Source organism: Primulina huaijiensis, chromosome 11 (genome assembly GCF_012295235.1).
Source record: "Primulina huaijiensis isolate GDHJ02 chromosome 11, ASM1229523v2, whole genome shotgun sequence".
NCBI lineage: Eukaryota > Viridiplantae > Streptophyta > Magnoliopsida > Lamiales > Gesneriaceae > Primulina > Primulina huaijiensis.
Window position 1 is genome coordinate 2,769,355 of NC_133316.1, and position 53,784 is coordinate 2,823,138.

General features: G+C 34.9%; 5 protein-coding genes and 1 long non-coding RNA gene across 7 annotated transcripts; 1 reads left to right on the plus strand and 5 right to left on the minus strand.

Moving 5' to 3' along the window:
* Positions 1–4,449: 4,449 nt before the first annotated feature.
* LOC140987761 (uncharacterized) lies at positions 4,450–8,699 on the minus strand. The gene is made up of 3 exons (XM_073456413.1): positions 8,284–8,699; positions 4,935–5,887; positions 4,450–4,526 (listed from the first exon to the last, which is right to left on the minus strand). The coding sequence occupies exons 1-3, from the start codon at positions 8,445–8,447 to the stop codon at positions 4,450–4,452; spliced, it is 1,194 nt and encodes a 397-aa protein (XP_073312514.1). The 5' UTR covers positions 8,448–8,699.
* A 319-nt stretch (positions 8,700–9,018) lies between these two features.
* On the minus strand, positions 9,019–11,773 carry LOC140988260 (probable glycosyltransferase At5g03795). Of its 2 annotated transcripts, none has more exons than XM_073457271.1 (4): positions 11,641–11,724; positions 10,807–11,045; positions 10,094–10,442; positions 9,019–9,911 (listed from the first exon to the last, which is right to left on the minus strand). In XM_073457271.1, the coding sequence occupies exons 2-4, from the start codon at positions 11,025–11,027 to the stop codon at positions 9,237–9,239; spliced, it is 1,245 nt and encodes a 414-aa protein (XP_073313372.1). In that variant the 5' UTR covers positions 11,028–11,045; positions 11,641–11,724; the 3' UTR covers positions 9,019–9,236. The 2 variants fall into 2 exon arrangements, with proteins under 2 accessions (XP_073313372.1, XP_073313371.1); XM_073457270.1 differs by having other exon boundaries at positions 9,020–9,911; positions 10,807–11,054; positions 11,641–11,773.
* An 8,759-nt stretch (positions 11,774–20,532) lies between these two features.
* Positions 20,533–21,708, minus strand: LOC140987764 (uncharacterized). The gene has a single exon (XM_073456419.1). The coding sequence runs from the start codon at positions 21,706–21,708 to the stop codon at positions 20,533–20,535; it is 1,176 nt and encodes a 391-aa protein (XP_073312520.1).
* Positions 21,709–35,904: 14,196 nt separating this feature from the next.
* On the plus strand, positions 35,905–39,970 carry LOC140988845 (ras-related protein Rab7-like). Its single transcript, XM_073457923.1, has 7 exons — positions 35,905–36,126; positions 36,865–36,891; positions 37,028–37,127; positions 37,842–37,988; positions 38,538–38,618; positions 38,926–39,071; positions 39,721–39,970. Exons 1-7 carry the CDS (start codon positions 36,074–36,076, stop codon positions 39,779–39,781), a joined length of 615 nt encoding a protein of 204 aa, XP_073314024.1. The 5' UTR covers positions 35,905–36,073; the 3' UTR covers positions 39,782–39,970.
* A 142-nt stretch (positions 39,971–40,112) lies between these two features.
* On the minus strand, positions 40,113–46,040 carry LOC140988844 (SWI/SNF complex subunit SWI3D-like). The gene is made up of 7 exons (XM_073457922.1): positions 45,535–46,040; positions 44,433–44,962; positions 42,815–43,420; positions 42,477–42,643; positions 41,953–42,401; positions 41,369–41,559; positions 40,113–40,862 (listed from the first exon to the last, which is right to left on the minus strand). The coding sequence occupies exons 1-7, from the start codon at positions 45,971–45,973 to the stop codon at positions 40,476–40,478; spliced, it is 2,769 nt and encodes a 922-aa protein (XP_073314023.1). The 5' UTR covers positions 45,974–46,040; the 3' UTR covers positions 40,113–40,475.
* Positions 46,041–49,016: 2,976 nt separating this feature from the next.
* LOC140987191 (uncharacterized) lies at positions 49,017–50,845 on the minus strand. Its single transcript, XR_012177085.1, has 3 exons — positions 50,767–50,845; positions 49,315–49,734; positions 49,017–49,212 (listed from the first exon to the last, which is right to left on the minus strand). It is a non-coding gene; the product is annotated as an uncharacterized lncRNA (long non-coding RNA).
* Positions 50,846–53,784: the final 2,939 nt, after the last annotated feature.

The window sequence follows — 53,784 nt, forward strand, 5'->3', positions numbered from 1 at the left end:
GTTATGCAACGGTCTTAACTCGAGACCATAAGTTTTCTCCACGAGCAAATAAATGTGTCTTTTTGGGTTATTCTAATTTCCAAAAGGGATATAAACTTATGGATCTTCAAACAAATAAATTCTTGATATCTAGAGATGTTGTGTTCCATGAGGATTGTTTTCCTTTTGTTCAATCAAAGGATTCATCTCCCTTTCGCTTCATTCCATTACCCTTCATGGAATCTTTGAACCATGAAAGTGCAAGTTCGGATTCAATCCGTGAGTCTTCCACTGATCCTCCCACAGCCCATACACCATCTGGCAGCTCCATGATACAGCCACGTAGGTCAACTCGCACCACTCGACCTCCTATTTGGACAACCGATTATTCTTGTCCTTCTTTATCCCAAACAAATTCTGCTACTTGTGTCTATCCTATATCACATCAGTTACAGTATTCCAACTTTTTTCCCTCCTATCAAAATTTCGTAGCTGCCATTTCCTCCATGACCGAGCCCCGATTTTACCACGAGGCAGTCGTCGATCCTAGATGGAGGGAAGCTATGGACTTAGAACTCTCAGCACTGGAATCCAATCACACATGGACAGTGGTAGATTTACCACAGAATACTAAACCCGTGGGGTGTCGATGGGTTTACAAGATAAAATACTTGCCGGATGGGAAGGTTGATCGATTTAAAGCAAGATTAGTAGCCAAGGGATATACTCAGCTTCCAGGCATCGATTTTCATGATACGTTTTCACCTACGGCCAAAATTGTTACCATTAGATGTTTGTTAGCCTTGGCATCAATTAATCGATGGAGCCTTAATCAAATGGATGTAGCCAATGCATTTCTCCAAGGAGATTTGGATGAGGAGATATTCATGTGTGTGCCACCGGGATATAAGGTTCATGGGACTAATAAGGTTTGTAAGTTGCGTAAGTCCTTGTATGGCCTCAAGCAAGCGTCTCGTCAATGGANTGCTCGATCCAAAGAGGGCATATATCTTAACCAAAGGAAATATTCTTTGGAGCTTATTTCTGAAGTTGGTCTCTCTGGAGCAAAACCGTGTGATACACCGTTTGAACAACATAAACGGTTGACAAGCTTGGATTTGGATCTAATTATGAGACAAAAGAATTCAGTTGCTGAGAATGATCCTGTTCTTTCTAATCCGGATTCTTACACTCATCTGGTAGGGAAGTTGATTTATCTTACAATCACTAGACCTGATTTGTCTTATGTTGTTCAACATTTAAGTCAGTTTATGAACTCTCCCAAACAATCTCACATGGCTGCTGCCCTTCGTGTTGTGAGATATATAAAAAAGACACCTGGTCTTGGTATTTTGCTACCTTCTCACAGTGCCTTGGTTCTTTCTGCCCATTGTGATTCGGATTGGGCAGCTTGTCCCATGACACGACGGTCGCTTACAGGTTACTGCATCAAATTGGGAAGCTCGTTGTTGTCCTGGCGAACTAAAAAACAAAGTACCGTATCACGGTCCTCCGCTGAAGCCGAATACCGAGCCATGGCTACAACCACATGTGAAATTGTTTGGATCATTGGCTTACTTTCAGACATGGGAGTACAGCTTCAGGGTCCTGCCCTTCTATACTGTGATAATAAAGCAGCTTTGCATATAGCTGCGAATCCGATGTATCATGAGCGTACCAAGCACATTGAAATTGACTGTCATTTGGTGCGCAAAAAGATTAAAGCAGGTTTGATCAAGACAGAGCACATTTCCACTTCTCAACAACTAGCAGATATATTCACCAAAGGATTGAGCAAAGAGCAACATGGTTTTTTGTTGTCCAAGCTTGGTGTTCGTGATCTATACCAAGCTTGAGGGGTGTGTGTTGGTTATATAGCAATAAATAGTATAAGTCGTGTTGAGTCGTGTTTTCTGTTTTCACGATTATTCAGTACATGTACATATATAGACTTGTATCAACAACAAGAGCCTACTTCTTCGGCTTACTTCAATAACAGAGAGATTTCATTCTCCAACTCCTACTCACTTTAACAACGCGCTTCGAAAAAAAAAATGTAGGTAGTACTTCGATCCTCAAGAAATTTAGCAATCATATGAAATCTACTAAAAATTAAATATATATTAGAGTTAGATCACAATCTATTTTAATTTTAGAGCTATCTAAAACAATTTTCTCTTATAATCCGGTTTAAGCAGCATCTACGTATGAACCCTATATACAACTGATACTGGCATAGAAGAATTTCAATAACTGATATTGATGTTAAGTCTTTAATGTTATGTGTATATTCCAAAGTGTCACTGTCCATCCGAACATAACAAGATAAGCCATATTTTGATTCTCTTAGAGTCGAAAAACAACTTCAAATTCGGTACTCGTGGAATAGAGTTGTGGTGGTGTGTTAGGTCACGAAAATCAAAGGTGCATAATAATAACATAAATTCTCTATTTGAAGAGTGAGAATTACTTAAATAATTTAGAGTTTGCGTCATCTAATGAATTCATTGTTAGAGTAAGTACTCAGCAAACCAACTTGTAACTTGGGATTTATTAATTTTTATGTAAACACAATCTTTATTTTAATAATATTTTACGATTTTATCCAATTATGACATTTACTTTATCTGTATATTCATGCAAACTGCATCGATAAAGTTTTTGAATATACTATAGGAACCATGAGTTATGTCTCTCAATGTAATATCATGAAACTCATTAGAAAGTGTATCGTATATTCTAAACATGCTTCTAGTCTAATCAGCAGCCTAAAATAAATATAAATGTTACATGAGCTTGAGACTAATATTTGTGATTTAACATCATGTTTCATTGATAAAAGTATGAAGATGTCCATTTATACAAATGAGTGATAATTTGATGATGCACTTAATAACCCACACTTGGACTGTCCAAGTGGTTATTAATTATCGAGTGGAGTAGTGCGCACTTATGGTTGTACACTGTTAGTCCTTTGGCCCGTGACAACGTAGAGGCTCTACGTACGTACTAGCATGTACTTTGATCTGTTTGCCGAATCCATTGAGGATAATCAGGTGACGAGGTTGAGTTTAGTTTCGAAATACAAAGGAGCCAATACATTGTAGTCGGAGATTCATCGTTTGCCTATGAGTGAAGATATCTTAGATGATCTGATGAATTAATAGTGTAAGGAGTCTCTGGCCAGAGCAAGAAATGTGGTTTAGAGAAATGTGTTTTTCCTAGTTGTAATACGATATCACTATTATTGCTCAAAGATACATCACATCATTATGAAATTCATATACAACTCTCGATATTTCAATGGTTGCAAATTCGATCGAGATATATGAGTTGAAGGGACCGTACCATACGCTAACCATAACTTAAGGTTCTTGCATGCACTATCAGTGATGCCTAGAGTATTATGAGGCGATGCTACAATGCATTTTTATCATTATCCGATGGGTGCAATCAGACATGATATCTGACATTCTTGATTAAGTGGTTTATGAAAATAATGAGAGTAAATTTGAATAAGAATAAATGTTATTTTGAATCACATGAAGTTGTGAACTCATGACCAGCTATATCTCTGAACCATCGAAAGCCGCACAAATATCGGATTCTGTGTTCCCATTGAGATAGTTAAGTTCAATGAGTTGAATTGCAATTTTAATTTGATGAAAATCAAACAGATTGCTTATAAAAGAATTTATAAGTGGATTCTATGTATTGAAAGTTGTCGAAGTTAGCTTAACTTCTAATTAAGTGATGATAGTAGAGCTGTCTGTTTTGGTTAAGGAGTTCAAAAAACTGGTAGCTGCAAAAAATGAATCAGCGAAAATCAAAATTTTCAATTTTCATGGAATATTTTAGAAGAGTCTAAAATTAATTAATTGATTATATAATTAAATAATCAATCAGTTGACTTTACATGATATAGAAAACATGAAAATTTTAATTAGTTAAATAAAATAGAAATCCTGATGAGATTAAGAATATGAATCTTAATATGAGCAAGATTACTGATTTGATCAGAAATCAAATTCTATAAATATTTTATTAGAGATGTCAATGGGGCGGGTATGGGACGGGTATGGCTAAACCCAAGACCCGACACATGAAGAAAACTTTGACCCATTACCCGCCCCACCCCGGTTAAATATTCTTCGGACTCACCCCATCCCAAATACGAAATGAGGTCGGGTAGACCCGCTAGACCCGCTAGACCCGAATTTTTTTTAAATGAAAACTGTAATCTTCTTATCACATGACTGAATTATGAAACAAACAAATCTCTAAATAAAACACAATAGAAAACTAATTCATGTCTTCGACTACACTTAATAATAACAAACAAAGTATTTTTACGACGTAATGAATTACATTAAAAAAAGTTACTAGCTCTCCAAAAAAATCTTGTCATCCCCAAAAATAACTCATCAGAACTTAAACAGACCAATGTAAAATCAGCGAGTAAGCAATATTTTAGACACATTCTTCATGATCATCTTCCTCTTTATCAAGAATGGTAGGACAAGTTGATAAATTACTTGAAGAATTACCTACAAAATTAAATAGAGAAAATACATTGAAAAAATAAAATTGTAATTTAAAACCGTAAAAAAATGTAATTTAAAGAGAGAGTATAGTAACAAAATTAAAATAAAAGTACAATAACAAATAAAACTGTGATTTATTTACCTTCCACCTCACCCCACAACCATCTTCGCGAGCATATCAATTTATATCCACATATATGGGGAGGGTATGGGGCGGGTATTACAGGACCCATGACCCGCCCCATACCTATATGGGTTTGAAAAATTAGACCCGAGACCCGCCCCATGACCCATTTAGTATGCCCAAACCCGCCCCAGATGGGGTGGGTCCATTGTGGGTCTGGGTAAAACCCGGACCCATTGACATCCCTATATTTTATTGAGGGTTATATGAAATAACACAATTCTTACACTCAGATTTTTGGCNGGCTTTATCCATTGTTGAATCCTTCGCTTGTTGCGCTTTATCCACAGCATAATCTCTGTACTCCCCCGCCTGTTGCATAGTGGAGTCCTTAGTCTCCTCGGCTTTTTCAGCTGCAGAATCCTTGCTCTCTCTAGCTTTATCCGTCATGTAGTCTTTATATTCGCCAACTTTCCCCTCCACGGCATCTTTCGTCCCTTTGCCCTCCTCTGCTGCAGAATCCTTCATTTCTTTATATTTCTCGGCCGTATGGCCCTCGTACTCCTCAGCCTTCTGGGCGGCAGAGTCCTTTATTTCCTTCCCTTTCTCTTCAGCCTTGACCGCAGTCTCACGGGTACTTTCGGCAGCTTCTTGAGACTTACCCAGTACGGCTTCCTTAGCCTGCCCTACTGTTTCCTGCACTGTACTGATCAGGTTCCCGATGATCCCGGGGCCCCTCTCTTCTTGCTTCCCACCATGCGTCGGCTGTTGCGCTTTAGTCTTTCCGGCTTTATCCATTGTTGAATCCTTCGCTTGTTGCGCTTTTTCCACAGTATAATCTCTGTACTCCCCCGCCTGTTGCATAGTGGAGTCCTTAGTCTCCTCGGCTTTTTCAGCTGCAGAATCCTTGCTCTCTCTAGCTTTGTCCGTCATGTAGTTTTTATATTCGCCAACTTTCCCCTCCACGGCATCTTTCGTCCCTTTGCCTTCCTCTGCTGCAGAATCCTTGGTCTTTGTAGCCTTCTCTGATGCAGAATCCTTCATTTCTTTATATTTCTCGGCCGTATGGCCCTCGTACTCCTCAGCCTTCTGGGCGGCAGAGTCCTTCATTTCCTTCCCTTTCTCTCCAGCCTTGGCCGCAGTCTCACGGGTGCTTTCGGCAGCTTCTTGAGACTTACCCAGTACGGCTTCTTTAGCTNTCCATTGTGGGTCTGGGTAAAACCCGGACCCATTGACATCCCTATATTTTATTGAGGGTTATATGAAATAACACAATTCTTACACTCAGATTTTTGGCAAAAAAAGAAAAAAAATTTCCACCAAAATTTCTCCCCTCTACCCCACAAAGAGATTTCAGCCACCCCAATTTTTCAAGAAAAATCCACGGCCACATATCCAGTTTCGACGTAAAATTGTTTAATATCTTTAATGCGATCTAAACAAAAATCAAATCTTCGATCGTGGACCTGATTAGACGATCGAATGGGAGATCCGTCCATAGAGAATTACAAAAAATGTTATATCCGCTTAAAAACCTGAATAGTTGGATCCGGCGTTAAATACGAAAAGTTAAATAGATCTAAACACCATATGATTGTTATAAATCTTAGTACGATTAAGGAACATTTCGAACGTCGAAACTAAAAAGTTTAAACTTCCGCTGTTCTTTGAGTGCGGAAAAACAATACTCCAACATTCATATCATGTGAATAGCTATACATATATGTATGTAGATATCATGTGTATATTTATCGAGCAAAGTGAATATCTTTATAATGATCAGACACTACTATCATCGATCATGAACTTAATTTAGCTTTTCACTCGCAAAGATTATGACGCAGCATACAACCACATCTTTATTCATTACAATAATTTTAAGGTCTTTATCTATGTTCATTCACGAGTATATTGCCTGTAAAAAAGATTTTACCGAAAAATATCACGCATAAACACCACAGAATTTACTTACGAACATCTGCCCTAATATGCAGGAATCATATATCCACGCCACAGAATTCAAAACTCTCAGTTAATCTCATTATTTTTGGAACAATTTTTTTCTTCTTTTTTTCCCGACATGCAACGAATGTGCATCGGCCGACTGCTATGCGCGAGAGAATAAAAGATGCAGGCCCATTCTACATTATCTCTAGCAACATTATGAGTTGGACTCTGCGTAGCCGAAAGTGTATAATATATTTCGCAAAAGAAGTTTAAACTAGAGCCACACCATTCTTCAATTTACACTGTGGTCCTCTTGAAACTTTATTTATACCGAATATTATTTTTGACTGATATTTTGTAACAATTTCATGTACCGATTCAATGTCCCGACATTTATATATGTGTCTTCCATTCAACCATTAATCGTTTGTGACTTCGTGTACACTTTTATTTTCATTCATATCTCCGATTTTCTAAAAAAAAAAAATCATATTTTATTTGGTCCCAAATAATTGCACATATTCAACATTTTGACAATGATGGTAGTTTTTTTTTAAATTTTTTTTTTGGGGTTAAAGTAATGTAATTTAATTTAATTTACATTTATTAGTTACTAATTAGTATAGATTTTGTGTTCATTTAAATTAATTGGTGAAGGTTTGCCGAAAAATTGGTAAATGTGCATATTGTTTAGGTTCATAACAATGAATATATTCAACTTCTCTCACTTTATCCACATTTAGTTTGCTACATTCATGTCCTTTAAGTTGTCCTTAATCGTTTCAATGTCATCGAACCACAATGTATTTTGACTTGTCCCTTATCTTAATATAGGTTTATCATCTAATACATTGCTTGGTTACATGGTCGGAAACAATAATTGTCCATGTTAGAAGAGAGCGTTTGGGACGCGAAATTTGAGAATTCGTACAGTTTAAAAGGTTGATGTTGCGTCGTTATCACTAACTAGCTATATTTTTTGATGAAATGACAAATATTTGATTATGTAATTTTTATCAAAATCATTGTTACATGCTCGATTCGATAAATTGCAAAGAGTGCAATTATTGGGACGTTAATTTTTTGGAGACAATAATTACCCCTACAAAGCAACTATCGAAACGTGACATTTGGACTTTTACGAGGTTTAAAATATTAGAGTTGCATCATTACTATTTTCTATATCTTTTGGTCAAACAACAAATACTTGATTCAACATTATGCTTCCGGGATTTTGAAAATATATTGAGGATGAAGTGTATATTTGGTTTTATATTTTGATCAAATATTGCAAGTTTTGAGCTTATATAAAAAAAGTCCTTTAATTTCTTGGTTGCTCCCTGTTTTAATGTTTTGGAAAAGCTTATGATATACTTAGTGTTCATCGCGTGCCATATTATTATTTTTTTTGTGTGTGATAATTTTTTTGTAAAAAAAATATATTTTATTTTATTAAGATATGATACTTATAGATTATCGATTAGATAAGCTTTACTGAGATAATTTGAACTTTTAGATAAATTAGTGATCAATTGGAGAAAAAAAATCAAAAAATGTAGACAAATGTACAAAAATTACTAATAAAATTACACCAACAAAGTTATCTAACAAATATTATGAAGAGTAAAACTGTAAAGAAATTCTGACGTCACATTGACATACCAAAATTAATTAGTATGATTTGCTCAAGNGTTCCCGATGATCCCGGGGCCCCTCTCTTCTTGCTTCCCACCATGCCTCGGCTGTTCTTCCATTTTAACTTCCGTTTCTCTCCTTCCCCTGTTCGCTTCACTCATCTCCTCCACCTCTGTTTTCGCAGCTGCTTCCGCCCTCTCTTCTTGTCTTGAAGCCATTCTAGTAACCGCAGAATTAAACTAAATTATTAAATTGAACCAAACACTCGAAACAGATGAAATGATGAAATGGTGTTAACTTGCACAAGTTTTTTGTTGGTATTTATGGGATCTTATAACCAAGCGGGGGAATATATGCTGGCTAGGTGATTCTTTCAAAATTAATGAGATTTTTCAGAGACTGACAGGTAGAAATGGATGCGTCGTTGGACTCCATCGTCACGCCATGTGGCGTGTCTGTGGTGCTAGATTGGGATGAAATGTAGAAATCTCGAGAGTCGGCGGACTTTATCCTCCGATGCTGCGCTTCTGGCGCAAACTTAATCCACGTTACGGTTATAATACGGACATGTGTTTTTATTCAGATATAATTTTTCTTTATAAATTAAAAGTATATAAACAACTGGTTGAGAAACGAGAAGCATATATAAATCATTTGCGGTATTAAATTAAACATCAGATAAAAGACACTATAATTTACATTGATTATGGCCCAAATGTTTGATCTCATGGTTACTTTAATCTTGCGAGATCCAATTTACAAGATACTGATGTTAAAAAAAATGCTAAAAAAAACAAAAAACCAAAAAATCAGACCAAACACTATTTATCGCTGTTACAGATATTCTCCATGATAATAACAGAGTTGGAAACCAATACATGATATTACACATTTTTGATGTTTCAATCCACCAAAAATTTATACAAATATTCAACAGCGAACACAATTTTTTTACACTGTAATGATACGCATCACCTAATGTAATTATTGGACTAGTAAAACAACTGTCATGAATCCTCAACCCCATGAAGCCTAACATTAAGTCTCCTTAGCCAAATCGAATGAAGTGTCATATGAAACACATCGTATCTCTTAGGACTCAAATTCACCTCGAAGTGTCGTCTCGCTTGCACGCCCCGTCGCTGCATTGTAATGTACTGTCTCGTAGAGATTCCAGTCAAAATATTTTTAAGATTCGGGATCTCTGTAACCGATATTTCGACAGAAAACGACTTCCAGTTCAAGACGTCGCTAAACGGGGGAACATAGTTATCCTTGATGAGCACGGGAACACAACCGGTGTAAAGGGCTTCGACCATTCTTGGACTCGCGACTTCGTACCCGCTCGGGCAAATGCAGTACCTGCTTTTCCTCATCATGGCTAAGTAAGAGACATCCTTTGGTAGGTATTTGTGAACTTGAACGTCTTGGTCTTTGTTTTCCCAATGTTGGAGAAGAATCGGCCTAATGGGACCGTGAAGTCCACCGGCAAAGAAAACGAGGATCGGTCGTTTCGAGGGGGATGGACCACCGATCAAGCCTTTGGTATGACGGCCAGGTAGATTGATCTCTGGTATGGAGACGTCTTTCGAGGGTTGAAATCCTTCTGTCATGTTTGCATTGCATAGAGCTCGAATTGAGTTGTTAAATAGCCAGGGAACGGATTTAGAAAGCTCGGGCCCCTGCAATGAAAATATAAACAATCGGCAAAAAACCATTTCAGATTTCTTGGAAGAGACCTGAACAATAGTTCGATACTTTTAACAAAAATCACAATACCAAGAATTTGATGCGGTAACGGAAATTGACATTGCAAGAAAATCTAAAAACACAGAAAAACAAACACAAGACAAGATGTATTTACCCAATCGTGGCACGCCAGCATGAAATGATCAGCTCCAAGACTTCGATTCCAATATGGATATTTCTTAGAGACAAGATCGACATAGTCTTTCACGGTCTGTTTCATTGGCAACCAATGATCTTTTGGAGATTTATTATATATGAAGTGGACTATTGATGCCACGCTGAAGGGGAGGAAAAAAACATGCGCATTTTCGGGTTCCCTAGTCCGAAATTTTGTAGTTTCCATCTTATATATGAAGTTTCCCTCCATGGAATAAATGCTACCACAAGGACCATTGTGGAAAATAGGTTGCTCTCCTTCTCCATAGACATACACTTTGAACTGCTTTTCCATCCCCAAATAGCTCCTAATGTGCCAAATGAAGATTATTAACGGATGAAGAAAAATTTGTCATCGATTAACATAATTTGAATCTCGCTACATGTTGCAAGATAGAAGTACGTAACACAAGCTCGAACTATCACACACAGCACCATGCTCCGAAGCTCAAGAGGAACCCATTGAGCAAGACTGCTATTAGGCTTGCCAAAAATAGGCATATTGTTGAACCCATTGAGCAAGACTGCTATTAGGCTTGCCAAAAATTTTAGTCGCACGTGCATATATTAACAAAGTTACATCTAATGATTTGCTAAACTTTTTAAATTTCAATTAAACCGAGGATGAGGGTTTGATAACACCATGTTACAAAGCTAACAAATGCAACATACCGGTGAAAAGCCAGTGGATTCCAATAGATTGCACCGTTAGGTATGTAGTCTGAGTCATATGTTCCATTTCCATTATTCGCATCTCGAATTGAGGCTCGAGCTCGTTGGAGTCGGGCTTCAAGAGTTTCTAAATTGCTGAACTTTCTTTTTATTCTCGGACTTGTTGAAAGGATGAGAGTTTCATTTGATGACGGATTAATATAAGATCCATTCTTAGACATTATAGAACTTTCTTCCCCCTCCTCTACCTGCTTACATAATAATTATTATTATTAAAAGATTATATATAAGACCAAAGATCAGTTATTAATTTCATGATTTTGATTAATTATATAAGATAATGAATGAATCAACCAAATATTCAAATCACCCTTACGTAAAACCAAGAATGAAAATATTCTGAAAGTCAAATTTCAAATATTTTCATCCCTTAATTTGGAAAACAATTGTCTGATAAAATACTAAAGATTCTTTGCCTACAAGTGCAAGAAATGTCACAATTGCACAAACGGAATAAAGGCGAGAAAAATAATTAACAACAATTCCAAAAAAGAACTACTAGGGACCAGAAAATAGTTGCTTCTGAATATATAACGTTATCACATGGAATTTTTCCAGAATCATGTTCTATATATATATATATGTTATTATGTTAAAATTTCACACAAGGTTTGGACCTAAACTCATCCGGCGAAAAATTCATATTAAATTCAAATTACGCACTCCATTAATTTTTAATATTTTGGAATAATAAATTTTAATAAAAATTTATGCTAAAATCAAATACACTTAAAAAATAATGATAATAGTAAATAATAAAACAAGATTTCTCACATGTGGCACGGTCCTTGTAGCTACAACGGCAAGCGGCGGTGCCGCGGAGCGGTTGAGATTGTAGTCAGCCGAAAGCGCCGCCTCCTTTTCTTCACCACCCACCACCGTCCGCCACACCTCAAAAGCTGCGCCGCCGTCTCCAGGCGGCGGAATAATCTCCTCGACACTCAACGCTCCTTCACTACTATAACCAGGAAAAAGAGAACTCCGCACCCAAGGATGATCGTAGCTGGAAGNAACACTCACGTCTAACTTTGCAATTTAGTGTACGAATTTGCCAAATATTTTATAATTTTAGTGAGGAAAAATTGCAATTGGAGTTCGATAAGTTGGTCTGTTTTGTGTTTTAATCAAATAATTTGTCAAACTTTGATTTTATTCCAATAATTTTTTATTTTTTTGGTTTAGATCCTTCTTTTATCCGAAACCACTAAATTTACCTGATATTGAATATTTGACATCAATGCTTTCCTATGAGACTCACGTAACAAGAATAAAACTTATATTACATATATTAAAATATATATAAACAGAAATAAAAGAAAAAACAAACTTTTTTCTTCTCATTTTGAAGTACCGGGGCCATTTTGCTTTTTTTTTTTTCCTTCTTTTATCTGATGAATTTTAATATGAGCTTTATTCTCGCTAAATATGACACGTATGAGAGAATCAGTGACAAAACAAACCATAGAGCTTTCGGGAAAAAAAAGAGCATAAAAAAATTCAAATTATTGTATGAAAATCAAAATTTGACAAATTATAGAATTAAAACCCCAAATATACCAATTTTTTTAGTGTTTTGTCTCCTTAAGAACCACACTTGAAGGAGGACCGTGTGTGTGTGTGTGAAGAATCGTAAAATATCAATGGTAATAAATATTGATAAAAAAAAACTCTATTTGTTTGGACAAGTATTTTGATAACATTTTTTAATATTTTATAAGAAAAAAACTTAAAGTATGTGTTTTGACAAGATTTTTGTAAAAAATTTTTAATTTTTTTTAACAAATATGTTCTCCGAGTATATTATTTTAAAAATAGTTGATATATGTTTTCTGGTGTTTTAGAACTTTTGAAACCCTTTCAACCGTAAAAGCGTTTTCATAAAATAGTTTTCAAAACACATATTTATTCGTAAAATAATTTTAAAATTTCTTTAAAAAAAACGCTTTTTTTAACCAACGTTTTACAAGTACTTATCCAAACGGAATAATATGCACAAACTCTATGTTTTAGACTTCCTCTCAAAGCTAATTATTAACTAATCTTTACGTACGTAACAATCATTAATGTTAAAAACCAATTAATCTTTATCAATAATTGTTCACATGTTTGGTATAAGATTAATTCTTTTGTGAGACGATCTCACGAATCTTTATCTGTGAGACGGGTCAATCCTACCGATAATCACAATAAAAAGTAATACTCTTAGCACAAAAAATAATACTTTTTCATGGATGACCTAAATAAGATATTTTTCTCACAAAATACGATCCGTGCGACCGTTTCACGTAAGTTTTTACCTTGGTATAATGCATACGGAAATTTCCGAATTCTTTGATTTCAGATAATAATATTTTAATACCTAGGTTGTAAAAACAGAACAACCATTTTAGGACACAAAAAAAATCCATTTTCGTCAACAATATGAACCATATTACCTAAACCTGTGAGGGGTCCAAACCAAATTCAATCGTACAAAAGTTTTCACGAGAATTACAAAATCCTTTTGTACTTTAATCGAAAGATTTTTGGCTAGCTTGCCTTTCAGTACATCCACAAAATTATTAGGTACATATATGTTTCACAATATTTATATTGTCCGATAAATAAATACATTTTTTTAAAAAAAAAGACAAATAAATAGTTTGAGTGCAACAAATGTCTTTGATGTGAGAGCAATCGAAACATGACATTTGAAGTGTTGTACAGTTTAAAATATTATAATTACACTGTTATTATCAGTTATAGCATTTGATAAAACGCTCGACCATATGTCGATTATATTAATCTTTATTTTCGAACTTCTACGTCTAGTTGCCACACCAGGGTCTCATAAGGTCTCGTATTCTTGGTGACGTACCAAATGCTACGAAAGAAAAAAAGAATGGAGAATCGAACTCAACTGTGTGCCATAACTTTATTTTATTCTTTTGGGATTACAAAAGTCAATCTGGCCTCGACATTCCATGGGATTCTTGGGCATGGAATATTGGAAAAGGTCATGGAGATAATGGGTTCGTATTTTCTGCGATGGGGGCTGCTTCCTCTTGTAATGATGAATATTTTAACTCATATGATATTTAGTAATTTTAGAGATATTTTTATTCTAAATATTTTTTTTTTGTCATTTAAAATGCATGTTTTTTTCGTCAAATTGTCAGTTTAGTTATGATCTTAATTCATTAATTTATATTTTTATTTTCAATTTTAGTACTTAAATACTAGCGTGACATCAGACACATCAATAATTTTTTGTGCCACAAAATCATTTTTCGATATCATACTACCATTTATCTACGTCATGTTAGTAATCCGATGAAATATGACTAAAATTGAAAAAAAATACAAATTAGTTAACTAATATCTTAAATTGAACGATAATATGATTAAAAAAAAATGAAAAATGTCCTAGTGATATGACCAAAAATGCAATTTTACTAAATTTTATTTGTCAATGATTTCCAGACCAATTAATTTAATTGAAATCGATACTCTATAAAAATATTTTGACTATAAATCATATATTTTAGTAAAACTTAATCTCATACTAATCGAATTACTTAAAACTTAATCTCATACTAATCGAATTACAACACTGATAGCTCCAAATATATATATTTTAAAATAGTTTAATTTGCTAATATTATATTAATGCTCTTACATAAATTTTCTCTATAAATAAAATGGAGACAAATAGTTTGCTAATATTATATTAATGCTCTTACCTAAATTTTCTCTATAAAAATAAAATGGAGACTATTTATAAGTTCGCCCATTAAAATGACCAAAGTGATTTTCTAAGGGTTCATGCGTTATTATTTAAATACTAAAACTATCTAAGTTTTCCTTAACACACACACATATATGAGCAGTGATACCCTGCTCACTCTTTAATGAGCGACTATGGACGCCAGCTGCCAACTGTAATTTTTTATTTTTTATTTTTAAAAAAAGAAAAACAAAATTAAAAAATATGAGACCCATTACACGCTCAAATTTCAGAAAGGAATCGGACGACTTTCGAACACTCATTTTACGCACCGAAAGATGAAAAACTTATCAGCCGTGCTCTTTCACTAAACACTGGAAGATCGACCAAGCTGACCAAGCGCTTGGGTTGACATAGCGCTTGGGTCGACACAAAGCGGTCGACCCACGTCGCTGTGTCGACCCAATGTTTTTTGGTCAACCCAAGCGCTTGGTCGCTTTGTGATANTATATATTGCAAAAAGTTGGCACAAGACAATGGTGGACTAATTACGCTCTCGCAAATGATTAGTTGAAAGTTACATCTATCTTGATGAAGAATAATATATTCGAAAATGAAGATATTAATTTGTGATCCATTGACTTGGAAAACTACTTTTGTGGTTTCCTCTCACACTCACAATTGATGTAGTGGCCCTCTATCTAGCTACTCACAAGTTGGGGTAGACGAGGGGACCTTAATTTTATGCCTAAAAAATGGAGCTAGGGATATTCTAGGCTACTCAAATTGTTATTCATTCATTCATGCATTGATCAGAATCAAATATTTATCGAATCACTACAAAGTTATTAATAGTCTAGTGAAATATTATGTGGTATGTTTTAAAACATAATGATATTAAACTTATAAATGGTCTTAAATTAGATTAGAGAAAACTATATTTTTTGTTATATAACTTGTAGTACACTAATTTATATTTTCTCTCAATTCAATCATTTTTCACCATAGTACTAACGTTTTTTTTAATCAAAGTTTGTTAACGAGTTTTGTCAGCAAATTATCTCTAAGATACAAGAAATCCTTTGTGACGCCCGATTTAGGAATTCATTATTTCCTTACTAAGTGCCACATTTTCTTACAATCTTTTTTTATTGAACTACTATTCTTATTTTTACTATTATTATTATAACAAAAGATATTGCAGATAAATATTTCCTACTATCATTTAAAGATATATACAAGTATTTACATTCTTATTTCAAATATGTACAATTATTTTACAGCGGAAGTTTAACTTTTATTTATAAACAGATCATCACGCCTTTCAAACGCTCTTATTTCAGCTTCAGTTATTTTGCTCCTGTTCCAATTCTGGGGTTCTTGTGTCTGGAAATTACAATAGACGAAATGAAACAGAGGGTTAAGTCTTTGAGAACTTAGTGAGTTTAAATTAGTATATAGCTTTTAAATAAAGTAAAATAGCGCTTCATTATGCATGTTATGAATGCTATGCAATGGAATAATAGATAAATAAAAATTTCATAAATTAACATTGGTGGCTCAAATTGAGCACTTTTTACGAGCCGAGTGAACCATTCTTCGGACCGAAATATTCGGTGCGCGTTGTTCAGATGAACCATATACCCGGAACTTTTGACCCGTTGTTCATTGGACTCATTTTTCGGGCCGAAGCCACGTTGTCAAGTGGACTTAATTTCCGGGCCGAAGCCACGTTGTCCATGACTCCATTCATTAACGATATATCAATCCATTCATAAATATGCAAGAAAAATATATCAGTAATCGAAATGAACCGTGGATGATTTGAACATTAAATAAATGCTATTGAAATTTCCAGGCCAAATGTCAAAGGCTTTAATAGAAGAATGAATAGTAATTTCCCCACCTGATAACTTACAGTTTAGGCTTGATTAATAATCCGAGTTGCTGGAGTAAGTCCAAAAAATATATTATGAATGATATTTATATGTTAAAGTTTTTAAGTAACTAGCTGATCATTTCCAGACTATCTTTTGTTCAAAATTTAACCCGGTTGATTTTACTTAAGTTTGCAAATTTCATATTAATTAGAAGATATCTCCAAACATTACGAAAGTTGGCCAAAAAGTCGGAAATATCACCAGGAAAGTTCGGCCGCCGGAAAAACGACGATACGGCGGCGCGTGTACTCAGTTTCGGAGCGTGAATGGCCTTCCGGCGGCCACGCGCGGCCGGTTTTTTTCCAGCATATGTAACTTTGTAAGATCTTTAATTCTTATGTTGAAAGTTTTTTCAAATTCCTAAACGATCAATACCAGATTTAAATATCGTCCTATGGTGAACTAAGGTACTCCGGCATTCCGAAAATGTTAGTTCCGGCAATATTTTGAGACGACGGACGGTATGTACCTTATCTATGCCACAAGAGGTACAACTTTTGTGTTCAAGTCAACCTCTAGTTTGGTGAGTAGCTATAAGAAAAATGAGCGAAAAGTAGCTAGCTTGAAACGGGATTCCGTTGCCGTTTTTCGGAATATCTTGGTTTGATTTTCTTGTTCTTGATCGCTCTTTTTACGCCACCTCCAGTGCTATATTGCTTTATGATATGAGGTGAATAGTTGGTGATTTACTGGAATTTTTCGGAAAGGTTTATGGATTTTCTTCTATTTTTTCTTCTCTTCTTCCCTTCTTCCTTTCTTCTTTCTTCTTTCACTTTTCCTCTCTCGGCTGGTCTTGTGAATTGCAAGGAAGAAGGTTCAGATATATAGCCGAGGATTCATGTTTATCCATTTAATTTATTTTTATTATTATTATTATTATTTATTAAATGGAAAAAAATTATCATGTTTATCCAAACTTAATATTATTATATTCTTGTATTATATTAAACTTATGTATTGAACCTAATTATAAATTATCTTACATTGAACTTAATAATTATTGTACTTAATTACTTAACATATATGTTGAGCTAAATAATAATATGTTATTATATTTTATTATATTTTGGGTATTTGATTTTGGAATGGAAACCTCATAGTGCTTGATGAATTTTTAAGTGTATTGTGATGTATTTTAATGTATTTCTAGATACTTTGGATAAATAAAATTTGTACCGACAAATAATGTGATAAAATTTTAAAAATGAAAATAGTAAAATTAATACTAATAAAAATACATTTATGCACCTTTGTTGTTAGGGTGTCACAATATCCCTTCCTTTTAAAAATTTGGTCCCCGGATTTAAGAGTTATTGGAATAAATGAGGATATTGACATCTCATATCTTTCTCTGTTTCCCACGTTGCTTCTTCAATTTTGTGGTTTTTCCATAAGACTTTTATCAACTGAATTGGTCGACCACGAAGTTCCTTTATTCTTTGGTCCAAAATCTTCACAGGTTATTCTTCATATGCTAGATTTTCTTCCAGATATATCTGTTGGTGGTCAATCAATTGGGCTGAGTCTACTTTGCATTTCCTTAATTGTGATACGTGGAATACGTTATGTATACTAGAGATATTTTTGGGTAGAGATAGACGATAAGCCACAGTGCCTATTCATTCTATCACTTCAAAGGGTCCAACAAATCGAGGATGCAACTTTCCTTTCTTTCCAGTACGCTTGATTTCTTTTCTTGGTGATACTTTTAGTAATACGTAATCTCCGACTTCAAATTTCAAATTTTTCCGCCTCTTATCTGCATAACTCTTCTGTTGACTTTGAGCTGTTTGTATTCGTTGCCTGATAAGTTGTATTTCGTCGATAGCTTCTTGTATAATGTCAGGCCTGATTGGTCATTCTTGTCCATTCTTTGTGCCTCTCCATTCATCCATATCCCAGTTAAGAGGAGAGCGACATTTTCTTCCATATAATGCTTCATATGGCGCCATTTTTATTGAGGATTGATAACTATAGTTGTATGAAAATTCAACTAGAGGCAAATGTTTTCCCCAGTTTGCCCCAAAATCCAGCACACATACGCGAAGCATGTCTTCCAATATTTGAATGGTTCGTTCAGACTGACCATCAGTTTGCGGATGTGCTGCTGAGCTAAAATTTAATTTTGTACCAAAGCATTCCTGAAGTTTTCTCCATAATCTTGACGTAAACTTCGGATCTCTATCAGATACTATGGTAGTGGGGATACCATGTAATCATATAATTTCTTTCTGATAGAGTTCAGCCAGTTTTTCCACCCCATATTTGTGACTTATGGGTATGAAATGTGCTGACTTGGTCAAGCGATCAACAATCACCCATATGCTATTAAAACCTCCTGGGAGCTGGGTAATCCGGTCACAAAGTCCATAGTTATTCGATCCCATTTCCATTCTGGTATAGGAAGTGGTTGCAAAAGACCTGCTGGTCTTTGATGTTCAGCCTTTATCATTTGGCAAGATAGGCATTGTGAAATGAAATCTGCAATATCTCGTTTCATTCCTATCCACCAGAAGTGTTTTTTAATCTCTTGGTACATCTTAGATCCTCCTGGATGAATGCTGATCCGAGACTGATGTGATTTTTCCATTATTTCCTTTTTCATTGAGCTAGGCACACAAATACGGTCATGATATAATAGTATTCCTTGTGAATTGGTGATGAAATTGGTATCAGTACGGAGTTTTGAAACTTCTTGGTCCAATTCTTGATTTTGCTTAATTCTGGAATGAAATTCAGGTTCGATTCTCAATCCGACCAAGTGCCCACGTGAATGGATGTGTACCCATTCTTTTTTTTCTTTCATTTCAAAACAAGCCATGTTAATATTTCTACTTAAAGCATCAACCACTACATTAGCTTTACCTGATTGATAAAGAATGGAACAATCATAATCTTCCAAAAATTCAATCCATCTTCTTTGCCTCATGTTCAGCTCTTTTTGAGTAAATAAATACTTCACGCTTTTGTGGTCTGTATAAATATCAAAAGTGGAACCGTACAAGTAGTGTCTCCATTTTGCTAATGTAAACACCATTGCTCCTAATTCCAGATCATGAGTGGGATAATTTAACTCGTGATTCTTTAATTTTCTAGATGCGTATGCAATAACTTTATCGTTTTGCATTAATAGACATCCAAAGCCTTCTTTTGAGGCATCTGTGTAAACCACAAATCCTTCTGTCCCTTCTGGTAAAGCTAATACAGGTGCACTAGTAAGCATTTTTTTTAATTTGCAAAAACTTTTCTCACACTCATCATTCCACAAAAAAGGGTTTTCTTTGCGAGTTAGTTGTGTCAGGGGAACAACAATTTTCGCAAAATCTTTAATGAATCTTCGGTAGTATCCTGCTAAGCCGAGAAAACTTCTAATTTCTGTGATGTTGATTGGTTGTTTCCATCGAGATATGGCTTCAATTTTTGCAGGATCTACTTCCAGTCCTTTCTTAGAGATAAAGTGACCAAGAAATGACACTTTTTCTAGCCAAAATTCACACTTGCTGAATTTGGCATACAATTGATGTTCTTTCAAAGTTTTGAGAATCAATCGTAGATGTTGAGCATGTTCCTCATGACTTATTGAAAATATCAAAATGTCATCTATGAATATGACAACGAATTTGTCCAAGAATGGTTGAAATATTCGATGCATCATATCCATGAAAGCTGCAGGAGCGTTGGTTAATCCGAATAGCATTACCACAAACTCATATTGTCCATAACGGGTATTAAAAGCCGTTTTAGAGATGTCATCCTCCTTAATTCTCAATTGGTAATATCCTTGTCGCAAATCAAGTTTTGAATATACTTGAGAACCTTGTAAGACGTCAAACAATTCTTCGATATGTGGTAGAGGATATTTGTTTTTGATGGTAACATTGTCAAGTTCTCGATAATCAATGCACATCTTTAGATTTCCATCTTTCTTTTTGACAAATAATACTGGAGCACCCCATGGCGATGTACTAGGCCGGACATATTTCTTGTCCATGAGCTCTTGTAATTGAAGTTTTAATTCTTTTAACTCTGAAGGTGCCATTCGGTATGGAGTTTTAGATCTGGGTTGTGCTCCAGGTATTCGATCAATGGAAAATCTACGTCTCTCTGAGGAGGTAAAGTATTGATCTCTTCAGAAAAAATTTCTGGAAATTCTTGTACAACTGAGATTTCTGAGATCTTGAGTTGATCTTTTGGCTTATTTATCAAATAAGCTAGAAATCCTTGTCCGTTGTCTTTTAGTATAGCCCTAGCTTCTGCTGTTGATATTATTCCCACGGTATGGTTAGCTTTGGAAATTATTGGATGAGAAGTTTGAAGATAAACTTCTTTTGTATAGCAATTGAGCTGGGCTTGGTGTCTAAATAACCAGTCCATTCCAAGAATAATATCATAGTTCTTGATAGGTAATTCAATCAAATCTGCTAGATATTCTTTTTCTTGGAAGTTTAAGGGACAGTTTTTGTAAATGATGTCAGTAATCATTGTTGTCCCTATAGGTGAGCTAATTTCGAAGCTATATGGTAACTGCTCCGATAACAATGGTAATTTACGTACAAAAACTTTTGAGATAAAAGAATGAGTAGCTCTTGGATCAAATAAAGTTTCTGCAGAACTGGATAATATGGTAACAGTACCTTCTACGACTGCAGTGGGGTCAACTTCCTCTTCTTTGTTTCCTAAGAAGGCATAGGCTCGAGCATGTATCTTTGCCTTTGTTGTGGGTTGAGTCTTCTGCGTTCTTTTTGGACAATCTTGAATACGGTGTTGCTCACTTCCGCAAATAAGACATTTCCCACCTTTTCTCCGGCACTTTTCTTCTTCATGATTTGGTAATCCACAATATCCACACTTTTTATTGTTTTTTGGACCTTTTCCTTTAACAGCTTCTCCTTGCCTGACTGGTTGTGTTCTTTTTTCAAATTTTTTTTTCCGGTTATTATCCTCAAAAGGGTTGGGCTTCCTGATTTTCTTTTCTTCTTCCTCTTTTTTAAGAAGTGCCTTGATGTCTTCTTCTACTCGTAGAGCTTGATTAACAGCAGAAACATAACTGACAACTTCTGTGGACAGTGTTGCCCAACGAATATCGAGCTTTAATGCTTGAACAAATTTTTTTCTTTTTCTTACCTCATCTTCCATGTAATGTGGTGCATAATGTATAAGACGATGGAATTCTGCCTCATATTGAGCTACGGTCATGTCACCTTGGACTAAATCCATAAATTCACGTTCTCGGGTATTTAATATAACTTGAGTTATATATTTACCTTCGAATTTTTGCAGAAAATTGTCCCACGTTTTAGGGGTGTGATTTTTTGTCCACTTATGTTCCACCGTACGCCACCAGTTATGAGCTGCTTCTTCAAATAAGTGGAAAAATTCACCTTTTGTTCTTCAGAATAATTGAGAATAGAGAATATTTTGTTAATTTTGCTTAGCCAAGATTATGCTTGATATGCATCTAATTTGCCTTCAAACTTTGGCGGTTTGAATCTCAAAAATCTCTCAAGAGCTCGATCATTTGCCTCAATGTGATGTTCTTGAGCTTGATCATGAGGTCGTGGTTGATTTTGCTGACAAAACTGCACAAATTGATGCATTATTTCAAACATATTTTGTATGTTTTGTTCTTGGGGGTGGGGGGGGATTGTGTTGAGAGTTTCTGGAATTTCCACCAGTTGCCGAGTTGTGGTCATCTTGAGGGGGAATTTCTTGTCCAATTCTGGCTTGAGTACTATTTTGTGAAGACGTCATTCTAAACACATAAATATAAAATATGAACATATCTTGCACTACATATATATATCATAAATGTACATAGTTATGTTAGAGGGTAAACAGTCAGTTTTATTTATAAACAAGACATGTTTTAAATATTTACAATACCCAAGCATAATACAAACAGAACTAGCAAACTAGGTCATCATGCCTACAAAAAGTGATGACCTTGATAATTATAATACCTACAAAAGATGATAATTATTAATACTAGTTATATACTAGTGCCAAATAGTCATTGTCTTCATTCGTCGTCTGAGATATCTATAAAAGTTGTGTGGCTCGAGCCTTCATTTGTGCATGTGGTTCCCATGGTAACATTTTGATCCGTATTCGGCAGTGATGTATGTGGTTCAACAGGGTCCGGTTCATAACTAAGCTCATTTTCATTTTTACTTTCAGGTAGGATAGTCATTGGAACAAGTTCATCTACTCCAAATACAACGTTGTCCCACATGGGGTCAGGAAGAAATTCAACTTCCGGTGACTGCAACAGATAATCTGTTACCATAAAGGGGTTTTGATCTATTGTGTTGTTCATGACTCCAGGATATTCTACAAAAGGGGCTGGTACATACGGTGGAATATTGTTAGTCAAGCTACTACATCTGGTTTCAAATGTGTTAGTGATGGGAGGAGCTGTGGTTTGATTAGCTTGATTTGTGTAAGATGGACCGATAACACCAGGTTCCATTCCGTGGATAGATTGATAAACCAGTTCACGCCCATGCATGATTAAGTGGTCAATGTGGATCGAAGGGTGTGATACTCCTTTTAAGAAACTAATCAAACCTCGGTCATAGAATTCATGCATGTCTAGTAAATAGATAAGAGTGCGGTCTCTTTCATACAGTACATGACCCAATTCTCCCTGATATGCTAGATTATCAGCCCTCATCCGTTCTTCAATAAATCCATGAAAAGTTTCAGTTGTGCCAAAGGTTTCAAAATGCTCCCGATACATATTCACTAGACATTACAAATCCGAGTTTTCTTTGCTTAATTTTGTTATCTCTTCCCCCATTTGTTTGATGATTATAGTTTGTTTATTCTTTGATGTCCCACTAGACTCCATCATCCTGAAAGAAAACATTTCAATTATGAGAAAAAACATAAAGATTAACGTATGACATTATAATAAACCTTAGGCTCCTGTCTCTAGACTCTAAGAAACCATGCTCTGATACCACCTAAGGTACTCCGGCATTCCGAAAATGTTAGTTCCGGTAATATTTTGGGACGACAGATAGTATGTACCTTATCTATGCAACAAGAGGTACAACTTTTGTGTTCAAGTCAACATCTAGTTTGCTGAGTAGCTATAAGAAAAATGAGCGAAAAGTACCTAGCTTGAAACGGGATTCCGTTGCCGTTTTTCGGAATATCTTGGTTTGATTTTCTTGTTCTTGATCTCTCTTTTTACGTCACCTCCAGTGCTATATTGCTTTATGATATGAGGTGAATAGTTGGTGATTTACTGGAATTTTTCGGAAAGGTTTATGGATTTTCTTCTATTTTTTCTTCTCTTCTTCCCTTCTTCCTTTCTTCTTTCTTCTTTCACTTTTCCTCTCTCGGCTGGTCTTGTGAATTGCAAGGAAGAAGGTTCAGATATATAGCCGAGGATTAATGTTTATCCATTTAATTTATTTTTATTTTTATTTTTATTATTAAATGGAAAAAATATCATGTTTATCCAAACTTAATATTATTATATTCTTGTATTATATTAAACTTATGTATTGAACCTAATTATAAATTATCTTACATTGAACTTAATAATTATTGTACTTAATTACTTAATATATAAGTTGAGCTAAATTATAATATGTTATTATATTTTATTATATTTTGGGTATTTGATTTTGGAATGGGAACCTCATAGTGCTTGATGAATTTTTAAGTGTATTGTGATGTATTTTAATGTATTTCTAGATACTTTGGACAAATAATGTGATAAAATTTTAAAAATGAAAATAGTAAAATTTATACTAATAAAAATGCATTTATGCACCTTTGTTGTTAGGGTGTCACATCCTTCAACACAATAATGTTAACTGTACCAATCATATTGAGTTGCATAACATATATTTATAGATCTTGTAAAATTTCAATGGAGTGTGTTCTTATCAAACAATGAAACAATAAAGACACATTTTCATTGTATAACTAAATTATAATGCAGCAAAAATATGTATTGAACCAACCAAGAGACACACTGATACATCCCAAAAGACCAATGTTGGTTCGGATGTCGTATGGAAAATCGAGACAACGAGTGCAGTGCGGAATGCCCAAAAAAAGCTCCCTTGCGCTATGCTTTTTGCTCGGAGAAGCGCTTTGCTTGGAGCAGCGTCGGATGCCCATTACTGGCACCCCTATGCTAGGCCTTATGTTTGGAATTACTTGGATAGATTGGGGAGCGAGGGTGAGCCTATTTCTGCTCCTGGACATTTCTTCTCCTTTATATTACAATCTTTTACAATCCCTAGCTTACTAGATTGTAATATTTCCTCCATGTTAATTTGATAGACTCAAATGTACAAAAAGGTATCTTTTGATTTGCACCTTCAATTAGTGAAATACTTCCAAGTATTTTCAAGATGATAGTGAGCCTTTTCTTTGAACTTTGTCTCTTAAGCAAATATCAGAACACCACTGACGAACTATCCCAGATTTCAAATATATTGTTCGAAATACTTAGCATTATTACGTCCTTGTGCTTGATCTTGGAATCATGAAGATTTACAAGACTAAACCATGTTCTTGTGAGAAAAGACATCATTTCTTATGTTCAATATATGAAGTTTCAAATTATGCCTCTAACTATTTGAGATGAAGTTTACAATGTACTCAACCTCAACCACATAGCTATTTACACCAAAGATCCTAGAAGGGACTAATAAATACCTAGTTGTCAACCAATCACATAACATTGATCACTTGTTATTACCCATTTAACTATGGAATAATATAACTGTATAACTATACCCAGTTGGGTTACGATCACTTGGGTTCTTTCAAAGGTTTTAGTCTCATTCCATTAAATGTTTCCTTGATTAAGTCTCTCGAAAAACCCTTTATCAAGAGATCTCTTAGATGCTCGTTGGTCCTAACATAAACCATGTTGATAACACCATCTGTTATCATTTGTTTCACATATTCATGTCTCAAACTAATTTGTCTAGAATTTTCATTATAGACTTTTTTTATAACTCTCGACAACGTAGTTTCACTATCACAATATAAAGAAATAGATGACATCAATTGTGGCCACAACTCAATGTCATATAACATATTTCTTATCCATTTCTTTTCCTGCAACAGCTGGTGTTAGAAACTCACTTTCCATAGTTGAGTGAGTTATGCATGTTTGTTTCTTAGAGGCACAAGATATGACACCTCTTGCAATTGTAAAAATCCAACTAGATGTAGATTTATGTTTTCGTCAACATTGGTTATCCAACTGGTATCCGAGTATCCTTCTAATACCATATGATAATCATTATAAGTCAAACTCATATTTATGATTCTTTTAAGATAATCAAGTATTTTCCCAATTGCACACTGCAAATGCTATATTTCTCCTCGTATAATGCGTAGCGTAAATCAAGCTATCAATTACACTAGCATATTCTAGTTGTGCTCTTGCTCGGTCTCAATTCTTTAGTAATTTCATACTAGTATCATATCGGGTATTAGCTTCCTTAAATTTTAAATGATTGAATTTAATAAGCATCTTCTCAACATAATGAGATTGACACAACGAGTATAACCACTATTTTTTTTATAACTTTTATACTAAGATAACATCTATTTCATTAAATTTTTAATCTTAAAATGAGAAATCAGATACTTCTTGCTATCTTTTACCTCTTGCATATTTGTTTCAAAGACAATCAAGCCATCAACATATAAACATAAAATAACACCAAAATCAATAGTAAATTTTGAATGTATGCATTTAAAGCGACTTTACTAACTTGCAAGATTTATTTTCATTTCCGACTATTATAAACCCTTCAGGTTGCTCCATATATATTTTTCATTTAAATCACCATTTAGAAATGTTGTATTCACATCTATTTGGTGTATATGCAACTTATAAATTGAAGCAATAGCGAACAACACTATTATGGATGTTAATCTAGCTACAAGAGCATATGTATCGAAATAGTCTATACAATGTATTTTTTTAAAAGTCTTAGTTATCAATCTAGCCTTGAAGGTTTGTATAGACCCCTCGTAATTGTATTTTCTCCTAAACAGTCATTTGTTGCTTATAAGTTTAGATCTTAAAGGAAAGCCGACCAAAATTCAAGTTTGATTATACATTATTGAATCTATTTCATCATTTACTGTCTCTCTCCAAAAAGAGTCATCCCTTGATGACATGACTTCAATAATGTTTTTAAATCTTTTTCAATAATAAGCAATAAAAGAAGTTTATTAAGTACACTATTTCTATCTTTTTCAAAAAAAAAAATGTTAAAACATAAAATGAAATAAATCATGGTGCTAGATTCTTTTCTTTCCTTTCACATGGTTCGAAAGATGTTAAAGTCTCGTTTCTTTTGTTTTGAGTAGATGTATCGGGTGTATTTTCACATGTTTGATTGTTTGAAAATCGAAATATTCGGTAGAATGAAAGCTGAATTTATTTTCTATAAATTAAATATCTATTGATTCCACAATTATATTAATCAAGGATCAACAATCTATATGTTGGGACATCGTATTCTCGCACCCAAGACGCAGCGGAAGTATAAAAATTTTGTTCTTGGGCGTCGTGTGTTTAAAAACATCCATAGGGTGTTTAGAATTATACCTTTGCGTTTTAAACGCGGGACTCCAAACTATTCCGGTTTTTACGCAGAGATAGTCCTTCTTGTAAATCCCTACGAACGGCTCTTCTCCTTTGGTCGTCTAATTGGGTCCACGATCAGAAACTGAATTTCTCGTTTGGTTTGTACTAGAAAATCCAAACGATTTATGCGTTGAGACTATAGTCTCCGAATTTCCAAAATCCGGAGACGAAGCGGCACGGCGGTGGAAGAACAAGGAAGAAGCTTGCGGCCAAATTTTTCTCCCAAAAGATGAAGTGGCCGAGAGATGGTTTTCATTAGAATCTTAATTGAATGTTAATTAATTATTTTTTGGAAAACTAATGAAGTCAATAATCCCAAAATTATATGACTTGATTTTGCTTCCAATTCAATTCCTTTTGGCCGTGAGATTACCTTTCAATTGGGAAGGAATTCTTGTGAATTTTATGGAAAAAAAATCTCTCTTGAATTATGCCCTATCATGGTATATTTATAGAGTGAGATTCCTAATCTAATTAGGAGTCCTTCTCCCACAAGAACTCTATATTTTCATTATAATTAAATTCTCATATAATTAATATATAATGTATTTATTAACCTTTAATAATACATGATATAATAATATCATATACACATATTTTATATCACCATATAAAATATATATATACATGTATATGCATATTAAATTATATAACCATTATTTAATTTATAAATTAACTCTTTAGTTAATTTAATTCTAGACTATTCTAGAATATTTATGAGAATTTGTACATGTTAGTAGTCACCACTACTAGCACCACTTATTTAATTAGTAAATTCAAAATTCACTAAATAAATGATTTCGAACTCATTATAACCCCGATCGACGATCCGAGAACGCCGACGTATCAAGGATACAAATCTTGTTCATATAATGAAAATCGAAAATTTCGAAGATCAAAATTTTCACTTACCATATTGGGCAACTGCCAGTTTTAGTGAACTCCTTCACAAAACAGGCAGTTCCACTCTCCTTCCTTATTTAGCAATCAAGCTAACTTCCATTTCTTCCATCCTATGGAATCAGCTCATAAACTCTTTTATAAGCTTCCTGTTTGATCTCCATCAAACTATAGTCGCCAAATTCCAACTCTTTGAAATTTGACTATCTCAACGGCAACACAGAATCCGATACTTGTGTGACCCTCAATGGTTCAGGGATACAGCTAGCCGTGGGTTCACATCTCCATGTGATTCAGAATAACATTTATTCTTATTCGGGTTTACCCTAGTTAACCCCATTCTTTTCATCAACTCCTTGATCAAGAATGTCAGAACTCATTTCTGATTGCACCCATCGGATCATGGTAAGAGCGTCTAGTAGCATCGCCCCATGATCCCCTAGGTATCACTGATAGTGCCTGCAAGAACCTTTAGTCATGGTTAGCGTACAGTACGGTCCCTTCAACACATATATCCCGATCGAATCTGCAACCATTGGTATATCGAGAGTTGCATATGAATTCGATAAAGATGTGATTTATCTTTCAGTATTAATAGTGGCATGGTATGTACAACTAGGAAAACACCTTTTCCTAAAGCACATTTCTTGCTCTGGCCAGAGACTCCTTGCACTATTAACTCATCAGATCACATAGGATATCTTCACCCGTAGGCGAACGGTGAATCCCCGACTACAATGTATTTGCTCCTACGTATTTCGAAACTACACCCACCCTCGCCACCTGATGACCCTCAATGGAGTCGGTAAACGGATCAAAGTGTATGCTAGTACGTATAGCCCCTACATTGTACCGGGACAAAGGACTAATGGTGGACAACCATAACAGCGGACTATTCCACTCGATAAGTGAGAACCACTTGGACAGTCCGAGGGAGGGTTTCTCAGTGCATCATCATATGATCACCCATCTTTGTGAATGGACATCTCTATGCCCTTGCCAATGAAACATGGCGTTTACATCACAGATGCTAGTCTCGAGCTCGAGCGACCTTTATCCTTGTTTTAGGTGGCTGATTCGACTAGGAACCTGTTTAGAATATACGGTACACTTCCTAATGAGTCTCATGATCTTACGTTGCGACGCAGACCTCATGGTACCTTTTGTATATTCAAGGACTTTATCTATGCAGCTTGCATGGGTATACAGATAAAGTATAATGCCATAATCAAATGAAATCGTAAAATATTATTAAAATAAAGATTGTTTTACATTAGAGTCAATAAAAGCCTTAGCCACAAGTTGGCTTGCCGGACACCTACTCTAACACTATATACTTTGGAATTTTTAGCATATCCAACAAAGACACTTTTAATTCCTCTTGCGCTTAACTTTGATGATTTAGTATCATGCATTCTATAAAAAATCTAAACCCCATACTCGTAAATACATCAAGTTTGGTTTTCTACTTTTCCATTCTTCATAAGGAAAAACATGTGTTTTTATAGAAGTAATTCTATTATGAACATGACGGACAATTAGTAAAGATTCTCCCCATAAATTATATGGCATTTTAGCATTAATAAGTATGGAGTTAATCATGTCTGCATAATTTCAAGCAAATTATTTTGTTGAATATTATATATACAAGGCTCGGTGATTATAAGCAAATTATTTTGTTGAATATTATATATACAAGGCTCGGTGATTATAATTACAATTAACTATCAAACAATATTGATTAATTTAAAATTGCAGTGGAAAAATAGTTTAAGATACTTAAAATGAACCTCAAAGTCTATAAAAATTTCGGCTTGACCTCCCCATAAGTAAGAAATACCAAAAATTTAAAATACATGTTTTCTATTGTGTAGTGCATCTAGTTTTTCAGAAAAATATGCTGACCAACACGAGTCACAATGACCAACAACATTTTCTCCTTTTGGGAAAACTAATAAAAATCTGAAACACAAATTAAGATATTTGAAACAGAAGTCCGGAACATTTTTCGTGTGGTGAAATATTGGTATGTCTGAGTTAGTGTTGGAAATTTAAAGTAAATTTAAAGATTGAATAAAAATTATGTCTCATGAATGTGGGAGTGTCTTTTGGCTCTCCACATTCTTGAGTTAATTGAAGAGTTTTGACTCTTCATATTCTTGAGTTAATGGAAAGATTAATTGAGTTAATTAATCTTGCATGACTTTTGGTGTGCATTTTGGGGCTTATAAATAGTGGAGTTCATTTCCTCATTTCAAGTACATGAAAATCTTTTCTTTTTCAAGTATTCTCTTGCATTTCATATTGTTAGCTTTTCATTTGGCCTCCGTTAAATCTCATGATAAAGTAAAGGTACTTTTTCAGTTCGTCGTAGTAGTATCTCGTACTAAGTCACTGCTGGTTGTTCCGTTGTATCCTGGGAAACAAACGTCCAAGACGATCCTCGAAGCACATACAGGAGGGGACGAATCTGTTTTAAGGAAACTGTATATGCTACAGGCCTCGGTTTGGTTTTGCTTTCTTTTACACGATAGTCATACTGTAACCATCACACTTGTTTCGGTTATTGCTTTATCTCTACAAGTTCGTTTCTACGCTATTGTTATTAGCAATTTTTCAAACAGTTAGAATAAATTTTCTCAAATAGTAAAGTAATTGTTTTACAGGAGAGCCACGCTCTGTCCGCGATATGCATCCCCAAGCAATTGGCAAATATGGAGTGAGATCACTTCGTAAGGAAGTGGGGAATGATGATGAAGAAAGAACGAGGTGTAGATGAACATCAATTTTAATCATTATTGATGCATTAAAAAATGTAGACTTTTCACAGACTTTATAGCATATGATATGGTTGGTCTTCCTTTCTAAAGGACATTATTTTGGTGCTACTGAAAATGCAATGACCCGTGAGATTATATATTTCTGACAATGCTTTCGGCCAATAAAAGCATGATAATACAAACAAATAAATAATTAAGAGGGTGAACATTAGAAATATAGGAAGTAAGCTGAAGGCAACCTTAAGCTCATAGACACAATTTTACCCCCAAATCTATTCAGAGCCGTACCTGTGTTGAATGAGACATGAAACGAAAATTGAAAAACGAGCCCTCTTGTTACAGTAATAAATATAAAATTCGATTTGCAATAACAAATATACTAATAAATACATAAATATACCAAAACCAATATATTACATCAATAATAACTCAACAAATATTTAAAATAAAAACATAAATACTACTCGTCTAGCTATTTTAGAGACGAAAATATTTATCAAATGTGTGTAAACCATGCAGTTTCATCAAACATTGTATCATATATATCAATTGCTCTTTTTTCATTTGTTATATAACATCTCATGACCATCACCTCCGAACACAACTCATCACCATTAATGTTTGAATGTTCATTGTGACTCAGAAATTGTTAAAACTACATACAAGACTTCATCAAGCTATTTAAATGCTCACTCTTTAACTTGTTCAAATTCAATAAAAATCCCAAAAACTTTGACATTGTTTAAAATTTTCAAACCGAACTTTAAGAGAATATCGAGGTTGATCAATTATAAACAGAAAATATTCAACTCTAAAAGCCTTTTCACCCGATTGTGTCACATTATCACTGTCAGTTTCATCAAATTGTTTTTCTTTGAATGATGGTTCGATCCCCATTTTACTTGCCATTTGTGTAGCTTCATCCATGACACTAACAAACCCCTATTCTCTAAACTCGTCAAGAAATTGAATAAGTCTTTGTAAAAGATCGATCACAACATCAATATCCATTTTTTCAGATTGAATAAATTTACTCACAACATTTATTGCATGTAACAAGTTATACCAGATTATCATTCCAAGCAAGAACTCAAAACTCTCAAGATCATATAGTGTCAAGGTCTCAGCATCACTCTTTGTTTTAGAATCTTCATATTGAGAGTCATCTTCTAAGTTTTCGTTCGATTGACCCAAATTGACTTCATCATTGCCATATAAATCACCCAAATTGAATTCTTCAGTCAACTCATTCAAATTTTCAGCCTCAGTCACTTCTTCATATTCATTGTGATTTTTTTGTTCTTCAATCAACAAATTATTCACTAATTCCTCTCTTTTGGTTGTGCTAGTTCTACTAAAATATTAATTAATATCTCCAACTTGACTTTGAATTAATGACATTTCCTTTTGTTTCATTTTTCTTTTTTGAGCTTCAGACCGATATTTATGAGGCATTTTAAATTTTCTTTTTTTGTATCTACAAGTGATTAAAGATGAATAACTATCAAAATTTTTAATCAACAACAAATTAAATTATGTATTAAAATTTTTTAAAAACCTAAAACAAAATCAATCATTCTCAATTAACTTATAAAATCAAAACAAACAGTATCGCATGGAATAAAAAATTATAGTTTTGTAATTTGCATAAATTAAATACAAATATTTTCTGAACCAAATCACCAATCACTTGCAAGTTTTAATTTATAAAATAATATAAATCAAATTAACAAGCGTCTAACCAAAATATTCATACACTTTTAGTCTCTATAATTGTAGAAACTACAAAATCAAAGAATTACTTGAGTCGAAAAAACAAACTACAAAATCAAAGGACAAAAAAATCCAAAAAATAACGAATTTCGTCTTTCAAAGGTCCACACATCAAGCTCTATTCACACTTTATTTTATTTGGTTAGACTATTCACTGATTAATTACACAAGTCGCACATAAAACTTATATAAAACTCATAATTCAATTATAACTAATTAAAGAATTAAAATCATGCGATGTGCGCTTTAGTTATATATTTAATTAAAGCACATCACAGTGCCCACATCACAAGTAAATNATATTATTTGGGCCCCTTATTGGTCCGGGCCCTGAGGCAACCGCTTAATTGGCATCATAAGAGATACGGCTATGAATCTATTGTGTCTGTCACGTCAAAAATTTAAAATTCACAACTTTTAAAAATATCTCCACACGATCATAAAACAAAACAAAAAAAACAAACAAACTTTTTGTTGCGCCTAGTAATTCACACATATTCTACATTTTTCGTTTACTATCTTTATTATGATATTCTTGTGAGAAATTTTTTAACAAAATCATGTTTCTACACATATGAACATGATAAACAATATGTGTAAGCAAATCGAGCGTTATTTTCGTCCATCGAATGATTTGTAAGTTTTCTGATTTTCTCCGATTGAATCCTTCTAAGTACTCCATCTCTCTCCGTAGATGGTGTATTATGTTCTTATGAGATGTGTGCTTAGGGACATCATTCATCGTTATTTATAGGTTTTTCTCATACCATCGATGAGTTTATTGGGAGCTCGAGAATCAAAAGAAGAGGGGTATGCGCGTCTCAATTTTCTAAAATTGAGGCGGCTTATACTGTTTGTAAAAAATGTAGGCTATGGCCGTCCCCATTTCCTACACGTCTTTCCTTCTTTTGATAGATATGGGTCATTTTTCTTACATTCTCCCACTTGACCCACATATCTCTTTTACCACAGAAGGAAACAAAACACATGAATCATGCCTCTAAAAGCGAGTATTATCTTTCATGTATTACAATGCATTATGTATCTCAAATCTGTATAACTTAATGAATAAACCCTATGTTTTTCGAGGTCCAACTTTATTGATATTTCTCAAATCAATGAATATGCGCACAACAAATATGAGAAAATATCACATCATAGTTTCATTAAATTTGTTCTTACAACAAAATTATATAAAGAAACCAAGTCTCATTCTTTTTGCATGATCTTTAAATTTCAATTGTGGCATGCCTTTAGTCAAAGGATCTGCAATCATTAATTCAGTGCTAATGTGCACGATGATTAATTTTTTATCTTTAACACGTTCTCGTATGACTAAATACTTAATGTCGATGTGCTTGCTTCGACTACTACTTTTGTTATTTTAGACATAAAAACAGCAACTGAATTGTCACAATATATTCTTAATGACCTAGATATAGAATCCATAATTATAAGTCTCGAAATGAAACTCTTTAACCATACACCATGTGAGGTTGCCTCATAACAAGCTACATCTCCACTAGCTAGCATGAAAATATATCATAAAGTGGATTTTCGTGAATCAATGCAGCCAGTGTAGTCTGAATCAAAGTAGCAAATTACTTCCAAATTCTCAGTCCATCTGAAAATAAGCATATAATCTTTGATCCCTTGAAGGTACCTCATCACTTTCTTTGCAACTTTCCATTGGTCTAAACTTGGATTACTCTGATATCTTCCCAACATCCCAACAACAAATGTAATGTCAGGTTTGGTGCAAACCCAAGTCTAACCGGCCCCATTTTGTATTCGGGGTGGGGCAGGTCCGAAGAATATTTAACTAGGATGGGGTGGATAATGGGTCAAAGTTTTCTTCATGGGATGGGTCTTGAGTTTAGCCATACCCGTCCCATTGACATCTCTAGACACAACCCAACCACCGCGAAGCTCCCGCACCGCCGTCGGATTTCTGAAATTTCGGCGATCAACTCTCGACACTAATTTCGTTTAGATCTCTAGTGCGATATATATCGAAATCAAGTTTCTGATTGTGGACTTAATTAGATGATTGAAGAAAGATGAAGATATGTTCTTAGGGATTTACAAGAAGGACTATCTTCGCTTAAAATCCAGAATAGTTGAAGTCATCGTTATATACACGAATCCTTCACAATATCCAAATCTCAAGCTCCATTATCTTAGTTACGCAGAAGCTACCGTCACCGTGGACATTTCTGGATGACCCACTAACTCAATGAAAAGATAAAGCTTATCAGGTACCAGGGATCATTTCAGATATTTGCTTTCTTGCCTAAACCAATCTGAATCCTAGCCCCTTTACGAATTAAATCATGTGTGGACAATAGACTCTACAACTTCAGTTATGCTCAATTTTGGCATTCAAGAAGTTACTGTGTGGATATCGAGCTCTTAAGACCCGAGAGGCTAAGGAGTTTGGTTTAGTCAACAGCTTCCAGCTTTGCTTGGCTAGAAGAAATGTGTAAAAGTCACGGAGCTTCCTAAAACCCAACCCACCTTCATCTGTGCACCTACATAATTTTGTCCAGCTTTTCACAACGTATATCAGTTCCATTCTATCTCGACTTTTCCATCAAAAAGAATTCATCTTACGCTTTTTGGAAAAGCTTTCAACAAGATATGATGACTAAGATTACTCTCATTATTGCTTATCACCTTCAAATCGATGGTCAAACAGAGAGAACAATACAAACCCTTGAAAATATGCTGCGAGCATATGTCTTAGAATTCAGTTGTAACTGAAGTGAACATCTACCTTTAAATGCGTTCACTTACAATAAAAACTACCTTTGCATTATTTGAATGGCTCCATGTAAAGCCTTGTACATACAAAAATGTTGATCACCTCTTTACTGGGATTCAGCAGGAGAGAAAGTCATCATTCAGCCTGAGCTTGTCCAAGAAACAGTGGAAAATGTAACAATCATCTAAGAAAGACTCAAGATTGCTCAAGACCGACATAAAAGTTGGCTTGATCTAATGAGAATATCATAGATGTCATACTTCAAGAAATGCTCATGTAAAAGTTTTCATAAAGAAAAGAGTTGTCTAATATTTCGAAATCATAGAAAGAGCGAAAATAATGACATACAAAATAAAATTATCACCAAAAATGTCAAGAACTCATAATTTTAATCACTAGAACTCAAAATATCATGCTAAACTAAATCATGTATTGTTATAATAAAAAATAATCAAATTCAAAATATCGTCTCAAACTGAACTATGTGTCTCTTATTTATGATCCATAGCTAAATAAAAATCCAGAAGCCGCCAGCTGGAAACATACTCAGCCGACTTGACAACAAAGCTGACTCATATATTAAACTAAACATCGAAAAATTTCTCAAACTAAAACACTTCGAGAACTTCGGTCTTCTTCCTTCCTCTACTTTTACGATCCGGAATCTGAGATCGGGTTGTCTGTATCCAACCCGAATTCGAAACGATGCCATCTCGTAGAAGAGCGCTTCTCAAAGTCATCATTCTCGGCGACAGCGGGCAAGTGGTTGTTGCAATTATACGTTCTTGTTTTTCATTATAAATGTGCGAATCATGTGAAAGTTTCAATACATGTGTTGATGTTGGATGTTTTTGATTTGATTGTCTTGGAATGTGGGTCTTTCATTTCTAGGTTTTCTTTATTCCTATGTTTGATGAGCTGATAAGATTTACGACTAGATCATGCAGTAGAGTTGAACGAAAATGCTAGATTATTGAAAATTATTTCTGAAAAGTAATTTATTTCGACGTTCTAAGCATCAGTTTCCTCTTTTATCATGTAGTTTAGTTGTATTGTTATGTGAAAAGATGAGTTATCTGTGAAGTAGTTATGTTTAACGTTTTTAAATCAATTTCCTTGGCATGTTTGAGGTATGAATCTTATCGTGAACAACAGGGAAGATACATTTTGGCGTTCATTACTTTTCAAAACATTCACTTTATTATGATGTTCAACTCCGCTCAAATTTTGATTGTTCTGTCGAACAGAAAAATGTTGTTTCAGTTTCACACGGGAAATCAATTATCCAACTGGATGTTGAAACAAAATAAAAGGGGGAAATATTGTTTCTTCCTTTATCACTAAAACCCGATACTGAGACCGATACGGAGATGATGTTCCTTGCATTCATTATTTTCATCTGAATTTTCTTGTTTACAGAAAAGCACTATATCACTATTTATGTGAATGCATATGTTGATTGACCTGTGTGGAACTGTGTTGTGCGTGATTTGCAGGGTGGGAAAGACCTCTTTGATGAATCAGTATCCTTGAAAAGTTAATATATATGTTAGGATAATTGCTCTCACTTAAAGATAGTCTCGACTTGTTCTTTTCTCCTTGACAAAAAACATTCCTAGATTAATTTCTATTGTGGTTTTTCTTGACTGTCATTTAAAGATATGTAAATAAGAAATTTAGCATCCAATACAAGGCCACTATTGGGGCAGATTTTCTGACCAAGGAAGTTCAGTTTGAGGACCGACTCTTTACGTTACAGGTAGGTCGGGAATGTGTTTGATTCATCATGATAGCTGTTATAGAATGGTGTTGTTAATGGTTTTGAGGGATCTTGGTGTGCTTTGAGGTTTTAGATGTAAAGGTTTTTGTTATGTTTATATATAAGGTTTTCGATTAAAGTGAGAGAAATTACCGAGGAGTCGAGGACCTAGTTGGTTCATTCAGACAACTTATTTTTCCACAAAGTTAGCAAGAAAATCGAGTTCTTAGGACCTTGGATCACTGTGAGATACTGCAAAAGGATTTGGTACCCATGTGTCCTTTTGGTGTTTGGGCACCATGATGTAGAAGTTTTTTGAGTCAAGATGAGACCCGTACTTGTTTCACATGTCTCATCCCTGTGGATAACTTACCTTGGTTGCCAAAAATTCTAGCTCATATTATGTTTATGCTTCAAAGACCCACTATTGTCACTCTGCTAGATTTGGGTATCAAAAGTTTCATCCGAATGATAGCAGTTTGAGGAAAATATGTTTTGGGTATATTCTTATTTCCGAACTTTTCGTTTTGAATTTGGACATCCGAACAGATACATGTCTTACTTAAGCTGTCATACGGCCATACGGGTATCCTTTTGAATTGAAAAACATGATCAGACAACTGAAATTATGTAATAAATGACCTGTATTTCCATGTACATCTAATACTCTAGCGCAATTCTCAAGATCTTGGACTGACTCTGTTCTTGAATTAGATATGGGATACAGCTGGCCAAGAAAGATTTCAAAGTCTTGGGGTTGCATTTTACCGTGGTGCTGATTGCTGTGTGCTTGTCTATGATGTCAATGTACTTAAATCATTTGATAATCTCAACAACTGGAGAGAAGAATTTCTTATTCAGGTACTTGTGTCGTTCTTTTTGTCTTCTTGCCTGGCTTCAGGTATCTGTACTATTCATTCTTATTTATTGTGAAACCTGTTATTCTTTTTCGTTGGTGTCATTTCTTTGCGTGTTTCTGTAAGGACAACACTGCTCTTTCATCTTTCCTCAAACTCACATGTGATTTTTTGTGTGCATCTCTCTTTATAATGGACTGAGAATTTACCAACCAGTCTCTTCCTCATGCTTCAAAAGAAGTTGATTAGATTAGATTTAGTACAAAACATCCAAGGAATTACCCTTGTGGTTTTGAAATATAAATGTTTTATGCTGCTTTTTTTCTTCGCTTTTGTCCGTGCTGGGTAAGAAGGGTATGTTTTGTTTTAATTTACTAGGATTGTCTGAAAATTTTTTGGCCTTGTTTATGTTCAAAATATATTCCCTTGTGCTATTTATTTAGTTGCCAGTCGTGTACAATTTGAGAACAAAGTTTTGTCGTTTGTGTTGGCCCCACTTCTTAGTTAGTTTGAGAAATGAAAAATGCTAACAAAAAGGGAAATTTTCCTGCAGGCAAGTCCATCAGATCCAGAAAATTTTCCATTTGTTGTGATTGGCAATAAGATCGATGTGGATGGTGGAAATAGCAGAGTGGTAAGCTTTTTTCTTTATGCTTTTCCTCATCTTTTTCCCTTTCTTCAGAGAAGCCTTTTTTCCCTGCGATGCACGAGTACTTTTGAAAAAGGTCTATACGGTGTCAAGACACAAGTATGGCTCACACTTTAGGAATGCCCCGTTGCTGAAAGAAAAAAATTGAACATATTTTGGATCTTATTGGTATATTGGAGGAAATGCAATGCTGATATTTATACTACTAATGTTTATCATAATTCAGTTCTTGAACCTGTGAACTTTTCTTTTTTATTCAGAATGTTATGCCAACTCAATTGCACTGTTGCAGGTATCTGAGAAAAAGGCTCGGGCTTGGTGTGCCTCAAAAGGGAACATTCCCTACTTCGAGACTTCTGCCAAGGAAGGCACCAATATTGAGGAGGCTTTCCAGGTCATTGCGAAGAATGCCTTGAAGAGTGGTGAAGAAGAAGAAATGTGAGTGATTAAATAAAAAAACTATATGCTTTCGTTCCAAATCTGGTTCAATTGATTCATTCTGAATGCACATAAACATCATATTAGTTTGGACATATGTGTTGGGTGAGGCTGTATTGATCCAAACTGCTTGAAATTAGCTCAGCAAGAGAGCTCAGCTTTGACTGAATCGAAGTTGAGTTAATAGCTCTTCTGCTGTCTTAAGTCAAGGTAGAGTTCTGCTGTCTCAGGCTAGAAGTACTCGTTAAGAATCGAGCCAATGTTTTCTCGACTTCCAAATATTATTTGAATTAGTGTGGCCCCTTATCAACTATTTTTGGAAATATACGTGGGCCATATAATTGTCGAACTCGTGCTAGAAAAAACTGAGCTCGTCAAAAGCTCGAACCAGATAAACTTGACTGAGTCAGGCTTGACTTGACCCCAAGTATTGGAAGTTTTTCTAGTTGAGCTCAAATATAGTCATTAGGACACCCTGAGTTTAAGTTCGAATTTAATTTTTGATAGTTGGAACAAGGTAATGCAATTTTCATTAGGTTCTATTGTGGCTGGGTGAGAGTTAAAGATGCATCTTAACATAATACAATATTGCAATGGTAGCTTCTTGATTGTTTTCTAAATTTGAAGAAAATTTTTGGTGGCATTAAAGGTACTTACCCGACACGATTGACGTTGCAAGTCAGCAGAGGTCAGGTGGATGCGAGTGCTGACCAAACACAATTTTATGTACAATTCTAAATGCTTTTGTTGTCCTATTGGTTGAATGTGCGTGTATCATCTTCGATTTTGGCAAGAGATATATGTAACACTACTGTTTACCAACTCTTAATTTTGTCCGGTTTGAACTATAGCTTGCTACTCTTCGTAATAAATTAATTGGTCCGTCTCTAAATTGGCTTACCCCTCGGTTTCTTATGACAAATGCAGATATAATCTTCTTCAGTTCTCGTTTCATCTTTTATTACTTCGCTGTATGTTGGCCACGAGTAACCTAGCAGATTAGAAAATCATTGGATTCACCCTTTTGACCCAAGTTTGGCCTAAAAGTTGAATGTGTCGGTGCATGACTATAAAAAGAAAATTCGGTTATATTTGAGCAAAATACATGGAAAACTAGCTTGAGTATGCATTTTTAAATACAGAAATTGTACCTGGAACTGCCTAGCACAACTAATACAATAGTTTGGGGTCATTTAATCTACATAACTAGTACAAAAGGTTGTGAGGAGAATCAATCACCCTGTCCGGTCGAAGGAATTCAGAGTCTTCCTATTCTGTCTGGGCGTGTATGAAACAATATTGTTGCTATCGGAAATTTTGAATAAATTACATGCTTAGAATTCTACAATCAAGAACTCTCAGATCATGCTAAGGAAATGATTTCTCCAAAAAATGCTCACGCAACTACTTTGCGCCAAATGAAGAAAACTTATCTGAATTGGGTTGCATCGAACTTCCTGCAGCATTTATGTGCATGAAAGTGCTTGAAGCAGGATTTGGAGCCATTGTTGGTCGTGAAATAGGTGGTCTTAGGGTGTTTGTTCCCATCAAGGGTCTTAATCCCTGGTTCGGGAAATTAAATGCTGGTGCTGGTGCTGGTGCTGGTGCTCTGTTGGAAGGTAAATGGTGCGAAGTAGGCCGAGCAGATGCTGGCATGCCAAGTCGTGTCGCAATAATCTGTGCTCTCTCTTGGAAAAGCCTCTGTTTTGACCTATCCAACTGTTCTTTAACACGCAAAACCACATTTTCCAAGTCACCAAAGAGAGCCAATTTTGTTTCGAGTTTGTGCAACTGCAAACAAGGAAGTCTGAGCAATCAGCGGAAGCACAGAAACGTGTATAAAAGCACATAGAGAGAGAGATCACGTAGAACTCGAGGTTCATTATGCTCAACTTTATCACAGACAACAGAAACGAAAAAATGAAGCCCAGATTCCATACAAAGTCATGTCTCAAAAATATTATTTCGGATCCAATCCTAAGCTTTGGCCGTCTTTTAGAGTAACTTGTTAACATATATGCATACCTTCAATCATGCTTATAATAGAGCTTTAAATAGGAAGTTCAACAAGAACTAATGGCTAATACGAGCTTTCAGTGACAAATCAGAAATGCAAGCTTCAAATTTCACTCTCGAACAAATCAAGTTAATTTGGACTCTTGCACGACAACTTCATGAAATAATACGCTCAGACCAGTACAAAAGTGTGAATGATCCAAGATATGACTCAAACCATTAAATCCATTCGCAGTTCCATCAGCAGGAGACTAGAGAGTGTATATTAGTGGTTATAGTACCTGTCTTTCTACCAGTAATATAGCAAGCTGACGAATTTGGCTTTCCTCTTCATCTGCTAGAAGCTTTGATTTCACTGCTGCAGCTGAAAGAGCAGTCACTGCAGCACGCCTTAATTTGTTGATATCAAGATCATTTTTAGCAACCAGGGAATTCTTCTTTTTACCATCATGCTCTTTGGCTTCTTTATCACCTGCATTAGCATTTGATAGAAGGCATCCAATAAGATCCTCCCAGAAATATCTTGTAACAACCCTTCTTTTATAGGTTACCACATGTTCTCAGTGAAAAATCCAGGTTGTTCATTTAAGCGCTATCATAGAACTTAAGATACACACACAAGGAAAAAAGAAACCTATTTATTGATGGAAATCAAAGTGTAGCCTAGTGATTTAACATATCATGGAGATGAATTTCTCCAACGCAAATAAAAAAACTAACTGGTTTTTGTGCCATTCATTTCCAGTTCACCTGTAAAGGAATAGTTGATGAATAGATTGTTCAATTATTTCCATTAATTAACTAGTGAAACTCCAAAACCTTCTTCCAAATGATGAAAAGTGCTAAATAGAATTTTGAATTGCACCTTCTCTTATCTCTTTTTCCGTTGCTGAATCTGACATAAAAAAAGGTTCAGTATCTTCCTTTTCTGAGTTAGATGTCAAATTTTTATCTTTCAGAGGACCTTCAGACTCACACAATTCCATAGCTGAACCTCCATTATCTGATTCTTTTACATGATTAAAATTAAGCTGGGTATGTGACCCCGAAACACCTGATGCTTCAGCATCTTTTAGAGATTGTTTCCTTGGAAATTCAGATTTGTCACTACTGGTAGAAGCAACGAGTTTCTGTTCAGAGGAAGCATCCTTTTTTTCTTTATGTTCCTCAGAACTAGATTCCTTATTTTCTTCCTTGTCATCATCTTGAATGCTGATACCCTGAACAGCTGAATCAGGTGTTTCCTCATTCTGCTTTTCAACATGTTCATTCCCGTCTTTCTCAGTTTCATCCTCAACAGTTTCAGTAGCAGCGCTGCAAATTTTTTCAATTGATATCAGAAATAATATTCATGTTATAAGGTATGATTAAGTATAGAAATTCACAAACCCTTCGGAGTCTGCCAGCTTTTTCTTCTCATCTGGTGGGTCTTCCATAGGTAAACAGTGTCTCGCAGCGAGTTGTTCGCTGGAATGTTTGGCAGATAAAGCTTTTAAGAAGCTATGAACTGATGCACTTGCAATATTAGGTTCCACCAATCGCACTAGAAATGCTGCCTAAGAAGAGAAAATAGACTAGGTTGGAAGCAAACAAAAAAAATAGGTGTAGGATTTACAGAATATAAACTCACTGCAACCAGTTTTGCGTTCAACAAGTAGTTCACAAACCAATGCAAATACATGAAAAGTTACTCAATTTGGGAGAAAAGGAAAAGATAATCCACATACCAATGCCATCACTGGATTACCCGCCTCAGCAAATGATAGTTTATCCCCTGGTGAAGAAAGAGAACCCACAGCTTCAAATGCGTCCTTCAAGGCTTTCTGCGTAAAGTTTTCCATAAATTCAAGGCTCTTATCTGAATCATCAACTTCTTCTGGTTTTGGGATTTCAATTGGGCTGGATGAGGCCCGGTTGTCTGTGGCATCACCCTCATTTTCTGTTTTCTCAGTGACATCTTTAACATCCGTATCTGTGTCGTGGTCAGCTTTCGGAGATGAATTTTCGGTAGTGATGGAAACTGGTAATCCAATTTCTTTAGGAATCACATCGTTTTCATCATCACTATTGAAAAACACATCTCCAATCGGCATTTGAACAAAGTGCAGTATACACTGAGCTTTTGTTTTTGTGGCCACATGCTCAGCAATCTCACTCCAATTATCTCTGAACAACTCTATTGCTTCAAGAAGTAAAAGAGTCTCTTGATCTGTCCATTTCCCTCCACTAACACCACCAGCTTCAGCTGATTCCATGAGAATGAAATCTGAAACGGACATATCCGAGCCAAACTTTCCATTGTTGAAGCATTCAGCACATAAATCAAAATCTGCCTGTGCTCAGGTTGAGTTCAGCAGTCATGCAAGTTACCATGAAAGATGTAGGGGAAGAAACAATCAACGTTGGATAATTAAAACCAGAAAGAGTTTTGGAGGTATAAATAAATGACAAATACTAGAAAAATCAGGGAGCCGGTGAAAGAACGTCCAAATGAGAGATTAAAGAACAAATCTAAGAGTTGCCTAAAAGATAGATGAAGAGGTTATAAATGCTAGAAAAAAGCTGCCAACTTCCATAACTAGTCACAAGAGTATCATCAATTGTTAATTAATAAATAAGCAAAAAAAGTGATTCGCTTGGATTCCGACAATATTTTGCAATATACAAGATAAAACAGAAATGCCAGTAATCCAAAAATCAACCATCCAAGTTGAGGGTGATTTTCCTCGTTCATCAACATTTTGGTTACTCGCAGACAGCTCTTTTGATTGGATTGTTGTCTTTCACGTTAGATTTTGACTTCCTTTTTATGCTTTTTTCTATCCCATGATAGGTCACACCTTCCAACACGTGAAAGATGAAACTCCTGAATATTTTCAAGTTAGAACATTCTTGAAATTACCCAAGTTTCACATTAGAAACTAACTTTAAAACAGTGAAGGATCTAAACTTGCTCGGAATAAATCACAAATGTCCTGCATTTGCACCGCTTCTAGGTTTCAGCTAAATTACAACCTCAACTCAACGCAAGTAAAAACGGTGATTATTAACATGACACCTATCCTGTACTCTCTAGAGATTAGAATTTGTTTGGCACGTCAGGATTCCCAATGGGAAAAATTTGAATAAAAGTCCATACAGAAACGGGCTTGCCATCATCTTCTTCTAAAAACAATTAGTTGCACTTTGATTGCTGAGCATACATATGATTAGATGAATGCAAAGACATTAAAATTGCCGAATAATGTTAGTTCACGCTTATAAGACATAAAAGCATTACAAAAAATATTGAACTGCCAGAGTAGACGATCAACGCAAAGAAAGAGCAGTGCCAGAGACAGAAACCTGCTTCTGGCAATGATAACGTTTCCGGGAACAATCTGTTGAACAAGAATTGCAATGGTATCCGACAGAAGGACCCTCAGACTTATTCAGTTCTTCAGCAATGACAGAATCGGGTAACAATCCAGAAGGCATGGAAGGCATCTCCATATTTGTCTTAGTAACAACAGGAGTCCATGATTCCACTGTTTCAAACTGAAATAGTTTTTCAACCAAAGAGTCCTTTTTTCTTGCTTCATCATCATCAACAGTAACAATAGCAACAGGTTCATTCTCTGGGAATGGATGATAATTGATCAGACCCCAGTAGTCTAGAAACTCCATCACCTCTTGCCTAGCATCCAAATCTCCAACTGTGAGCTCGGAAAGTTGTTCCAACTCAATTTGAGAATTTGGATTAAAATGAAACTTCTTCAGTATCCAATTACGTATCTCCATGTATATTTCTGGAGTCCTACTCTCCAATTTCCCACTGAAGAAAGAAGGCATCATCCTCTCCTCCAGAGCATGAATTTTGTTCCAAGAAAACCAACCTAGAAACATACAAGACACTTTCTTTTTGTAAGGTTCGCTTAGAAAATGGACAGAAAATTCTAACAGGTCTACCTAGTATTATTTCTGCACAACTGCCTGGCAATCGAATGTATAAAAACGTTTATCCAACAGTTCAACATGTTTTCCTACATAAAACCTCGCTAAATTAAATAAGCAGATTCAGGTCCATACACACACAGATTTGCATTTCCAGATTCTGAAATTACAATGTGAATTTTAAAACACTTGCCCAAATTTTTCAAACCCTGAGTCTTTAAGACCAGAAAACTAAGCTTCGGAAGTGAACATTTCACTGCACAGTGCCAAATATATTTCAGTTATTGCATTTTCTCAAATTCACCAAACTAACACTTCACTCCCCTTAATTCGACAATTGGGCGGATTCAAAAGGTCAAATTCTTTGAAAAATAATCGATCGTGAAGTTTTCAACCGCACAAACTTGCACAGCTCTAAAAATCCAAACAAATGGTTGAAAATAAAAAAAAAATGTTCGTGCAAACGACATTCCAAGCACGACGTTCCAACAATATTGAATCATCACTCACTCACCAGCATGAATAGGCACCACATGGGCATTCGCGTCTCTCGATATAATGGCTTCGTATTCGGCCTCAATCTCTGCCTCCAACTCCTCCCAATTTTCACTAACTCTCCTCAACTCCTCCGCCTTCGCCTCCGATTCAACCTTAAAATCCGACGCATCCAGAGATAAACTAGTACCATTGTTAGGCTGAACCCGTGCCCTAGTGCAAGGTCCATTAAGGTGGATCGGAGGAAAAGGCACCACGGGCGTCTTTTCCCTAGCCTGTCTCTTGGAAGACGTCGATTGAGGATCTGTGCCTCCGAAGCCGCTATTGATGGACGCCGATTTCCGTTTTTGTGTACCACCTCTCCTCCGAGACGACGTCAAAGGCTCCGAAGCCAGAGTATAACCATCGATGGCCGCCGTCGGCGGCGTTCCGGTGGAATCTCTTCGCTTTTCCTCCATTGTCACTGAACACTTTTCCAGCCGCCGCTCGACTCTGTGTGTATCTCAATTTGATTTTATATTCTGCGACGCAGCCTCACGGTAACACGGAGCAACGCCGTAAACTCTTGATCTACGCCGTCCATTTGATCTCAATTATTGAGATTTGATGATCCGACAAATAGCTGCGGAGTTTTTAAATTTTAAAAAAAAAAATAAATAAATAAAAACAAATACGAGGTCATGCAGGATGTGAGGCCACCAATAACCTTTCGTGAATAGCTAATTAATACGAGGGGAGATGCCCGTTGTCCTTACCTTCTATTCCAATTGCAGCATCTACGTTCACTTTCAAAACACACTTTTCAAATGTGTTTTCTTGATACATAAAGCCGGAACCATAGATGATAATGTTTTACATACACAAGAAACTCATATATCAACTGTGATATCAGCCAATATTTTGGATAAAACTTTATAGGTATGCCGATCTGGTAATATTATATCAAAGTTACGTGAAGATAAATAATATATTATCGTGTTTTTGTGTGTTTATATGATATGTGATTCCATGGCATTATTCATTGTGAATTTCTCAAATATGATAATCATTTGATTATGAATCTAGTTGAAAGATGGCCCTAAGAGGCCCATATATTTCATCTTCGCATTGATGAGATAACAATAATGTTGCAAGATGTTGAGCTGATATGTGACATTGATGATTATCGGAGGATGTATGTTACCTGATTCAGATGGTTGTTCGGTAAATTTGATGTACTTGCGTCTTCTCCAAGACATTAATCAAGTTTCTAAATACAGTTGGGAAAGTGTTATATTAGCATTTCTCTACCGTAAATTGTGTATTGCATCAACTATTGGCAAAAAGGTGAAATAGTAAGAGCAAATTTCATTTTACAAGTATATATTAATTAAGAATTATTTATTATTTTGGAACATTTTTTCGTTGCGCACTCATTATTATGTTTAATTTATGTATTATTGTTCCAGGTTTGAGCATTGTCTAGAATTATCTTTTTTTGTCGAAATCCATTTGGCGACATTCCTGATGACGATGAGCACAATGACCAAATCCTTTTGTTCTCTCCATTTGGCGAAAGGTATATTCATAAATTGTTGTGCAAACACTTTTTTGTTATGTGCATTGTAAATATATTGTCAGATTTATTTTCATGTAGGTGGAACTGTTATTTTATGTAGACACATACTACTACTAATTTAGTGTGAGTGATTCATGACTTGTTGGTTAAGATGCAACCCAACCAGGTATTTAGTAAAAAAATTAAATAGAATTGCAAGTCATATATGTTTAGAGTTTTGCATCTTAGTTGATATTTTTTCGTTCATTGTAATTTAAATGAGTGTTGTATTATAATGAATTTGATAAAGAATATTGGTGTTCGGTGTACCCGCTTATATGTTTCAACATTGTTGATACGTATCGCCTAGACTGAGTTCTGCGGCAATTTGTTCAGTTGCAGCACATTCCAAGGCCAGGTTTTGATGGAGATGAATTTCATGAATGCACCCGAGAAGGGAAACGAAACTATAATTGGGCCAAACATCATTTAAAAAAAAAAAAGCATTGATACATGGGATGATGGCGTCAATTTGATTGCTGAGAGTAAGCCTAGAATAAAAAATACAGACATGACACGTGAGTACGCGATGTGGTATTATAAAATAACTCATCGTTTGATAAACCCCATCGATCCACAAGCAAAATATGGATATAAGCCAGGTGATGCAAATTTTAGATGTGTTATGATGAATTTGTTATAATATACTTTTTTTTTTTCAAATTTACAATACTATATTTTAAATGTTCACTCATTTAATGATGATTATTTCAATTATTTTTCAAAGGAACAATGCTGAAGTTTTGAGGAGTTGGTTTCATGAACTTTCGTTGCAAGATCAGCATCGTGAGGTACTGGAGACTGCTAGTATAGAAACTATACAAATTGACGAGAGGATTTATGTAAGGCTTGACAGAATATCTAAGCCGCATCGATTTGAAGACATGCCTCAGTCTCATCGTAATCAAGAACGACCTCACTCACATCATTTTGAAGAGTCACCTCAGCCACACCGAAAGTTTGCTAATGAGGCTAGAACTTCTCATATTACAAATTACCATGTGTCATCACAACCAATTTACATGGACGAGGATCATGATTTCCAAACTCCAAATTATCTGTATATTCCTTCTTTCACAGTTATGCTTATGGGTGAATGGAGCGCGGATATGATGGACCCAAATTATAACATATCACATATTCCGTTCCCAAAATATTCGGAGATATGGGGTATGAGAACCTCAAACAACCAACTTACAGGCAATGTGAATATTAAGATTCGGACGAAGAAAATGTGAATGAAGAAGACCAGAAGAGGAAGAAAATACGAACGACGAAGGTTCGGGAGAATAAAATATGAACTAATAAAACGTGAAAGATGAAGTTCCAGGTGATTGTCGTATAATGAGGCATAAAGGAAAATGAGAAAAACGCCAGCCTAAATGTGGAATTAGAGGATTTTTGTAGTTAAATTTGAGTTGTGTAAATTTTATTGCTATCGTGTGCTAGTTTTATGTAATTTCATTCGATTGTGATGTATTTTATTTGTATCAGTTGCATGCTTTCAATATTAAATTTCGTTTTACTGTTTTTTTATTTTTTTCTATGTTGTTAATATTAAAGTGATTGTTTTACTTGTATGATTCCACAACTAAATTATACATTAATATAGTTTAAATATAAAAATGTTCAATTAATAGACATAACACAAAAGCAATAAAAAAAACAAAGTTGTTCATCATGATACAAACATTGAACAAAAAATAAGAAAAAATATGGAACACAAAATAATGTAGTTTAAAACATAGTTTCAAGTTGAATTACATCGTGCATCTAGAAAATAAAATTAATTGTATGATTGAGTGATACTGAACTGTGAAACAGTCCTGCGAAATACACAAAAACTATGAAACACAAATAATTATATATTAGTCATGTATGTATGTGAGAAATCATAGTCATTGTTAAGATTGATATTGACAAATTGACATGGTGACTTTATTTTATTTATTACAAATTAATTGTTAAATGATAATGATAACTTATAATTTGTAAAAAATTGATGATATCAATAATAGAAATATTTTAACAAACATACAATTGTGTTCCTTGTCTTTTCCAATCTTCTTTCTTCGGCTCTGTTCCCAGATCCAAAATGATCTAAAAAATATTTTGGAATCAAATTGTCAACACAAGGATATTAAAAAAAAACTATATTAAACAATGCACGTCACCATACAATTGACATGAAGAAAAATATACACTGTTACTGTCTTGATGCATTTCTCGTTGAAGGTGTTGCTTGTCTCGAACGGTGGTTGGTCCATCTCATTTCGGATTCTGGTCGTTCTATTCTTCCGTTCTCTTCGTCTTTGACGTCAGACTGGATTGTGGTGTAGCTCGAATAATGGTGTATCCCAATAGTGATCATCTTGAATAGCATGGAATCTTCCTTCACATATTTTTACGTATTGGCTCATTTGGAACCATGGCTACACAAACGTAGAAAGTTCTAGCCCAAAGTGATTTTCCGTACAAATTGCATGAGAACAATGAATTCAGAAGATTGTCCATTTTCCACAAGAGCATTCACGCATTGTTAGTGTGGCAACTTGAACATGTTTACATTGCCCTGGACGCCCCCTGGATTTCAGGGTTGCCTGCTTAGCTCTGATCTCGGTCCTGCTCACACTATGTTCGTTGGATTTGACATACCATTTCTCATATTTACGAAACACATAGTTAGGCTAAGTTTGGTTGTTCTGGATCATATGTTGACATCTTGTGATGCAATCAATAAAATATTATGCACATAGTTGGAAAGTCATCTTAACTATTGCTATAATCGGAAGTCGACGATCACCCTTGAGAACACAATTAAGACACTCAAGACATATTTTTTGTCATCATACCAAAGCGCCAGCCACCGTCATGGGCAAGAGCTCACTTCTGTTTATCAATTTCAGACAAATATGTTTATGTCTTTAATTGGTTGCTTTTTCTTAATTCGTTCATTATATCATCAAATTTTTTTATCTCAATCACCAACACTATTATCCATGGATGTATAAGATTGGTCCACATCTTCATGAAAAGCAGCTGCCGAAGTACCAGCTTGTTGATCAAATATTGTCATGCTTAGGCATTGTCTAATACATGGCATGTACGACTCAAGAACATTTATTATTACATTATATTTGATGGTCTCACATTCAATATACAACTCCATGCTATGCACGTCGGAATTAAGACCCAACATAAATTGTAAAGTATTATCATCAAGGACAACATGTGCTTCTGCTAAACACGATATGTCCATATGCGCTATTTGGTTGAAAGATTCAATCTAGATTTCGTGAAATCGATATCTAACTTCTGATGAACTATTTCAATCAATTCACATAATGTCAATGATCTAGATATACTAATTAGCATCACCCCTTTAATACTATAATTGATTATTCTATGTCTTACGATCATTACCAGCAATATATAAAATTATTGAAACAGTGTTCATGTCTGCATTTGATCATATAAAGCAATAATTAGAAAGTTATGGATGGTGTGCTTTACCGGTTACTAAATCTTCAATTTCTCATGGATCTATTCATGATGAAAAAAATTACGGATGATTTATATGAAAAATATTTTTGAGTTGCATGTAATTAAAAATAATAATTCATACTATTAAATTTCAGAAATTATGAGATATACCTCAAGAACTAGAAATCGTGGATGATTTCTTTACTGTGACCAATTTCTCCTCCAATCTAACGAAGAAAAACAATTCATGGATTTTGCATCTAAATTAAGAAATAGTTTCAACAACAAACTTCTATATATATGCACATATTGCGTGTGAAGAGACGGTGATGAATTTGAATCGCCAAATCTCACGATCAAACAAAGCTATCGCGAAACCATACAAATTTAAAGTAATGGAACACAAAATCCCACGAGTTTAGATACATGAAAACATAGTATATCATCAAACTCGAACTCGAACTCAAACGCTAATACACTTCATTCATATCATGGATTTGGTTCTTGGCCGTGATATATTATGAAAGTAGGGTCGTTGTTGAATTTTGTAACGAAACGATTTGTGTGGACTTTTTTGGGATCCAATTTGGGATCTTGATTAAAGAGGTCTTTGATTGCTTTAGGCATGGTCTCACCTTTCATCGTATTTTTCCAGTAATCTCCACTATCCTTTCTCTCATCAACAAGGAATCAAATATGAATAATAATAAATAAATAAATAAAACAAAATCTAATTTTAATAAACTTTTCATCCGTGATTGCATAGGTAGTTATCATGTATTATCAGAAGAATGAAAGGTAAATGTGCAGAAATTTTTATTGTGATAATTCAGTGACAAAGACAAGGCAGATTAGAACACTTTTGTTATGTTTTAATTGAATATTTTGAAATGATGGATTTTAAATTTATGGAGTTATTTGAATGGATAAAATTTAAATGAATCAATTCAAATGCACTCTCATATCATGTCAAGTATATAGGCAAAATTAATGCAGTGGTAGAGGGAAATCATATATTGTTGGTTGGGAAAAAGCTGGAAACGCGTTTCAATTAATATAAAATGTATTTCACAATAATGAGGGAGCTCTATTCCTCATTTCATAGCATCCTTTCATCGAGTTCTTTCTCTCATCTTATAGTATTTGAGTGTTTAGTGTTGGGTCGATAAATCAGAGGATATAATTATTGATTTTGTGCTTCAGTAATATCAATTAATTTGAGAGCGCAATCNGTAACAAGTGACCACACACAATCCTACGTTTAGAGTTTGAGAGAACACCGGAGAAGGCTTGGAGGTTTGGAGCGTAGAATTAGTGCAGAGAAAGATCGAAAACACGCTTCAAAGGTAATCTCTAATTTCTGTGTGTTGTAATTAATTAATTCGTGTTAAATACGTAGAACAATCGATCCTGTGAAAGAAAAGATGATTGAGATCACAAGAAATTAATTTTTGTGATCCGATCTTCTCGATCTTGGCTAACATATGGTATCAGAGCCACGGGTTTTGATATTGTTTTGCGTATTTCGAATTAATTAATTATTTATGCATGTTTTAGTTTAAAGCGGTGTTAGATTTATGTGATTATGGTTTGAATGGATTGATTTATTTATTTTTTTGAACAGTTTATGGCCTTAGTTTTTGGTGAAATTGTATTTCGTATTTTCGAGTCTGTAACCAAGGGGGTGGATTACGACTCCATGTTTCCCCTTGTTTATTTTCGTGCAATTTTATTGTATTTTTCGGATTTGGGCTTTTCTGCTTCTGTTTAAAGAACTGGAGGGTCGGATACAATTCGATTAAAACCACAAGGACTAGACGGAAATTTCGTCCAAAGGATTCCAGGGACCAAAGTGCATCTTCTTCAAAACGTCAGGGACCTATTCTGCAAATTCCGAAAACCACCATGAAAGAGCAAATCTGGATCGGAAAATCGGAGGGACGCGGCCGTGAGGATGAGGAATGTATGCGAAGGTGTTTTTCGGTCTTTTTCATGCGTTGTTCTTCACGGTGGAGCGGACGATGAAGGAATCCGAAAATCACAATCTTTCTTTCGCTGGATCTGGAAAAATCGGAAACCTAATTTCGATTTCGAAATGGATATGGTGTCTCGGTGGTTTTCCAGTGAATGGCGCGGTGGAGATCTTCACTTCCGCGAGTTTCCGGCGAATCCAGCGGTGGCGGCGTTTTTTCTGTAGGGCTGAAGATGGATCGGCGGGTTCTGGGTCACGGGTTCGGGTCATGGACTTTTGGGTCGGATCCGGAATTTTTTTTTCTTGGGCCAAAACAGGTTGCTGGATTAAAATCTTGGGCTGGATTTTTTTTTATTGAAGTATTGGGCCAATTTTGGGCTCAATTAGATCTTTGATTTTATTGTGTCTAGGATGGGTCATAAATTTGTTCTTGCTTAATTATTGCTCATATTTGTCATTCATGTAGATTGCATAAACACCGCTTTAGGTACCATATTGTCATGCATAAAATTTTATTTATTCTATTTTAGAGAATAAATATTTTGATTAATATTTGAACTATTTTAAGAGTTAAAATAGTCATGATTTTATTGATTGGATAAAACCCAAAATTAAATTTAAATATTAAGTGTGAGAGGGTATATTTTAAATAAGCCCACGGTCTCCCTTATTAGTCCATTAGTAAGAATATATGTATGCCTTGTGCCAATTTTATTGGTCTCCCTATAGGAGGGCTACATTGTTTTGATTACTTGATTGGACCTATTATTTTATAGTAAAATTAATTGTGACCACCCTATAGGTGACATAATTAATTTGGTACTTGATAAATAATTAATTTAAGGGTATACACTTAAGTCAATGATATTGTGAGAATTTCCTATAGAATATTTTTACAATATCTTTTGATGGCCAAAATCAAGCAATACTAAATTAATATTGCATGAGTTGCTAGATATATTGAATTTAGTGGGAGGGTCCCAGCCTAGCTATAAATAACATGTTTTTTCCTAAAGAAAAAATTATGTATTTTGGAGTTTTAGGTAAATTGCAGTGTTGTAGTAGTTTTTGGGATCTACAAATGCATTTCATGCATAACACATAATTTTATTTATTGCATTGCTCATTTAAATTTATTTTAATTTCAGAAAAATGACTGGAAATTCACTGTCTATGATATTAACCAACAACCAACTAGTTGGAGAAAATTACATTGA

Excerpts from the sequence above, each read along its gene's own strand:
- LOC140987764 (XM_073456419.1), bottom strand. The coding sequence starts at position 21,708 with ATGACCGTAGCTCAATATGAGGCAGAATTCCATCGTCTTATACATTAT.
- LOC140988260 (XM_073457271.1), bottom strand. The coding sequence starts at position 11,027 with ATGTCTAAGAATGGATCTTATATTAATCCGTCATCAAATGAAACTCTC. Across the intron at positions 10,443-10,806 it reads AATCCACTGGCTTTTCACCG|GAGCTATTTGGGGATGGAAA; the intron begins GTATGTTGCATT and ends TTGGCACATTAG. Across the intron at positions 9,912-10,093 it reads TGCTGGCGTGCCACGATTGG|GGGCCCGAGCTTTCTAAATC; the intron begins GTAAATACATCT and ends TTTTCATTGCAG.
- LOC140988845 (XM_073457923.1), top strand. The coding sequence starts at position 36,074 with ATGCCATCTCGTAGAAGAGCGCTTCTCAAAGTCATCATTCTCGGCGAC. Across the intron at positions 36,127-36,864 it reads ATCATTCTCGGCGACAGCGG|GGTGGGAAAGACCTCTTTGA; the intron begins GCAAGTGGTTGT and ends CGTGATTTGCAG. Across the intron at positions 38,619-38,925 it reads ATGGTGGAAATAGCAGAGTG|GTATCTGAGAAAAAGGCTCG; the intron begins GTAAGCTTTTTT and ends GCACTGTTGCAG.
- LOC140988844 (XM_073457922.1), bottom strand. The coding sequence starts at position 45,973 with ATGGAGGAAAAGCGAAGAGATTCCACCGGAACGCCGCCGACGGCGGCC. Across the intron at positions 44,963-45,534 it reads TGTGGTGCCTATTCATGCTG|GTTGGTTTTCTTGGAACAAA; the intron begins GTGAGTGAGTGA and ends GTATGTTTCTAG. Across the intron at positions 42,402-42,476 it reads AAGCTGGCAGACTCCGAAGG|CGCTGCTACTGAAACTGTTG; the intron begins GTTTGTGAATTT and ends AAAAATTTGCAG.